Raw genomic sequence first — 72,089 nt, 5'->3', positions numbered from 1 at the left:
GAGAAGAGAAGAGAAGAGAAGAGAAGAGAAGAGAAGAGAAGAGAAGAGAAGAGAAGAGGTTGGTAGGTGTCAAAACAACACGTTTCTGGGAGATATCTTCAAAGGAAGCCTCCGATAAGCACAGACAGCGTTTGCCCTGTGAAGAAAAATGGTGATGCAGCATAAGAACATAAGAGAAGTCATGTTGGATCAGGCCAATGGCCCATCCAGTCCAACACTCTGTGTCACACAGTGGCCAAAAAAATTATATACACACACACACATATATATATATATACACACTGTGGCTAATAGCCACTGATGGACCTCTGCTCCATATTTTTATCTAACCCCCTCTTGAAGGTGGCTATGCTTGTAGCCACCACCACCTGCTGTGGCAGTGAATGCCACATGTTAATCACCCTTTGGGTGAAGAAGTACTTCCTTTTATCTGTTTTAACCTGCACTATCTTCCAACTGCATCATAAACTGGAATTCTAGCAGGAGCTCCTTAAGAACATAAGAACATAAGAGAAGCCATGTTGGATCAGGCCAACGGCCCATTTGTGTGTGCCGCCGGGGCTCTCGGCTTGCCTGCTGGCTGGCGCAATGATGTTATCGCTGGTGTGCGAAGAATATCCTCCCCTTAGGAGTGCACGAGGAGGGGCATGCCTAGGGTGGCGGAACCCCTAGCACCAGCACTGATCTGCTGCTCCTCTTCTTGAGTTTTGATATTTTACTAATCTACATAATCCACTTATATCCCTGACTGGCTGTTAAAGTGCTAGAATTGTGCAACCAATCATTGGTACAAAACAACCAATTTAGCTAGGCCCATCTAGATCTTCTCCTGTCAAATACCTGTCAAACTAGATGGCCTCCTGTCAGTTGGAATTGACGGTTCACAGGTGTTTACTATTTTACAAGGGTTTACCATTAAGAACATGGTCTCTAGACTTACTTAAACTGATAGCAACCCACACAAACACCTAGAACTTGGGTATTGTCATTTTCCAGGTAATGATGCAGACAAACACTTGCACACATGGTTGATGAAATGCTCAATTTCTTGACAGGAGTTTAGATAAAAATATGGCTTCTGCAACTTGTGGATGGTGCACCATGGCAGTCTAGTCTGCCCTCCCAACCCAATTCTGTAGCTATGACACAGTCATTAAAAAACTAAGCAATGCCCAACTGGTATTACATCAAAGAAGCCTCTCTCTATCTCCATAATAGTGAAGCCTCTTCAAAGAAACTTCCTTATTCTTTCATGTCATTCTGGAAGCAGTTAAGTGTTTCCTGAATTGCCTGAAGCCAGGAGCCTACTGCTGGCTGCCTGCTTCATTCATTACTTCATGTTTCCCATGTTCAGACCTTACTTCCCATGGAGCTAACTGAGATAAACTGCTGCTGCTTCAGATACTACTCTAATCTCTGCACTGCTGATGGTAAGTAATGATTTCAAAATTAAAGACATTGCAAAGGTGGCCTTTTCCCAACTATTCATGTGGGGATAGGGTTCCCAAGTCTGACTCAAGAAATATCTGAAGATTTTGGGGGTAGAGCCAGGAGACCTTGGGGTAGAGCCAGGAGCAAACACAATTGAATTCTGAAGGGAGTTCTGACAATCACATTTAAAGTGACCGCACGTTGTTTAAATGCCTTCCTTCCATTTGAAACAATGAAGGATAGGGGCTCCTTCTTTGGGGCCTCATAGAAATGGACCCCCTGGTCTGACTGTTTTGAAACCTGGTATTTTGAGTAGTGGCACTGGATGCTATGCTGAACATTTGGTGCATCTATCTCAAAAAACAGCCCTCACAGAGCCCCAGATACCCATGGATCAATTCTCCATTATACTCTATTTTTATTTTAATATTATCCTCTGTTATCTTAATTTTCTGTGTGTATATCTTTTCATGTTGAAGACTGCAGGGCTGCCAGTTTGTTGGAACTGAATTTATTTGAAAGAGAAGTGGATGAGCAAGACTGAGAAGTAGAACTTAACTGACCACAACGTTTTGCAAGCCAGAACTAATTGGTGAATTGAACTCAGACTGCCTGTTGCTTTTCCCATTTACTGCTACATGCATATTTTATCTTCATTGGTTTTGTTGCATTGTTCTATATGATGGAAGTGATGCATTGTATACTATATTTCAACTGCTGTTACCTGCCCTGAGCCCACTTGCAAGGAGGGTGGGATAATAATTATTAAAAAAAATTCTGTGTATGCAAATGTTACTATGGTTGATTTTAAAAAAATAATTTTAGAATTTCAAGCTTCAAAGTATCTTCTTTACAACATCTTTGTTTACCATGTGTGCAAATATGTCACTGCATCTTTTAGTCCACTTCTTGGTAGATTTCCAGGGGGCACTGAGTAATTTTTCTTCTAAAAAGGGGGTGTTAGGCCAAATAAGTTTGGGAACATATGTTCTAGAGAGAAACTATATATACATGCTTGGAGGTGAGTGGCAGCACTACACTGGCTTTTCAGTGTGTGTGTGTGGGGGGGGTGGATTTAGCCTTTACCCAGATGTAAAAGGACTCTAAGCTGTGTTACCACAGAATGTTGAAAAACATTCTGGCTAAAAATAAAGTTAGAATGTTTGCAGTTTCCACTAGAGAGGAAAAGGAAGTTGTCACCCTAGAATCTCAGAAAGAAAGGTAGCCTCTGAACTAAGTAAATTTAAAAAGTCTCAAAGGGTTGTTATTAAATTGTTGTATTAAAGAGCTTTATGGCACTTAAAAGATTATTAACTGTTACACAGACTGTTGTGAACTTTAACCTGTTTTGTCAGATTAGAAAAAGAGATACTTGTAATCCACAAACCCTGAGCAACTGGAATCAATATTGATATTTATTTTTTCTGCTAAAGTATGTCTGTAAATTGAACATGTTTGGCAGCCAGTATTTCAGCCTGTGGGTTAAAGTTATCCAAAGGAATAACCAGTGCTCCTTATGGAACCAAATAAATTCTTTTGCATCCTGTCCTCATCCTCCTCATCATCTGGTTTCTGGGGACAGCACTATTTTCTGGAAGCGTTCTGGAAGTCTGAGGTAAATTAATTTTTATGCTTCTTTTCTATGCGTCTTCTTCCACCCTAGGAGACAATAGTGCTTCTTTAGAGTGATGCCACAGCAGAAAAGGAAACTGTTCCTATGAAGAGATACAGCTGGAAAACACGCTGTTGTCCCCATATATCTTACACATAAACCAATGTAGTTAATAGTGTTAAACAGAAAGTCTGTTTCATGTTTCCCCAGCCCAATGAAGGAACACATGGACAGATCTTGAAGGAGAGAAAAATATCTAAAGCTTTATTAATAAGAATATACCAGTACTGATAGGAGAAGTCTGAGCCCACAGGGTGTAAAGAACCCCAGGATGTCCCAAACTCCTCAGAGAAACAAAGAGTTGCAGACCCTCTTGTACTACCAATGATGCATGAATACATTAAACATTCAAACAACCACTATTGGACCCAAAATAAGGCCTCCTAGTTCTGGCACCTCTTTATTGGCAGGTCTTAGTTGCGGGGGAGGGGGGGATTGGTGAAACTAGATCTTGTTTACCCATCCAGGAGGGATGGTCTGATACCCTAGAAGGGGCAATAAAATATACTGGTTTCCTGTTTTCCTGCTTTTTGATCTCTGGACCATTTGGTGACAGTCCAGGCTCTTCCCTGTAGGAATGCAGATTGATGCCCACATCAATGTATTGCTAGGATGTTCTGCATCTCTAAATTGCCCTGTTTCCTAGGACATATGCCTTCCTTTATGGTGTTGCTAGGAAACCCAGAGCCTTGGTGCCAAAGGTGGAATTCCACCCCCCCCCTTTTCTCCCCAACCAGGGCCAGCTTCTAAAGAAAGATTTTTAAAAGGAACTACTTGCCTAAGCATTCCATCTCACCTATTCTCCTAGATTTTACATGCATTGCTACTAACTATTGCTACAAATCAAGGTTGTCATAGCTGGTTTATAGGTAGTGATAGGAAATATCAGAATAAATTATCAGAATGTGCTGGATCTGTATCTCAAGAGTGTGGGTACACCTTTACTTAAAAGGAAAGATGCTGCACTGTGGTGAAGTTTGAAGAGAAGTGTTCTGCCACAGAACATTTTGTGTGTACCAAAGAAGGCACTGAAATAACTGAAGATGATGCTGTTTTTATTTCACACCACAGGGTACTTCTATCAGAGGAGGGAAAAAAATAAGAGGATCTTTTAAAATATCTTCTAATTAAGAAGTGAGACTGCCTTGGGAGAGCAATTAAGCTGAAACTGTCCCTCATTTACTGTGGTTCACGTTGCAGAACTCCAAAAATCTTTCCAACTCCTGGCAATTAAGCCATGCACCACTCTCTCCCAGAAGGAAATATCTTTCATTTGTAGCCTCCACAGCACCCTCTAACGCCAATAATGATGAGAAAAATAGTGAGATGCAAGCCAAAGAGTGGCACCAAAAAGGGGCATATGTGTGAGAACAGGATAGTTATATGCACTTTAGATTCAGTTCTACAACAGCAAAATGATATATAGGTTTAATTAATTGCCTACAAATCACATTCCAGAGTAACTTAAAACCTCAAGCAACTGGAATGTTGACACCTTGAAACAGATCAGTATTTTACAGCATTTTGGGGCTGTATTTTAGAGTATTTGAAAGACTGAAAAGTGTTACTCACAAATGAAATCTTTAATCAAAATTAGATTGTAAGATACACAAGCACACATCAATATACCAGCCAGGCAACATAATAATGTGAGCATAACATTGTTACCAAGAACATGGTGACTTGATTCAGAACATAAGTAAAACTGCACAATATGTGGAAGTGCAGAATAATCACTACTAGGTTAAAATTTACCTCCACAGTCCATGAAAGGCCAAAGATTATTGCCAAAATTGCCACAGATCTGATCAGTTAATTGAAATGAACATCTGGAATTCTGAGCATGCCCACTTGAAGCAAACGTTTGGGTTCCTCCGAACTGAGGAAGAGAAAATATTAGAATACAGATAAAAACAAACTTGGAAAGGACTAATGCATTTTTATTCTAGGGTAAACTGTTATAGACTACAGGCCAAACCGTCAGTTCAAGAATAAAGGAGGCCACTGACACCAGCTGTCAATATTCTTAGATCCTAAGGGAAGCCTCAGCGGAAGGAGGGCTTCGATTCTATTGTCAGGTGAATTCCTCTGTATTGGCCATTACTATAAATCAGACTGAGAGACGCCTTGGTACAGCCTGATGTGTCTATGCTTTCAAAAGTTTGCCTCCTTCCTTTCATATGATTAAATGTAACCACAAAAATGAATTTTTTTTAGCCCATATCAAAAGGAATATTATGAAAAAAGACAGCTTCCTTTGGATTTGTGGCTTTTGTGTGTGTGTGTGTATATATATACACACACACACACAAAATCTTTTAAACAGAAAAACTGGTAGATTTTTAAACAACTATTGACTTTCTATTTATATGATGTATTCTGTGCTTGCAAACTACAGTTTAGCTACAATCTGTGGTTTAAACAAAAAACAACAACACTGTATACCATCCAGCTCTGCAAAACAGGTTTGCCAGGTCCCCCCCCTCCTCCAGTGACTGGGGGATCCCCCAGTTTCTGGCACCCTGCTCTGCTGTGGAGTGTCCCACAGCTGAGAGGAATTACTCTCAATAAAAAAAACAGAAGAAGGAAATAAACACAATGTGCCTATATCACACAGAAGTGACATAAATGTGTCAATGATGTCAAGGGTGGCACTCTGGTTTTTGGTCAAAAGTCTATGGCAGAATTAGTTTTCAAACCATAGAGTTTTGCCCAAAAATCAGAGGGTTCCCTCCCATGGCATCACCTACATATCTGTGTCACTTCTGCACAACATAGGCATGTTGCATTTATTTCCTGCCTCTCTCTCTTTGCTCCCAGAAAGGTAAGTTCCATCACCCACCAGCTGATCCAAGGGACTTGGCAACCCTACTGCAAAACAATCAGTTGGAAAGAGCAAAAAACGGACATATAGGCTGAACCCAAGCCCAGCTGATAAACATATTTGAAGAAGTAATTGCTAACAGAAGAAACAGGAACTAGTTTGGTCATTTGTGAGAAGGACTGCAGAAACCTTTAGGCATAAGGAATACATCCCTATGCTCTGAGTAAAAAACAGGCTTAAATCCATAGCTAAATAGCAAATTTATCATGAGATGGGCATTCAGGGTTGGGAGAGATGGATCAGCACAAAGATGTGGCATAATTTAATTTAATTTAATTATTTTTATTTATACCCCACCCTATCCCTCAAGTGGGCTCAGGGTGGCTTACAACAATAAAAACAAACATCAAAATTAAAACATCATAAAACAATTTCAATAAAATCAGAGCAGCATATTCAGAAGAGACAGACACTATTTCAGACATAAGTGGCAAACATACAACAGCATGTATGGCCAATGACTATACAAGCACCATGGGTGTAAAATGGTGGGGTGAAGTGATGATGGCATAACAACATAAGAGCCTGCTGGATCAGACCAGTGATCAAACTAGCCATAAGAATGCAATAAGCCATGTTGGATCAGGCCGATGACCCATCCAGTCAAAAACATTGAGCATTTTCGCACTCACCTTCAGCCGGCGCGACGCCCCTCTTCACCGCGCAGGATCTGCGCGGATTTCGCACTTAAAGCCTCGGAGCAGCCGAAAGAGCCGGAAACTCCCGGCGCAAAAGCCGCACAAACAGAAACTGCTTTTCGGCGGTTTACGTTTGCGCCGCAAAAGCGCCGGGAGTTTCCGGCTCTTCCGGCTGCTCCGCAGCTTTATGTGTGAAATCCGCGCAGATCCTGCGCGGTGAAGAGGGGGGTCGCGCCGGCTGAAGGTGAGTGCGAAAACGCCCATTGTGTCACAAAGTGGCCAAAACCCAAGTGGCATCAGGAGGTCCACCAGTGAAGTCAGCACACCAGAATCCTTCCCACTGTTGCTCCCAAAGCACCAAGAATAAAGAGCAACACCACCCCAGACATAGGCCCTTTTCACACTTACCAGTGGAAACCGGAAGGGAGTCGGTATTGTGCCGCTTGCAGTAATCCGAGACAGGGATGGGAGTTTTCAGACACATGGTTTTTTTTCCGGTAGGGTTCCGTGATTGAAGCGAGCCATTTCACACTGTTCCGCTCTTATCTCGCTTCCACCAGCGCCAGCCGTTTTTGCCTGCCGGCTCGCGATCTCCCGCTTTTTTTTTTTTTTTGGAACATCGGGCTAAGATCGCTATAGCGCTATAGCGACGTATCACAACAGCAGCACCATAGAGATGGCTAGGCTCTATTGAGATAAGTTACCAGGTTTCAGCGGTGGCGATATCTGGCATCTTAATGGAGCCCAGGATCCCTATGGTGATGCTGTTGTGATACATCGCTATAGCGCTATAGCGATCTTAGCCCGACGTTCCCCAAAAAAAAAAGCCAGAGATGGCGCGCGCCAGCGGGCAAAAAAGGGCGCGAAAACTGCTCCCGGGTTAGATACTGGACATTTCACACAGCACCCCATAGCAATTTCAACCCGGAAGGAGGGTTGAAAAGTGGAAGAAGCTGCTCTTTGTTTGTAACGACTCAGGCACGCCTCACTACCGGGACAGCCGCGGGAGTGTGTGAAAAGGTGAGAGTTTTCCGGTAGCAGCCAGTTACTGAATCGGGTCTGTCTGAAATGCCAGCAGAAACCCGTTACTGTTCAGTAACTGACCAGCTTCCATACCGGAAAACATAGACTGTGTGAAAAAGCCCATAGTGTACCATCTATACGTGGCTAATAGCCACTGATGGACCTCTGCTCCCTATGTCTAGCCAATCCCCTCTTGAAGCTATCTATTCTTGTAGCCACTACCACTTCCTTTGGCAGTGAATTTCATTGGGTGAAGAAGTGCTTCCTTTTATCTGTCCAAAGCCTACCACTAATTAATTTCATTGAGTGCCTATGAGTTCTTGCACTGTGAGAATGGGAGAAAAGAACTTTGTTCTCTGCCTTCTCTACCCTATGCATAATTTTGTAAACCTTTGTCATGACACCCCTCAGTCATTGTTTCTCCAAGCTAAAGAGCCTGAACCTTGTTAACCTTTGTTCATAGAAAAGATGTTCCATTCCCTTAATAGTTTTAGTTGTCCTTTTCTGCACTTTTTCCAATGCTATAATATCTTTTTTAAGGTGCAGTGACCAGAACTATACACTTTATTACAAAGGAGGCTGCACCATAGCTTTATACAGGGGCCTTGAGAGCCAGTTCGGTGTAGTGGTTAAGTGTGTGGAGTCTTATCTGGGAGAACCGGGTTTGATTCCCCACTCTTCCACTTGCAGCTGCTGGAATGACCTTGGGTCAGCCATAGCTATCATCACAGAGCTGTCCTTGAAAGGGCAGCTTCTGTGAGAGCTCTCTCAGCTCCACCTACCTCACATGGTGTCTGCTGTGGATGGCGGGAGGTAAAGGAGATTGTAAGCTGCTCTGAGACTCTGAGATTCAGAGTATAGGGTGGGGTATAAACCTAATATCTTCTTATTGTTGTTGTTGTTATGATACTGGCTGATTTGTTTTCATTCCCCTTCCTAATAATCCCCAGTATAGCATTTGTATAGCCGCTGCCAGTCTGAGTAGACAATACTGACTTTGATGGACCAAGGGTCTGATTCAGTATAAGGCAGCTTCATATGTTCATTTGCCCTTTTCATTGCAGTTGCACACTGATCCGACATCTTCAGTGAGTTATCTACCACAATTCCACAACCACTGCCTGTTTCCTGTTAATTAACCAGTTTTTAATCTACATAAGGACTTGTCCTCTTATCCCATGACTGCTGAGTTTACTTAAAAGCCCTTGATGATGAACGTTATCAAAAACTTTCTGGAAGTCTAGGTAAACAACATCTATTAGGTCACCCTCATCCATATGTTTGTTCACTCCCTCAAAGAACTCTAAAAGGTTAGTGAGACAAGATCTTCCCTTTCAGAATCCATGCCATTTGTTCCTCAATAGCTTTTATTCATCAATGTGCCTACTAATTCTATCTTTAATAATAGATTCTACCAATTTACTCAGTATTGACATTAGACTGACAAGCCTATAATTTCCTGGATCTTCTCCAGAACCTTTTTAAAAGATAGGGGTTACATTACCTATTTTCCAGTCTTTGGAAATGGACACAAATTTTAGTGATAGACTGCATATTTTTGTCAGAAGATCCATAAGTTCACATCTGAGTTCTTTCAGAACTCTTGAATGTATGCCATTTGTCAGTTTTTAATTTGTCCATCAGTCGTTGGACCTCCTCTCTTGCCACCTCAAGCCTACTCAGGTCTTTCAACACCCCTCCTGAAAGCATTGGTTCTGGAGTGGGCAAACACTTCTCACCTTGCACAGTGAAGACGTTCGGTACAAGGTGCTGGTCATTACCTTTAAAGCCCTATATGGCCTGGGACCTGCCTACCTGAAGGACCGTCTCTCCCCACATGTTCCCCAGAGAGTGCTGAGATCGGGAACCCAAAATCTTCTCGCTATCCCTGGGCCAAAAGAAGCCCGCTTAAAATCCACTAGAGACAGGGCCTTCTCTGTTATGGCCCCTACATGGTGGAATCAGCTGCCGGAGGAGGTGAGGGCCCTGCGGGACCTTGTTCAGTTCCGCATGGCCTGTAAGACGACCCTCTTCCGGCTAGCTTATACCTAGCTGAGACGAGAAACTCAATGTAGCTTTGCCAGACTCCTGTTCACATAGCTTTGGAATGTTTGATGGTTTTAATGTTTTATCTGCTCTAAATGTTTTAATTGTTTATATATTCAAATAATTGTTTAATTTTATGTCTGACTAATTGTTGGGAGCCGCCCTGAGCCACTTGTGGGAAGGGCGGGATATAAATCTTAAATAAATAAATAATAAAATGCATTCAGCTTCCCAGCCGTTTCCTTACCATCCTTTAGTAATCCTTTCACCCCTTGGTCATCCAAGTGCCCACTACCTCCCTGGCTGGTTTTCTGCTTCTGATGTATTTGAAGGCCAGTATCCTGTTTCACAGAGTGGCCAACCAGCATGCGATTCAAAGGCTTGCTACCTATGCATACGTAGGGTTCCTTCAGTCACCATTAACTTGTTCATTAATGATTTGGAGTTGGGAGAAAGCAGCAAAGTGGCTAAGTTTGTGGATGACACTAAATTGTTCAGGGTGGTGAGAATCAGAGAGGATTGTGAGGAACTCCAAAGGGATCTGTTGAGGCTGGGCAAGTGGGTGTCAACATGGCAAATGACCAAGTGCAAAGTAATGCACATTGGGACCAAAAATCCTAACTATAAATGCAAGTTGATGGGGTGTGAACTGACAGAGACTGACCAAGAGAGAGATCTTGGAGTCATGGTAGATAACGCACTGAAAATGTCAAGGCAGTGTACCACTGCACCAAAAAAAGGCCAATGCTATGCTGAGGAACATTAGGAAAGGAATTGAAAACAAATCAGCCAGTATCATAATGCCCATGTATAAATCAAAGGTGCTGCCTCATTTGGAATACTGTGTACAATTCTGCTCACCGCACCTCAAAAAAGATATTATAGCATTGGAAAAAGTGAGAAAAAGGGCAACTAGAATGATTAAAGGGTTGGAACGCTTTCCCTATGGTTAAAGCACTTGGAGCTCTTTAGCTTGGAGAAACAACAACTGAGGGGTGATATGATAGAGGTTTACAAGATTATGTATGGGATAGAGAAAGAAGTATTTTTCTCCCTTTCTCACAATACAAGAACTCCTGGGCTTTCAATGAAATTGCTGAGCAGTTGGGTTAAAACAATTAAAAGGAAGTACTTTTTCACCCAAAGGGTGATTAACACAGAGAACTCACTGCCACAGGAGGTGGTGGCAGCTACAAGCATAGATGGCTACAAGAGGGGATTGGATAAACATATGGAGCAGAGGTCCATCAGTCACTATTAGCCACAAGGTATAGATGAAACTTTCTGTCTGGGGCAAGTGATACTCTGTATTCTTGGTGCTTTGTGGGGGGGGGCAACAATGGGAGGACTTCTAGTGTCCTGGCCCCACTGGTGGACTTCCTGATGGCACCTGGTTTTTGACCACTGTGTGACACAGGGTGTTGGACTGGATGGGCCATTGGCCTGATCCAACATGGCTTCTCTTACATGCTTATGTTTATGGCTGGTAACCACTGATGGACCCCTGCTTCATAAATCTAAATGCTTTTAAAGCTATCTATGCTTGTAGCTATCACCTCCACTGGCAGTGAATTCCATAGTTTAATTACTTATTGAGTAAAGTGTTGGAATTATGTATCTGTTCTGTATGTCCTTTGCAATGTTCTAAAGTTTCAGTCATTATAGGGTTAACACTGTGCCTGATTTCCTATTGTCTGCATGACCTAGGAAAAAGATACTGACTGCTGTCAATCAAGATCTAGAAGCGGGAAAACTGGTTTATTTGTTTGGTCAGTTAGTCAGGTGACTTCCTTTGTTCAGGCAGAGAAGTCAAGGAGAAGGGGGAAGTATCCTCCATTAAGCATGTGTTCTTCAATGTGTTAGGATGTAGTTCTTACTGTTTGTTGTTTTTACCTCCCAGTACCCTTCCCCTGTAGTAGTAAATATGGCTTTTGCTTTCTTGTTAAATGTCTCTCAATGATTATTTGATCCAGCGATCCATCGAACTGTTTGAGATATAGCAATTGATTTTTCAAACAGAATTCCCTACATAAAGAAGTACTTCCTCTTGTCTGTCATGTCTTTATTTCCAAACAATTTCACTGGGTGCCCCTAAATTCTAGTATTATGGAAGAGGCAGAAAAAGCTTCCTCAATCTATTTTCTCTACTCAGTGCATAGTTTTATAAACTTCTATCATGTCTTCCTTTAGCCAACTCTTTTTTAGACTGAAAAGTCTCAGACTCTCCAGGCTTTCCTGATAGTAAAGATGCTGTGACCCCCTAATCATATTGTTTCCCTTTCTTTGCACTTTTTCCCGGTTCTGAAATGTCCTTTTTGAGATGCAGCAATCAATACTGTATACAGTATTCCAAATTTATTTTCTCATCCCCCCCCCCCCTCTCACACACACACACAAAGCAGCCAAAATTAACACCATTTGGAAGCACACACTTTGTGGTCTCACTGAGGCAATTTACTCACCATGGGAGTTGTTGAATGCTGTATACTCAAGCAAGTTCTTGGTCATCTGTCATGTCGAACTGACAATAGCAACCCAGGGAAGAGCAATGCAAAATTTCATCAGCTCTGACACCCATTAAATTCCTTCTGTACTCCACCCATTCTATGTTACAGGTCCTATATGCAAAGAACTACCTAGTCGTGGAGAAATGGGCTTATTGGCCACATCTTTCTTTGACAGGAAGTCTCAATGAGCACCCTAGTTTCCAACTGGAACAAAAGCAACTCTCTACTGTTGAGGTAGCAAGTCTTTTTGTCAATCCCTCTTCCAGCAGTCCACTGTGGGGATGGTAGTACATTTCCATCAGAAATCTAGGAAGTTTTATGTAGCAAAAAACTGGGTTAAAAAAAATTCTGTAGTCTGTATTTTTCACCTCTTAGACTTCCCCATTAGCTTATTTGTGTGTGCATAGAATAAAAGTCCTTTAAATTTATCATTTGATTCTGAGAATTTCTTTATTTTCCCTCATGAGCCTGAGGCTCAAGCACAGTCTGCCAACTAAAAGAGAAAAGGGGGACCTGGGATCCTTCTCCCTATTTTGCACATGCATGCAACTACATTCAACAGCAGAGTTATTGGCTAGCCTAGAGCAGCCTATTAATATACTTAAATCTCCAGATGGTGGCAGAAACTGCTAAAGGGTATATTTAGGACCTAAGGCTGGGCTGCACTCATAACACCTCATACACCCCCACTCCACACCCCCACACCTTAGCTAATCACTGGATCCAGGAGCCACTTCAACAACCTGAAATCTGCCTAGATATAAAAAGGAAGGAAGTGACAGCACAGTTAAGTGGAAACTTTTTCTCCCTCTCATGGGCTGGTCTCTGGTTTTCAGTAATGTAAGAAACTGAAATAAAACACATGTCTAATGGTGCATTTAGCAGCAAAGCTGGGATATCCAAGGCATACAGTGGGAAACTGTATAGTGGTAGAGGGCATCAAGCCCTTCCAGATGCCAATCCCAGAAGAAAATGAGCTGCAGCAAGCAAAGCTGGCTTTAGTCATATTCTTTAGCCTCATGGGAAAGAAGAAAGAATATGGAGACACAGACAGTACAGTAGTCAGATTGGGAGACAAAAGTCCTAATCCCCACTCAGTCACAAAGTTCATGGGGTGATGCTTGGGAGAGGTGGTGGCTAGGATGGCCAACAATTATTCCCTTTCCCCTCTGATGTTTCAATGGCCAGCAGTGGGAAAACAGAAGAAAATGGGAGCAAAAACATATGACATGACAACATGAGGTCAGGGTGATGATCTAGGATTTGCTCAGAACTAGGGTTGCTGTTATGTCTTGAAACATAAGCTAATGTACCGCATGGCGATCGCTACAGAGGCGACCCAGGGCAACCTATGGGTCCCCGGATGTAGCTCGCTAGATGCCCTGCCCATCAAGATCTGTGGCGGAAAGTTTAACTGGCCAGGATTGGACTGGTCAGACTGGGGGGCAGACTGGGAGGAGACGCACCAGCTAAGCCGCCAACCAGGGATGGGACCGAGAGCGACCCAGCAGCCACGAGCAATGGAGAAACCAACCATCACCAAGTGCGCAAGCTGCGGGGACCCACACAAGCGTCGGGACTGCCCCTATCGCAACGTGGACTGCAGGAACTGCAGGAAAATGGGCCACATTGTGCGGGCTTGCTGGGCCAAGGCCGCCCGCAGACGCCAGTCCACCAACCAAGACTCTACTGAGGACTACTTGACCACCTCGACCAGCCTGCAGGTAATGAACTTGCCCAGCAATACCCCCGACAAGGTCAAGGTATCGATCAGGATCGAGGGCAGCCCCTCTTTGATGGAACTGGACTCGGGCTCCTCCATCTCCATAATTTTGGAGGAGTTCCTAAGAAAACTGTGCCCACGTGGCCGGCCAGGGCTGCAACCGGTTGGTTTCATACTACAGGACTTCCAAAAGAATCCCGTACAGATCCTGGGATGGGCCATGGTGAGGGTGGAGTTTAAGAGCTTTAGGGGGAAACTGGATATACTTGTGGTCAAATGCCAGCTCACCACACTGCTGAGCCTGGCCTAGTTTCAACCGTTGGGAATTCAGATTGTGAGGGTGCAGCAGCTGGGAACGCAGGGGTTCAAGCATGTGTGCAGGGAATTTCCGGAGGTGTTTGATGGGGCCCTAGGGTGCTACAAGGGTCCTCCCATATGCTTACCCCTTGACCCCCATGTGCGGCCGATACGGCTAAAGGCCAGGCGGGTTCCATTCGCTCTGAAGCCCAAAATTGAAGCAGAGCTGGACCGCCGCACAGCCCAGGGAGTGTTAGAACCAGTTTCCTACGCCACATGGGAAACCCCGATAGTAACCCCGGTGAAGCCAAATGGGGACGTGCGCATATGCGCCGATTACAAGTGCACCATAAACAAGGCACTACAAGATAACCCCTACCCCGTCCCAGTAGTCAGTCACGTTTTGGCAGCACTAGTGCGGTCAAAAAATTTTGGGAAGCTGGACTTGGCCAAGGGGTACCAGCAGCTCCCAGTGGATGCCGAGACGGCGAAAGCCCAGACCATAGTGACCCACAGGGGAGCTTTTAGGGTGCGGTGTTTGCAATTTGGGGTGAGTGTGGCTCCGGGGGTCTTTCAGAGCCTGATGGATTCTCTCCTCGAAGGAATCCCCGGGGTGCAACCATTTTTCGACGACGTTCTGATCGCTGCACCAGACGCGGAGGAGTTCAGCAACCATCTGAGAGAGGTACTCCGCAGATTGCAGGCGGCCGGACTGAAAGTCAAGCGGGAAAAGTGTTCCCTCGGGGTGCCGAGGGTGGAGTTCTTGGGATTTGCGGTGGACACTGCAGGGATCCACCCGACAAAACCAAGGCCATAGTGGATGCCCTGGCCCCCAAATGCAAGGCGGAGCTACAAAGTTTCTTGGGGTTATTAAATTTTTATCATTCATTTTTGCCCCGCAAAGCGGCCATAGCAGAACCCCTCCACAGGCTCTTAGATAAAAATGCCCTGTGGGTCTGGGGAAAGAAGCAGGCAGCCACTTTTCAGGCGGTAAAGGAGCTCCTTGTATCCAATAATGTGCTCCACCATTTTGTAATGTAATGTAATGTAAAATTTTATTTATACCCCGCCCTCCCCCGCCAGAGCAGGCTCAGGGCGGCTTACAACATTTAAAATGAACAATACAATAATAAAACATTAAGAACACATTAAAACCAATCAGTGATTAAAACATTCCTAGACTAACAGTGGCGGTAAGCATTATTAATTTAACAGTAAACATTGGTACCATCATTAATGAACGCCTGTTTGAAGAGGGCGGTCTTGCAGGCCCTGCGGAACTGATCTAAGTTCCGCAGGGCCCGCACCTCCTCTGGGAGCTGGTTCCAGAGTTGTGGGGCTGCGGCGGAAAAGGCCCGAGTGCGGGTGCTTTGCAGTTTTACTTCTTTCGGCCCAGGGATATTCAGTTTATTTTTGCCTACTGACCTCAGTGCTCTCTGGGGCTCATATGGGGAGAGACGGTCCCTCAGGTAGGTCGGTCCTTGGCCATATAGGGCTTTAAAGGTTATGACCAGCACTTTGTACCGGATCCGGTATACAATCGGCAGCCAGTGCAGTCCGCGCAGCCCAGGCCGTATATGCCTCCATCTTGGAAGACCAAGTAGTAGCCTGGCTGCTGCATTCTGCACTAGCTGCAGTTCCCGGGTCCAGTATAGAGGCAGCCCCATGTAGAGAGCGTTACAGTAGTCCAGTCTTGAGGTGACCGTCGCATGGATCGCCATCGCTAGGTCCTGCTGCTCTAGGAAAGGGGCCAACTGCCTCGCCCGCCTCAGATGAAAGAATGCTGACTTAGCAGTGGCTGTTATCTGGGCCTCCATTGATAATGAAGGCTCCAGTAAAACACCCAGGCTCTTCACCCGTTGCGCCGTCTTCAGTGGCGCCCCGTCAAAGGCCGGGACAGATATTTCCTTCCCCAGAGTGCCACGACCCACCTGGAGAACCTCTGTCTTCGCTGGGTTCAACTTCAGCCCGCTCAGTCTGAGCCACGTTGCAACAGCCTGCAAAGCCCGGTCCAGGTTCCCCGGGGCGGAGGCGGGCCGGCCGTCCATTAGTAGATAGAGCTGGGTGTCATCTGCATATTGATGGCAACCCAGCCCAAATCTCCGGGCAATCTGGGCGAGGGGGCGCATATAGATGTTGAATAACATCGGGGAGAGAACTGCTCCCTGGGGCACCCCACAATCTAGTGTGCGCCTCTGGGATCGCTCACCCCCAATTGCCACCCTCTGTCCCCGACCCATGAGGAAGGAGGAAAGCCATTGTAAGGCCAGCCCCTCTACCCCTATGTCGGCGAGGCGGTGAATCAGCAGCTGATGGTCGACTGTATCAAATGCAGCCGACAGGTCTAGTAACATCAGTATTGCCACACCGCCTCGATCCAGTTGCCGCTGGAGGTCATCCACCAAGGCGACCAGGACCGTCTCCGTCCCATGGCCCGGCCGGAAGCCAGACTGGCATGGGTCTAAGACAGAAGCGTCATCTAGAAATCTCTGTAGCTGCAACGCCACTGCCCTCTCGATGATTTTACCTAAAAATGGTAAATTAGACACCGGTCGGTAGTTTGCCAATTCGGCCGGGTCTGCTGTAGATTTTTTCAAGAGGGGGCGGACCAAGGCCTCTTTCAGAGGCGTTGGAAAATGCCCCTCTAGGAGGGATCTATTTATGATGTCCCGTAAAGGGCATCTAAGCTCCCTCTGGCAAGATTTAATCAGCCAAGAGGGGCACGGGTCCAGATCACATGTTGTCGGGCGAGCAGCAGAGAGAATTCCATCAACTTCTTCCAGGCTGAGCGGGTCGAAGTGATCCAGTGTCAAATCTGAAGACAGGCGCGGAGCCTCAGATTCACTTACTGTATCTAATGTGATAGGCAGGTCCTGGCGGAGCGACGAGATTTTATCTGCAAAATATTTCGCAAATGCCTCACAGCCTATCTCTAATTCTCTAATATTTGGTTTGCCTTGTGGCAATGCTATAAGATCTCCAATTACCCTAAATAATTGTGCCGGGCGCGATTTTGCAGATGCAATCTTGGCTGCAAAGTATTCTTTCTTTGCAGCCTTGACTGCCATCTCATAAGACCTCATAAGCGTTCTATAGGATGTTCTCGTCGCTTCGTCTCGAGTATGCCTCCACCGTCTCTCTAGTCGTCTGAGCCCTTGTTTCAGCTGGCGTAACTCCATGGTATACCATGGAGCCAGCCTCTTACGAGGGCGCAGAGGGCGCCGAGGTGCAATTTCATCGATGGCCCTGGATAGCTGGCCCTCCCAGACTTCCACCAGGTCATTGAGGGAATTGCCAGTGGGCCAGGGATCCCTCAGGGCTGTTTGGAACCGTTCCGGGTCCATCAAGCCCCGGGGGCGAGCCAAAATAGGCTCTCCGCCCATACAGGCTCTCCGCCCATTTTGATGAAGCCCTGCCAGTGGTCTTAGTGTGTGATGCGTCACCGTACGGGGTGGGCGCCATCCTGGGTCACCAACTCCCAGACGGGAAGGAGGTCCCGATAGCATATTACTCCAGGACCCTGACCCCCAAAGAGCGCAACTATGCCCAGATCGATAAGGAGGCCTTGGCAATCGTGGTGGGGGTGCATAAATTTAATGACTACCTGTACGGTAGACATTTTACGATCGCCACGGACCACAAGCCGCTTCTGGGACTCCTCGCCCCAGACTGCCAGACACCACAGATTCTGTCGCAGTGCATCCTGAGGTGGAATCAGTTCCTGAACTCTTATTTGTATGCCCTGGTCAACCACCCGGGCAAGGCGATGGGTCACATGGATGCCCTCAATCACCTGCCGCTGCCCTCCATGGATCTGGACCCAGCCCCAGCCCACCATGTGATGCTCATTGAAACGCTACCGGAGAGACCCCTCCATGCCACCGAGGTAGCAAAGGCCACGGGGTGGGACAAAATACTCGCGCGGGTTCTCGACTAGGTGGGGAGGGGATGGCCCGAGGGAAAATAGGCTGAAGAATTCAGGGCATTCACAACACACAGGGAAGAACAGTCCACGCACAAGGGGTGTCTTCTCTGGGGAAGCAGGGTGGTAGTTCCCCCCCCCCATTGCGGAAACAAGTGCTGGAGGCCCTACACGAAACTCATCCTGGGATTGTACGGATGAAGGCCTAGCACGCAGTTATGTATGGTGGCCCGGGATGGACAAGGAGATCGAGGGGTGGGTTCGAAGGTGCCAAACCTGCCAGAAGTCCCGGCCCGAACCACCCAGTGCCCCGGTCCAGCTATGGGGGCACTTCCAGGGAAGCCCATAGGAGGCCGTGGTCTAGGTTACATATTACATAAGAACATAAGAGAAGCCATGTTAGATCAGGCCAATGGCCCATCCAGTCCAACACTCTGTGTCACAAAGTGGCAAAAATTCATATATATATATATATATATATATATATATATATATATATATATATATATACACACACACACACACATACACGCACACACACACTGTGGCTAATAGCCAATGATGGACCTCTGCTCCATATTTTTATATAACCCCTTCTTGAAGGTGGCTATACTTGTGGCTGCCACCACCTCCTGTGGCAGTGAATTCCACATGTTAATCACCCTTTGGGTGAAGAAGTACTTCCTTTTATTCGTTTTAACATGTCTGCTCAGCAATTTCATCGAATGCCCACAAGTTCTTGTATTGTGAGAAAGGGAGAAAAGTACTTCTTTCTCTACTTTCTCCATCCCATGCATTATCTTGTAAACCTCTATCATGTCACCCCGCAGTCAACGTTTCTCCAAGCTAAAGAGTCCCAAGCGTTTCAACCTTTCTTCATAGTAAAAGTGTTCCAGCCCTTCAATCATTCTAGTTGCCCTTTTCTGGACTTTCTCCAATGCTATAATATCCTTTTTGAGGTGCGGCGACCAGAACTGCACACAGTACTCCAAATGAGACCGCACCATTGATTTATACAGGGGCATTATGATACTGGATGATTTGTTTTGAATTCCCTTCCTAATAATTTCCAGCATGGTGTTGGCCTTTTTTATTGCAAACGCACACTGTCTTGACATTTTCAGTGAGTTATCTACCACAACCCCAAGATCTCTCTCTTGGTCAGTCTCTGTCCGTTCATACCCCATCAACTTGTATTTGTAGCTGGGATTCTTGGCCCCAATGTGCATTACTTTGCACTTGGCCACAATGAACCGCATCTGCCATGTTGACGCCCACTCACCCAGCCTCAACAGATCCCTTTGGAGTTCCTCACAATCCTCTCTGGTTCTCACCATTCTGAACAATTTAGTGTCATCCGCAAACTTGGCCGCTTCACTGCTCACTCCCAACTCTAAATCATTTATGAACAAGTTAAAGAGCATGGGTCCCAGTACTGAGCCCTGCAGCACTCCACTGTTTACCGTCCTCCACTCCCAAGGCTGCCCATTTATACTCATTCTCTGCTTCCTATTAATTAGCCAGTTTTTGATCCACAAGAGGACCTATCCTTTTACTCCATGACTCTCAAGCTTACTAAGAAGCCTTTGATGAGGAACTTTATCAAAAGCTTTCTGGAAGTCAAGGTAAACAATATCTATCGGGTCTCCTTTGTCTACATGTTTGTTCACCCCCTCAAAGAAATGTAACATATATGGTCCACCCCCTTCTATCCGGCCACCAACGGCCAAGCAGAGCGGATGGTACGCACCACAAAAGAGGCCCTGAGACGCATAGTACAGGGGGACTGGGACCACCGCCTGGCCGCCTTCTTATTTGACAATAGAATCACCCCCAACCCAGTCACAGGGGTGAGCCCAGCCGAGTTGTTAATGGGAAGGAAGCTGATCACAAGGTTAGACTGGTTGCATCCTGACCGGGCCACCGACCTTCGCAGCTCTCCCGAGATCAGGGAAGCAGCTAGGGGGTTCTTTCCGGGGGATCCGGTGTATGCAAGGAACTACTATATTGACTTTGCGGGGCCATTTCAGGGCCAGACATTCTTCATTCTGGTGGACGCTTACACCAAGTGGTTGGAAGTTATCCCCATAGCCTCCACCTCAACGACAGCGGCAGTCCAAGCGTTGTGCAGGGTCCTTTGCACACACGGGATTCCTGACACCATCGTCTCGGATAATGGGACCGCATTCACCTCCCGGGAATTCTGGGAGTTCTTGCAGAGATACCTAATAAAACATATACGGTCCACCCCCTTCCATCCGGCCACCAACGGCCAAGCAGAGCGGATGGTACGCACCACAAAAGAGGCCCTGGGACGCATAGTACAGGGGGACTGGGACCACCGCCTGGCCGCCTTCTTATTTGACAATAGAATCACCCCCAACCCAGTCACAGGGGTGAGCCCAGCCGAGTTGTTAATGGGAAGGAAGCTGATCACAAGGTTAGACCGGTTGCATCCTGACCGGGCCACCGACCTCCGCAGCTCTCCCGAGATCAGGGAAGTGGCTAGGAGGTTCTTTCCAGGGGATCGGGTGTATGCAAGGAACTACGCAAGCGGCCCCAAGTGGGTAGTGGGTTGGGTGCTGTGCGTGACCGGGTCCCGCCACTATGACGTCTCAACGGAGGGGGCCAAATCCTACGGAGGCATATAGATCAGATGCGCCGCCGCACCTTGCCGGAAGAGCCGGCTGTAGTATGGAACGAGGATGAATCAACAGCAGCACCCACACTGCGAGCTACCCCACCCCTGCTGACCGCTCCGACCGATCGGGCGGAAGAGCAGCACCGGGGCGGGGGCGACCCCCCAGGAGTAAGGGCACCAGAAGGGCAACAGGTGGCGGACAGCCATAGGCCGGCACTACCCCCACGTGGGGAAACTGCCACCCCGTCCGCCGCAGCAGCCGTGGCCCCGGCAGCCCCGGTGACCGCTCCTACTCCACAAGTAACACCAAGGAGGTCGACCAGGGAACACAAGGCCCCCGTTTACTTGCAAGACTATGTGTCCTGAACTAGGGGGGAAGGAGTGTTATGTCTTGAAACATAAGCTAATGTACCGCATGGCGATCGCTACAGAGGTGACCCAGGGCAACCCACGGGTCCCCGGATGTAGCTCGCTAGACGCCCCGCCCATCAAGATCTGATGCGGGAAGTTTGACTGGCCAGGATTGGACTGGTCAGACTGGGGGGCAGTTCCAGGAAATGTATATAAGCGGGACCCGGCCCGCGTGTCTCGCTCTTGTAATGTACCACCGAATAAAGCATGTTGCCTTCAAACCGTCTCGTCACTCAGTACATTACAGTTGCCAAGTCTAACTCAGAAAATATCTGGAGACTTTGGGGGTGGAGTCAGGAGAGTCTGGAGGTGGAGTCAGGAGACTTTAGCGCGGAGTCAGGACTTTCCCATTCCCAAAATAAATACATATTTTCAAAATAAATATTTTCAAACAAGAGTTTTTCCATTCCTTGAATGCAGTCTTCACTTCCTCCTCTTTTTTGTTTCCCTCACTAACTGAAAGTGTCATTTGTTGTATCCCACAACCACAAGCTCCTTGTCAGCCTCTGGTAGCATTTCCAAGCATGGTTTTATTATGGGACACACACACTGCAGCCAAAATAAACAATGAATCTGCAACACAGTTTTGCAAACGCCCAGATTGCTCAGCTCAGCACCTTAAGCAAGGGCAAAGAGGCACTTCCTACCCAAGTTATATTTAAAGCAAAAAAAGGCTTTTATTTGCTTCTCCAGACAGTGTTTTGCCCTCCTCAAAAAAAAAAAAAAACCACCCTATTTACACAATAAACAGAGACACTTTGGAGAAACCATGGAGAGACTTGCTCCATCCTTGTTTCCCTCCCCCGCCCCTTTCTTTTTGCAGAGATTTTAAGGGGGTTGCCTGGGCTAGGTGAGAAAGAGACTTTTTAGTAAGCATGTTGGAAAAACTAGAGGGGCTGTTTTCTCTTTCTCTGGATCACTGCAGCCTCACACCAACATTGCTCCCTGCCTGCTTCCCCCCCCCCCCTCTTCCCTCTCCCAGAGATTTTTAAGGAGCCTGCCTGACTCAGAAGGAAAGAGACTTCTTAGTAAGCAGAGGCACATTGGAAAACCTACGAGGAACTGTTTTCTCCCTCTCTTTGGATCAGTGCAGCTTCACACATCGTCACCTAGAAGAGCAACATTGCTCCATGCCTGCTTCCCCTGCCCCTTTCCTGTTGCAGATTTTAAGGAGCCTGCATGGCTGGGTAGGAAAGAAACTTCTCTCCCTCTCTCTGGTAGTCATTTCCAACTCATGGCAGCAGCAAGAAGAGATAACAGCTACACCCCGGGCTTATCCTGGCAGGATTGGAGGCTGCTGGGAGCTGGGGGGTGAGGCTTAGCTCTCCGTGAACAAAGACTCCTGGCTGCTCTAGCCTGTCCGCCCACCCTCCTCTTTGCTTTAATTTTTTTTTTTACTAGCTCTCTGCTTTCAAAACAGGGTCCTGGGATGCATGGGGGGGTGGTGCGGGGAGACAGCTTTGGAAACGCAGAGAAGACTTTAAAGAGCCACAGACATGTGGTTACTGAGCCGCAGTTTGGCCACCCCTGTTCTAGTTCTAAAGTGGAAAGGCAGGTGCTGGGTGTGGGAGGGCGGGTTCCTCCCGCCAGCCAGTTGACTGGGGGCTGGAAGGAGCCTTCAAAAGTGGGGAATCCCCCACTGGGACCTGGGGATTGGCAAGCCTACTCAAAACTCTATGGCTTAACCATATAGTTTTAGGCAAGTCCTAGCTTATTGCCCTGACGTCATGCTGTCCCTTCTAGTTTTGTATGGGAACTGCAAACATCACTGCACCTGTCCCCACCCCCAAATCCTCGCAGCAGCTGGCAGCCCTAACCGTAGCTCAGTGGTAGAGCATCTGCTTGACATGCAACAGGTTCTGATTCAGTCTCTGACATCTCTAGTTAAAACGATCAGGTAGTAGATGATGTAAATGGCCTCTGCCTCAGATCATGGAGAGCCACTGCCTGTCAGAGTAGACAATACTGCCCTTGATAGACAAGTCATCTGATTTTGTATGAGGCAGTTTTGTGTGTATGTTCATGCTGGAGCCATCGTTCTCTCTTGGCCTACTCTGCCCCACAGGGTTGTTGTGAGGATAAAATGCAGGAGAGAAAAGTCATGTGTGACATCCTTAGAAGAAGCACAGGATAATAGTATATAATGGATAACATGATAAATATGTTTAAAAGGATATCCCATCCTAAATGGCTAGAGTTCCAGCAAGTAGAAACTGTTTGTAGTGGCTCCAGTCTGGCTATTACAAGATTAGGGCTGGAGGCACCAGTCACAGTGTTGTTGGCTATCCCATCTTGCCCCCCCCCCCACAGAGGACGATTATAATATGATGGAAGGCTTAAAGATAGCGGCTAAACGTAAAAACTGTGTCGTAATAGGTGATTTTAACTACCCGCACATTGATTGGGTCAATATGTGTTCTGCTCGAGAGAAAGAGATTGAGTTTCTTGATGCTCTCAATGACTATGCTATGGAGCAGATGGTCTCAGAAACTACCAGGGGTGGGGCGATCCTGGATTTGGTCCTAAGTAATGCCCAAGACTTGGTGAGAGATGTAAAAGTGATTGCGCCACTTGGGAGCAGTGACCATAATGTTATTGATTTCTCTCTCTCTCTCTCTCTCTCGGCTTGGCTTCGTGAACGAAGATTTAAGAAGGGTGCAATAGTCCACGTTTGCTGCAGGCTCGCTGGTGGCTGACAAGACCAATGTGGGACAGGCAGATCCGGCCACAGCAGCTGCAGGGAAAAGTCTGATTTAGGGTTGATCCTGTAGCAGTGCGATTCTTCCTCAGTCTCCTTTTGTCCTCAAGACCAGCTATGCGTGCGTTCTCAAAGGAAGAGACAGCCTGGTAGATAGTGTGCCTTCATGCTTTGCGATCTGAGGCTAGGTCAGACCACTGGTGATGGTTGATGTGACAGGTGCTAAGGGATTTCTTCAAGGAGTCCTTGTACCTCTTCTTTGGTGCCCCTCTATTTCGATGGCCGGTGGAGAGTTCGCCATACAGGGCAATCTTGGGAAGGCGGTGGTTTTCCATCCTAGAAATATGCCCTGCCCAGCGCAGCTGCGTCTTCAACAGCAGTGCCTCAATGCTGGTAACCTCCGCCCGCTTGAGGACTTCAGTGTTGGTCACAAAGTCACTCCAGTGGATGTTGAGGATAGTGCGAAGGCAGCGCTGATGAAAGCGCTCAAGGAGTCGCAGGTGATGACGGTATAAAACCCACGATTCGGAGCCGTAGATGAGGGTTGTCATCACAACCGCTTTGTAAACATTGATCTTTGTGCCTTTTTTCAGATGCTTGTTGCTCCACACTCTTTTGTGCAGTCGGCCAAATGCACGGTTTGCCTTTGCCAGCCTGTTGTCAATCTCCTTGTCGATCTTGGCATCTGAGGAGATGATGCACCCCAGGTAGCTGAACTGCTGGACTGTCTTCAGAACTGATTCACCCACAGTGATGCAGGGGGGATGATAATCTTCCTGGGGTGCAGGCTGGTGGAGAACTTCTGTCTTCTTCAGACTAACTTCTAGGCCGAATAGCTTGGCAGCCTCTGCAAAGCAGGACGTCATATGCTGCAGAGCTGATACCGAGTGGGAGACGAGTGCAGCATCATCAGCAAACAGTAGCTCTCGGATGAGTTTTTCCATTGTCTTGGAGTGTGCCTTTAGTCGCCTCAGGTTGAACAGGCTGCCATCGGTGCGATAGCGGATGTATACACCATCGTCATTGATTTCACCGTTTGTATAAATAGGGAGTTGCCCAAAAAGACCGCCACAACCACGTTTAACTTTAAAAGGGGTAAATACACTGAGATGAGGAGGCATGTGAGGAGGAAACTGAAAGGAAAGGAACATACAGTCAAAACCCTTGGGGAAGCTTGGACGCTATTTAAAACTATAATCCTAGAAGCTCAGATAAAATACATACCACAAGTTAGGAAAGGCACAAACAGGCATAAGAAAAGGCCTGCATGGTTAACAAACAAAGTAATGGAAGCTGTAAAAGGTAAGAAGGACTCCTTTAAGAACATAAGAACATAAGAGAAGCCATGTTGGATCAGGCCAACGGCCCATCAAGTCCAACACTCTGTGTCACACAGTGGCAAAAAAATTTATATACACACATACACTGTGGCTAATAGCCACTGATAGACCTGTGCTCCATATTTTTATCTAAACCCTTCTTGAAGGTGGCTATACTTGTGGCCGCCACCACCTCCTGTGGCAGTGAATTCCACATGTTAATCACCCTTTGGGTGAAGAAGTACTTCCTTTTATCCGTTTTAACCTGTCTGCTCAGCAATTTCATCGAATGCCCACGAGTTCTTGTATTATGAGAAAGGGAGAAAAGTACTTCTTTCTCTACTTTCTCCATCCCATGCATTATCTTGTAAACCTCTATCATGTCACCCCGCAGTCGACGTTTCTCCAAGCTAAAGAGTCCCAAGCATTTCTTTCTTCATAGGGAAAGTGCTCCAGCCCTTTAATCATTCTAGTTGCCCTTCTCTGGACTTTCTCTAATGCTATAATATCCTTTTTGAGGTGCGGCGACCAGAACTGCACACAGTACTCAAAATGAGACCGCACCATCGATTTATACAGGGGCATTATGATACTGGCTGATTTGTTTTCAATTCCCTTCCTAATAATTCCCAGCATGGCGTTGACCTTTTTTATTGCAAACGCACACTGTCTTGACATTTTCAGTGAGTTATCTACCATGACCCCAAGATCTCTCTCTTGGTCAGTCTCTGCCAGTTCACACCCCATCAACTTGTATTTGTAGCTGGGATTCTTGGCCCCAATGTGCATTACTTTGCACTTGGCCACATTGAACCGCATCTGCCACGTTGACGCCCACTCACCCAGCCTCAACAGATCCCTTTGGAGTTCCTTACAATCCTCTCTGGTTCTCACCACCCTGAACAATTTAGTGTCATCCGCAAACTTGGCCACTTCACTGCTCACTCCCAACTCTAAATCATTTATGAACAAGTTAAAGAGCATGGGACGCAGTACCGAGCCCTGCGGCACCCCACTGCTTACCGTCTTCCATTGCGAAGACTGCCCATTTATACTCACTCTCTGCTTCCTATTACTCAGCCAGTTTTTGATCCACAAGAGGACCTAAGGAGCCTTTGATGAGGAACTTTATCAAAAGCTTTCTGGAAGTCAAGGTAAACAACATCTATTGGGTCTGCTTTGTCCACATGTTTGTTCACCCCCCTCAAAGAAATGTAACAGGTTAGTGAGGCAAGATCTTCCCTTGCAGAACCCATGCTGAGTCTTCCTCAATAACCCGTGTTCATCAATGTGCCTACTCATTCTGTCCTTGATAATGGTTTCTACCAACTTTCCCGGTATTGAAGTCAGACTGACTGGCCTGTAATTTCCTGGGTCTCCTCTGGAACCTTTTTTAAAGATGGGGGTGACATTTGCTACCTTCCAGTCCTCAGGAACGGAGGCAGATTTCAATGAAAGATTACAGATTTTTGTTAGAAGATCCACAAGTTCAACTTTGAGTTCTTTCAGAACTCTCGGATGTATGCCATCCGGACCCGGTGACTTATTAGTTTTTAATTTGTCTATCAGTCGTAGGACCTCCTCTTTTGTCACCTCAATCTGACTCAGGTGGAAAACCAGTCCAAGTGAGATTAGTAAAAGGGAACACAGGCTGTGGCAAATCAAATGCAAGACTGTGATCAGGAAGGCAAAAAGGGACTATGAGGAGCATATTGCAAAAAACATAAAGACCAACAATAAAAATTTCTTCAAGTATATTAGAAGTAGGAAACCAGCCAGGGAGGCAGTGGGGCCCTTGGATGACCATGGGGTAAAAGGATTACTGAAGGAGGATAGGGAAATGGCTGAGAAGCTAAATTAATTTTTTGCCTCCATCTTCACTGTGGAAGACGAGAACTTTTTGCCCGCCCCAGAACCACTAATTTTGGAAGGGGTGTTGAAAGACCTGAGTCAGATTGAGGTGACAAAAGAGGAGGTCCTACAACTGATAGACAAATTAAAAACTAATAAGTCACCGGGTCCGGATGGCATACATCCGAGAGTTCTGAAGGAACTCAAAGTTGAACTTGTGGATCTTCTAACAAAAATCTGTAATCTTTCATTGAAATCTGCCTCCGTTCCTGAGGACTGGAAGGTAGCAAATGTCACCCCCATCTTTAAAAAGGGTTCCAGAGGAGATCCGGGAAATTACAGGCCAGTCACAATACAAGAACTCATGGGCATTCGATGAAATTGCTGAGCAGACAGGTTAAAACGGATAAAAGGAAGTACTTCTTCACCCAAATGGTGATTAACATGTGGAATTCACTGCCACAGAAGGTGGTGGCGGCCACAAGTATAGCCATCTTCAAGAGGGGTTTAGATAAAAATATGGAGCACAGGTCCATCAGTGGCTATTAGCCACAGTGTGTGTGTATATATAAAATTTTTTGCCACTGTGTGACACAGAGTGTTGGACTGGATGGGCCGTTGGCCTGATCCAACATGGCTTCTCTTATGTTCTTATGAAGTCTCCCACCATCTGACAACCCTACTGGATGGAGATCTCCTTGGAATTCCAGGTACGATATCTGGAGTCCCATAGGACAAGAAAAGAGGATATGAATGTAATAAATAAATTACAGTATGCTAGAGCTACATTAACATGTGTGGCAGAACAGCCAAATTTACTCCACAGACTAGAGTCATAGACTGTTTGCAGAGCCCAAGCATGAGGGTGGGGGGATAGTGTTGCCAATGTTCAGGGGAGGCCTAAACATCTCCCAGAATTACAGCAGATCTCCAGACCACAGAGATCAGTTTCCCTGGAGAAAATGGCTGCTTTGGAGTATATCATTGTAGCCCAATGAGTTCCCTCCTCTCCTCAAGCTTCCATCCTTGAATCTCCAGGAACTTCCCACCCTGGAGTTGACAACTCTGGGGTATAAGAAGACAGAAATCTCCATTTCAATTCATTTCTGACAAAGGAAGCTTTGACTCTCAAAAGCTCATACCCTGAAAATCTTGTTGGTTTCTAACGTGCTGCTGGACTCGATTCTAGCTATTCTCCTGTTGACCAACACAACTAACATCTGAAACCCTAGGGGGGAAGACATACATTTTCCAGAGGAAAACCAGTTAAGGGAGAATATGGGGAGGGACCCAGGTTGCAGGCACATTGCTTATATGGAATTGTCTTTTATGTCCTTTCAGAAATTAAACAAAGTTTTATTTAATATGTGTCTGTATGTGCCTATGTGAGTCCCACTTCAAAAAGTTTGAGAACCTCTGGGCTAGACTTTTGTGGGGGTTTTTTAAAGTACAGCAAGACAGCTAATAAGGGCAATGACACCAATTACAGAGCATGGCCTCCGCTGGCTCCCTCTTGGTATTGCTATTCATCCTTGAGATCGAAAGGCCCAGTGGCCTGTACAAATTCTTGAGCCAACAGTGAAGGAGTTTCAAGGAAGTTGTCAAGACACCTTTGACACCAACTTAATGTGCTTGCCATGGCCCTCCTGCTCTTTAAAGGAGCAGGGGTCATTAAGAAGAAAGCCAAAGAGATGTCACAAGGGAAAGCAGATGCAAATTAGGCCATAGGGCTTTTACTTTCACATACTGCTGATGGGCAATTAGAGCTCATTGAAATTCCTCAGGAAAGCTTGGCAGAAGAACCAGGTCTAACAAGCAGACTATGCCAGGGAGGCTCCCTCTCTAGCACTTTCTAGTGTATTTGTCCCCCAGCAGCACAACCAAAGATTTGTAACCATTGTTTTAGAATAAAACAAACTTCTATAGATGCTTCCCCATCCCCACTTCCCCATCCCCATCGCCGCCGCTGGACCCTCCGCCGACCGCCACCCTGGAAGCAAGTAAGGGGGCCGAAAGCGGGGGGGGGGCGGCCTTCCTTTCTTCCCTCCCTCTTCCCTTCTTTCCTTTCTTCCTTCCTTCCTTCCCTCCCTTTCTTCCCTCCCTCCCTTCCTTCCTTCCCTTCCTTCCTTCCCTCCCTCCTCCTTTCCTTCCTTTCTTTCTTCCTTCCCTCCCTTCCTTCCCTCCCTCCCTCCCTCCCTCCCCCCTCCCTTCCTTCCTCCCTTCCTTCCTTCCTTCCTTCCTTCCTTCCTTCCTTCCTTCCTCCCTTCCTCCCTTCCTCCCTTCCCTTCCCTTCCCTTCCCTCCTCCCTTCCTTCCCTCCTTATGTTCTTATGTGACACAGAGTGTTGGACTAAATGGGCCACTGGCCTGATCCAACAGGGCTTCTCTTATGTTCTTCTGTGACACAGAGTGTTGGACTTGATGGGCCACTGGCCTGATCCAACAAGGTTTCTCTTATGTTCTTCTGTGACACAGAGTGTTGGACTGGAGGGGCCACTGGCCTGATGCAACAGGGCTTCTCTTATGTTCTTATGTGACCAGAGTGGTGGACTGGATGAGCCATTGGTCTGATGCAACAGGGCTTCTCTTATATTTTTATGTGGCACAGAGTGTTGGACTGGAGGGGCCACTGGCCTGATGCAACAGGGCTTCTCTTATATTCTTATGTGGCACAGAGTGTTGGACTGGAGGGGCCACTGGCCTGATCCAACAGGGCTTCTCTTATGTTCTTATGTGACCAGAGTGGTGGACTGGATGAGCCATTGGTCTGATGCAACAGGGCTTCTCTTATATTTTTATGTGGCACAGAGTGTTGGACTGGAGGGGCCACTGGCCTGATGCAACAGGGCTTCTCTTATATTCTTATGTGGCACAGAGTGTTGGACTGGAGGGGCCACTGGCCTGATGCAACAGGGCTTCTCTTATGTTCTTATGTGACCAGAGTGGTGGACTGGATGAGCCATTGGTCTGATGCAACAGGGCTTCTCTTATATTTTTATGTGGCACAGAGTGTTGGACTGGAGGGGCCACTGGCCTGATGCAACAGGGCTTCTCTTATGTTCTTATGTGACGCAGAGTGTTGGACTGGATGGGCCACTGGCCTGATCCAACAGGGCTTCTCTTATGTTCTTATGTGATGCAGAGTGTTGGACTGGATGGGCCACTGGCCTGATCCAACAGGGCTTCTCTTATGTTCTTATGTGACGCAGAGTGTTGGACTGGATGGGCCACTGGCCTGATCCAACAGGGCTTCTCTTATGTTCTTATGTGACGCAGAGTGTTGGACTGGATGGGCCACTGGCCTGATCCAACAGGGCTTCTGTTATGTTCTTATGTGACGCAGAGTGTTGGACTGGATGGGCCATTGGCCTGATCCAACATGGCTTCTCTTATGTTCTTATGTGACAATACTGACTTTGGTGGACCCAAGCACTGATTAAGTGTAAGGGAGCTTTGTGTTTGTGACTGGAGTGGACAATACTGACTTTGGTGGACCCAAGCACTGATTCAGTGTAAGGGAGCTTTGTGTTTGTGTCTTCTGGTGCAATTTTGTTCTCAGATCCTGTATTTACTTCATCAGTATATGGGATAAGGCACTTTCTCAACTGTGCTGCATAATGCAGCCTATTTATTTTGTCCTGTTTGCTCTGTTGGCTCTATCTGCGCCACCTTCATCACTTTCGGGGTGTGGATCCCCCAGTGGGGTGGTCTCCCGACTCCCTCCGCCGGCTGTTTCTGATAGCCCTGCGCCCCCTCTTTCATTTGATATGTGTCCCGTGCGGGTGCCACCCTCCCGCCGGGAGATGCCGCAAAATGAGCCCCCTTGAGGCTTATGGCGGCAGGGCTCGGGGGAAGCGAGCTAGACTGCTGTTCTTTTGAGGGGTTATAGAGTGTTTCGAGCCCGTCCCTGTGGCATCGGTCCCATCGTTGTAGGGCCCAGGGGGCCGGCGCAGCGGCCCGCTGAAGCAGCCTGTCGGTCACTTCCGGGTTCCTGTCCTGCATCTCGACCTGTGTTATTAGTGACAGGCTGCTTCGGCGGGCCGCTGCGCCGGCCCCCTGGGTCCCACAATGATGGGACCGATGCCACAGGGACGGGCTCGAAACACTCTATAACCCCTCAAAAAAACAGCAGTCTAGCTCCCTTCCCCCGAGCCCTGCTGCCATAAGCCTCAACGGGGCTCATTTTGCGGCATCTCCCGGCGGGAGGGTGGCACCCGCACGGGACACATATCAAATGAAAGAGGGGGCGCAGGGCTATCAGAAACAGCCGGCGGAGGGAGTCGGGAGACCACCCCACTGGGGGATCCACACCCCGAAAGTGATGAAGGTGGCGCAGATAGAGCCAACAGAGCAAACAGGACAAAATAAATAGGCTGCATTATGCAGCACAGTTGAGAAAGTGCCTTATCCCATATACTGATGAAGTATATACAGGATTTGAGAACAAAATTGTTTCCGGCGGTGATATTTGGGGGATTTTTGGGGACGTCACAGGAAGTGCTGTGAAGTCACTTCCTGTTTCCGGCAGTGGCATTTGTGGGAAATGATGTCATTTGGGGGAAGTGATGTCACAGGAAGTGATGTCACTTCCCGTTTCCGGCAGGTGACGTGGGGAAATGATGTCACAGGAAGTGGTGTCACTTCCTGTTTCCGGCGGTGGCATGACGTCACCGGAAGTGACGTCACTTCCTGTTTCCGGCGGCGCACACGCTTCGCGCGCGCACCCCTACCTCCCCCCTTCCCCCCCAAGGTGTCCCTGGCTGGCCTTCAGACATTATGGTCACCCTAGTCTAGCTGCAATGAGCTGCACTAGAAGAAATGCTTAGGGCTCTTTAGCTTGGAGAAACGTCGACTCTGGGGTGACATGATAGAGGTTTACAAGATAATGCATGGGATGGAGAAAGTAGAGAAAGAAGGTACTTTTCTCCCTTTCTCACAATACAAGAACTCGTGGGTATTCGATGAAATTGCTGAGCAGACAGGTTAAAACGGTCAAAAGGAAGTACTTCTTCATCCAAAGGGTGATTAACATGTGGAATTCACTGCCACAGGAGGTGGTGGCGGCCACAAGCATAGCCACCTTCAAGAGGGGGTTAGATAAAAATATGGAGCAGAGGTCCATCAGTGGCTATTAGCCACAGAGTGTGTGTGTGTGTGTGTGTGTATATATATATTGGCTGCTGTGTTTTTATGTTCTAACCAGGGACCTTGAGTTATCTCCCAGGATTCTCACAGCAGCCTACATGAAACCATGCATTGACTGCTTGAAGGTCCAGTCCCCCACCCTGCCAGCCCCAAGCTCCTCCATAAACTCTGACTTATAAGCATTTAAATTCAAATGAGTTTTAAAAGATATGATGACTGTATGTGCATGAGACATGTTGAGGCCTATATGGAAGGAAGATGTGTGCAAAACTGCAGAGAACAACTCATGTCCTACAAGCTCAGATGTTCAGATGTCAGGGCAAGCAACTTGAGATACTTATCCATCATTTCCAATCACAACATGTGTGCCATGTTGGATCTTAAGTGTGTGTGGGGGGGGGGGTCCAAAAAGCATTGCAGAAGGCAACATTATCTTAAATGGTTTAAAATGGCAGGAATACGTTCACACCTCAAGGAAACCAGAAACCTGATGCTTCAATCCCAAGTTGGTTTAGTGAGGTAGATGTTGCCATTATGGGAGGACCCGCACTCAGTAACAGGCAATGGCAAAATACCTCTGAATGCATCAGGTGTGGATAGCGTTTTAATAACTGATAGCAGGGGGGCGGGGGCCGCATGCTGCCTTGTATGCGGGATGCATTGGTTGTAGATGTCAGGTTACCCACCTTGTAAGTGATGTGCAACAAAGGAAGGGAATGTCCGATCAAGAACTCGAACCAGCGCTTGCCCATGGACCACGCCTGCCCATATAGGAAGCGTACATGCCCTTAGGGAGTAATGGAGACTACATTTTGCCAAAGGGAAATGTGGAAATTATTCTTCACCTAAGGACATCTGCCCATAGACTGTACACCCCTGCCCATAGGGAAAGCGCACCTGCCCATAGGGAATAATGGGGACTACATTTCATCATAGGAGAAAAGGGAGATCAAGCCTCACCATTATTCCCTCTGGCCAGGCGTGTATAATCTATAGGCAGGCACTGTGCCTATGTGAGGCTTAATTTCTCTTTTTCAATAAGGTAAGATACGGTCCCCATTATTCCCTACGGTCAGGTGTGCTTTCTCTATGGGCAGGCGTGTATAGTCTATGGATAGGCGCTGTGCTTAGGGGAAGCTTGATTTCCATTTTCCCTATCGTGAAATGAAGTCCCTATTGTTCCCCATGGGCAGGTGGGCTTTCTCTATGGGCAGGCATGTTCAGTCTATGGGCAATCGTTGTTCCGAATTTTAGTTCGTCCCCTGATTATCACACTTGTGACTAATTAATAGTGCACCCAGAGCGCGGGAAATGTTGACTAGCCTTACATTAGCAGTGCAATGTGGCGGCAACCCCATAACCAATAGTTCAAATGACGTGCCCCACACTCCCCAAATTTTCACTCCTCCATGGGTCTTCCCTGAACAATGCTCGCGAGCGATCATTCATGACGGCACTCGCTCAGGTGATCGCGCAGCAGCGGGATACTGATCAGCAAATCGGCGCTGTGCAATCAGACAAGTAATGAAAGTGCATTTGGCTAAAAAGATAGGATGTGTGAACCTAGGAATTTTGGAGGCAAATGATAGCAACGCTAATCGTGGCGGAGACGTCTGGTCACAACACAGTTGAGTCATCTACTTGATTGGTTGGTCTTCCAACTCTATAGATCACTTGGCTGGTTCATGTTTTCTACCTCGCACTCCACATAGCAGTCAAGGCTTCCCGCCTCAATTTGAAAGATGGAGTTGGAAATCTTGGCTGCTGTGCTCGGTCTGTTGGCCGAGACATTGTCTGTGATATTCACTCTAATGCTGGCTCTATGCAATGGTCTGGATGAGCCAGCGAGTGCCAGGAGAGGGAGGTTATCGACTGCCTGCAGCTGCCTACGAAGACGGCGTAGACGGCTTAGGCGGCTCACCCAACATAGTAAATGTTTGCTGGCTCGCAGTGTTGGCATGTCACCGGAGATGGTGGTTCTACCCACGGAGTGGTGGCGTGTCTTTGCCACATATGTGTGGAGGATGAACAGTGGATACTCAACTTTAGGATGTCCAGGTAAGTATGCATACTAACAGTTGACGACTCAAGATTGACACATGCCGTCATCAGTGCCCTTCCCTGGGGTCCGCACAGTTATGATTCCATCCCCAATGTATAGGAGTATCATGATGCTGTGGGCTTTAAAGGATTACTCCACCACCCCAGGGTTGGTCTCTCCTCCCAATGTCCCACCCCATCCCGGCAGAATCAGTGCTCACGCTCAACTGCGCACAAATGTCCAATGAAAGTGATATGTCTCTGCAGCACTGCACGGCTGCAGAGAAACCAGGGAGCACACAACATGGCGATTCACGCTGGGGTGCGCCAAAGCATTTAATATAATTTGTGAAAGTATGGGCTATGGAGGAGCCACTGAAGTAATGGGATACAGGTCTACCCTTACAGTAGCCTGTGCTACCTGGAAAGTCCTTCAAGCTAAAAGCGAGATGCTAGGAAAGGAGAATGGGTGCTGGTAAATGCAGGTATGAATGATCTTCCATGGGACCTGGCTGAGAAAATAAGGAAAATGGCTGAGAAGTTGAATGCATTTTTTGCCTCCATCTTCACTGCGGAAGATGAGAAGTGTTAGCCCGCTCCATAACCACTAATTTTAGAAGGGGTGTTGATAGACCTGAGTCAGATTGAGGTGACAAGAGAGGAGGTCCTACAACTGATAGACGAATTAAAAACTAATAAGTCACCAGGTCTGGATGGCATACATCCAAGAGTTCTGAAAGAACTCAAAGTTGAACTTGTGGATCTTCTGACAAAAATATGTAATCTTTCATTGAAATCTGCCTCCGTTCCTGAGGACTGGAAGGTAGCAAATGTCACCCCCATTTTTAAAAAGGGTTCCTGAGGAGATCCGGGAAATTACGGGCCAGTCAGTCTGACTTCAATACCGGGAAAGTTGGTAGAAACCATTATCAAGGACCGGATGAGTAGGCCCATTGATGAACATGGGTTATTGAGGAAGACTCAGCATGGGTTCTGTAAAAGAAGATCTTGCTTCACTAACCTGTTACAGTTCTTTGAGGGGGTGAACAAACATGTGGACAAAGGAGACCCAATACGTGTTGTTCACCTTGACTTCCAGAAAGCTTTTGATAAAGTTCCTCATCAAAGGCTTTTTAGAAAGCTCGAGAGTGATGGAATAAAAGGACAGGTCCTCTTGTGGATCAAAAACTGGCTAATTAATAGGAAGCAGAGAGTGAGGGCAGTCTTCGCAGTGGAGGATGGTAAGTAGTGGGGTGCCGCAGGTCTCAGTACTGGGTCCCATGCTCTTTAACTTGTTCATAAATGATTTGGAGTTGGGAGTGAGCAGTGAAGTGGCCAAGCTTGCAGATGACACTAAATTGTTCAGGGTGGTGAGAACCAGAGAGGATTGTGAGGAACTCCAAAGGGATCTGTTGAGGCTGGGTGAATGGGCGTCAACGTGGCAGATGAAGTTCAGTGTGGCCAAGTGCAAAGTAATGCACATTGGGGCCAAGAATCCCAGCTACAAATACAAGTTGATGGGTGTGAACTGGCAGAGACTGACCAAGAGAGAGATCTTGGGGTCATGGTAGATAACTCACTGAAAATGTCAAGACAGTGTGCGATTGCAATAAAAAAGGCCAACGCCATGCTGGGAATAATTAGGAAGGGAATTCAAAACAAATCAGCCAGTATCATAATGCCCCTGTATAAATCGATGGTGCAGTCTCATTTGGAATACTGTGTGCAATTCTGGTCACCGCACCTCAAAAAGAATATTATAGCATTGGAAAAAGTTCAGAAAAGGGCAACTAGAATGATTAAAGGTTTGGAACACTTTCCCTATGAAGAAAGGTTAAAACGCTTGGGACTCTTTAGCTTGGAGAAACATCGACTCTGGGGTGACATGATAGAGGTTTACAAGATAATGCATGGGATGGAGAAAATAGAGAAAGAAGGTACTTTTCTCCCTTTCTCACAATACAAGAACTCGTGGGCATTCGATGAAATTGCTGAGCAGTCAGGTTAAAACTGATAAAAGGAAGTACTTCTTCACCCAAAGGGTGATTAACATGTGGAATTCACCGCCACGGGAGGTGGTGGTGGCTACAAGCATAGCCTGCTTCAAGAGGGGGTTAGATAAAAAATATGGAGCAGAGGTCCATCAGTGGCTATTAGCCACAGTGTGTATATATGTGTGTGTGTATATAATTTTTTTGGCCACTGTGTGACACAGAGTGCTGGACTGGATGGGCCATTGGCCTGATCCAACATGGCTTCTCTTATGTTCTTATGACCTATGGCCATCACATTTTAAGGCACTGCACAACTTTTTTAAGCCCTCCCTCCAGTTGTGAAAATGATGGATGGGGTTTCTTTCCTTCGTGGAACCTATAGGTTTACTCCAGAAGCCAATGTCCTTTAAGCTTCGTGAGTGGTCTTAGAGGAGTCAATTCCTGCCATGCTAAAGATTGGCTGCCCCCAGTTCATGTCTCCCCCGCACAGGTTCCCAAGGATGATTTATCCAGTGTAAACCCTGGGAGTCTTTCTTCATGGCAAATGATGTGCTGGTCATCATACATTCCCCCCACCTGCTCTCTAAAGGGTGGGTCACACATTGGGTATTCCCTGCCCTGACATCACGGTTGACAGTGCTAATTGGGAGGCAACATATGATGGTGCAGTTTTGTAAAAGAACTGCACATGTATGGGGAAAGGTGGATCACCACCACGTGTTTAATGATTGGGGTGAGGGGAGCAGCGAGATGCCATCATGGGGGATCGCGTTTAACAATGCTTGAGTGGGCCAGAGATCCATTCGAACATGCTCACTGGTGAACCTGCAGAAACTAAATGCCATGTGTTGTTTGCAGGGGAACATTTGCATGGCTGGTCCACTGCCTGAGACCAAGATTGAAGCGGCAGACTACGTGCATGCGACATCCAGTCCCTGTTGAAAAAAGGGTCGCAATTGCGATCTGGTGGCTGGCCAACACCACAAACTACAGACTGGTGGGAAACCAATTTGGCCTGGCTCGCTCAATGGTGGCAGGCATAGTTCTGGAGGTCACACAGGCTATGGAGGAGGATCTGCTTCACCGTGCAGCCTACCTTGGTTCTCACAATCGGGTGCGCAATGGGTCGTGTTGTTTGGGAGATGTTGGGAAGGGTGATTAGAGAGATGGTGCAACACGCAGCATGCAGAGTATCATAATGAGGGTTGGCCGAAACACTAAAACAATGACAGGACGAGTTTCGCAGCCTCATGGTTTTGATGGAGTGATGCTGAGTGCAGGTTCATTTCTTGTAAAAATTAGTCCACAGCCTCTCCCTTGTGTCGGCCACCTATCGAAGTGATCTTCTAGAAACATGTGCTCAAGCACTTCCATCATGATGGCCATGTGCAATTTGTGGCATAGTCAAACTTCACATTTACATTGAGCTTGGGGGAGAGTTGTTTCCTCCTGATCAATGAGAAAAGGATCTCTTTTTGAGGACGGGGAAGGTTTGGGGTGTTGGGTGGCCTCCGGTAGCTCACTATTCCCCCCCCCCCAGATTATGCAAGCTTTCATGAGAATGGGTTTCCCAAATTGCATGGGAGCCGTGGATGGGTGTCATATAACACTCCGCGCCCCGCCCCAACTCGCAGACGACTACATCAACCGGAAGCATTTCTACTCCATTCTTCTTCAGGGCACAGTGGACCACACCGGCCGGATGTGGTAATATGTTACAGTGGCAAGTGCCATTATGCCTATGTTCTACGCTGCTCCAACCTGATAGACCTGATGGATTCCGGGGATTGGGTTCTTGGAAATCCCATGGTGACAATCCAGAATGTGCAGGTTTCTCCATGTGGATGAGCAGCTGCTGGAGATGGGTCGTGCCATCCGTGCAGCGTTAACCGCACACTTTCAGTGTGTGCATAGGTGTGCAGCTCGGCATGCCTTGCAATACATCATGAATCGTGGCTTCAGGGAGTTGACACTGAACCCCTACGGATGTGCTGTGATGCCCTGTGTCACAATGTCATTGCAACCTATGAGCTACGAGTGGGTGAGGCACGCCTGTCACCAATATTGGTTTTTAGTTTTTCTTTGGTGTTGTGGTCCTTCTCCAACACTTACTTGTCTCAATCCCCAGGTGTTACAAGTGTTTATTAAAATAAATTAATATTTTGACCCAGCTTGCTGTCAATCTCACTTTGCACATTTCAATGTGTCCTTGGAGGTTTTAAATTTCTTTTATTGCCAATTTATCATGTCTCAGAGTCCACAAACCTCCCTTTTCCCCCTGTCAATATGGACCCGTAAACTGTCTACTACCTCTTTACCAGCCAATCTAATCCTAGGAGCTCTCAAGCCACCATTTGCACTATCATCCTGACCGTGGTGGTTGTTGATCTCCCCTTTCCCAATGAAAATGCATTCCTTGTGTAACAACCTCCACTCCCCTCAGCTCAAGGCAGAGCAAGGTGTTTTCTTTACAGTGACAGACAAGGCAGTACAACTCAAAGATAAGCAAAAATATTACTTTATTAAGCTGGCAGGCAGTTTTAAAACAGACTGGAACAAAGAAAACAACAACGTTATAAAATATAACTAACTAATACGACTTCTCTCTCTCTCGGCTTGGCTTCGCGAACGAAGATTTAAGAAGGGTGCAATAGTCCACGTCTGCTGCAGGCTCGCTGGTGGCTGACAAGACCAATGCGGGACAGGCAGGTCCGGCCACAGTGGCTGCAAGGAAAAGTCTGATTTAGGGTTGGTGCTTTAGCAGTGCGATTCTTCCTCAATCTCCTTTTGTCCTCAAGACCAGCTATGCGTGCGTTCTCAAAAGAAGAAACAGCCTGGTGGATGGTGTGCCTCCATGCTTTGCGATCTGAGGCTAGGTCAGACCACTGGTGATGGTTGATGCAACAGGTGCCAAGGGATTTCTTCAAGGAGTCCTTGTACCTCTTCTTTGGTGCCCCTCTATTTCGATGGCCGGTGGAGAGTTCGCCATACAGGGCAATCTTGGGAAGGCGGTGGTTTTCCATCCTAGAAATATGCCCTGCCCAGCGCAGCTGCGTCTTCAACAGCAGTGCCTCGATGCTGGTAACCTCCGCCCGCTTGAGAACTTCAGTGTTGGTCACAAAGTCACTCCAGTGGATGTTGAGGATGGTGCAAAGGCAGCGCTGATGAAAGCGCTCAAGGAGTTGCAGGTGATGACGGTATAAAACCCACGATTCGGAGCCGTAGATGAGGGTTGTCATCACAACCGCTTTGTAAACATTGATCTTTGTGCCTTTTTTCAGATGCTTGTTGCTCCACACTCTTTTGTGCAGTCGGCCAAAGGCACGGTTTGCCTTTGCCAGCCTGTTGTCAATCTCCTTGTCGATCTTAGCATCTGAGGAGATGATGCACCCCAGGTAGCTGAACTGCTGGACTGTCTTCAGAACTGATTCACCCACAGTGATGCAGGGAGGGTGATAATCTTCCTGGGGTGCAGGCTGGTGGAGAACTTCTGTCTTCTTCAGACTAACTTCTAGGCCGAATAGCTTGGCAGCCTCTGCAAAGCAGGACGTCATATGCTGCAGAGCTGATACCGAGTGGGAGACGAGTGCAGCATCATCAGTGAACAGTAGCTCTCGGATGAGTTTTTCCATTGTCTTGGAGTGGGCCTTTAGTCGCCTCAGGTTGAACAGGCTGCCATCGGTGCGATAGCGGATGTAGACACCATCGTCATCATCTAGATCTACTGCGGCTCTTTGAAGCATCATGCTAAAGAAGATCGTAAAGAGAGTTGGCGCGAGAACGCAGCCTTGCTTTACACCTGTGCCTATTGGGAAGGTCTCCGAGAGGTCGTTGCAGTGTCTGACTTGGCCTCGTTGGTCTTCGTGTAGCTGGATGATCATGCTGAGGAACCTTGGGGGACATCCTAAACGTTCCAAGATTTGCCACAGGCCTTTCCTGCTAACGGTATCGAAAGCTTTGGTAACGTCGACAAAAGTCACATACAGAGCCTTGTTTTGTTCCCTGCATTTCTCTTGGAGATGCCTGAGAACAAATACCATGTTGGTGGTGCTCCTGTTAGCTCTGAAGCCGCACTGGCTCTCTGGGAGGAGTTCTTCTGCAATGGCGGGCACGAGTCTGTTCAGGAGTATTCTGGCAAGGATTTTGCCTGCGATGGAGAGCAGGGTTATCCCCCGGTAGTTGGAGCAGTCTGACTTTTCCCCTTTGTTCTTGTATAGGGTGATGATGATTGCATCGCGAAAGTCCTGTGGTAATTTGCCTTGTTCCCAGCAGGTGACAAGTACTTTGTGAAGTGAGCTATGTAGTACTGTGCCCCCATGCTTCCAGATCTCTGGTGGAATTCCATCAACTCCTGCTGCCTTGCCACTTTTCAGTTGCTTGATGGCTTTAACAGTCTCTTCTAGAGTGGGGATCTCATCCAGCTCTGTTTTCACTGGTTGAAGTGGGGTGAGGTGAATTGCTGAATCTTGAACTACGCGGTTGGCACTGAAGAGAACCTGAAAATACTCCGACCACCGGTTCAATATAGATGCCTTGTCTGTGAGGAGCACTTGGCCGTCTGCACTACGCAAGGGACTCTGAGTCTGATATGATGGACCATATACTGCCTTCAGGGCTTCGTAGAACCCTCTTAAATCACCAGTGTCTGCACACAGCTGTGTTCTCTCAGCAAGCTTGGTCCACCACTCGTTCTGAATGTCTCGAAGCTTGCACTGGAGGTTGCTACATACAGCGCGAAAGGTTGCTTTTTTCCTAGGACAGGAGGGCTGAGCAAGATGTGCTTGGTAGGCAGATCTCTTTTTTGCCAGTAAATCTTGGATCTCTTGGTTGTTCTCATCAAACCAGTCCTTGTTCTTCCTTGTGGAGAACCCGAGGACTTCTTCAGAGATCTGCAGGACGGTAGTTTTTAGGTGTTCCCAGAGTGCTTCTGGAGAAGGGTCTGTGGGGCAACTGGGGTCCTCAATTCTTGACTGGAGTTTTGCCTGAAAGGCAGCTTTAACTTCGGCTGACTGGAGACTGCCAACCTGAAACTTCCTCCGAGGGATACCTCCTCTCCTGGGTGTGGGTTTAAAGTGAAGACGGAGATTGCAGCGTACAAGACGATGATCCGTATGACATTCTGCACTGGGCATTACTCGGGTGTGTAAGACATCTCGAAGGTCTCTCTGGCGCACCAGAATGTAGTCGATAAGGTGCCAGTGCTTGGACTGTGGGTGCATCCAGGTTGTCTTCAGACTGTTCTTCTGCTGGAAGATAGTGTTGGTGATGGTGAGCTGGTGCTCCATGCATAATTCTAGCAGGAGGCGCCCGTTGTCATTGCAGTTGCCAATGCTGTGTTTGCCAAGTACTCCTTTCCAGGCTTCCGAGTCTTTACCTACTCTGGCATTGAAGTCGCCAAGGATGATCACCTTGTCCTCTGTAGGGGTCTTCCGTACGAGGTTGTGTAGATCAGCAAAGAACTTGTTCTTTTCTGCAGGATCTGCTTGAAGGGTTGGGGCATACACACTGAAGAGTGTTGCATGCTGCTTGTTTTGAAGTGGGAGGCGCATGGACATGATGCGATCTGAGTGACCTGTTGGCAGGTTTTCGAGTTTGGAGGCAATGGAGTTCCTGACCATGAAGCCAACGCCAGAAAGGCGGCTCTCAGCCTTTGACTTACCTGACCAGTAGAGGGTATAGCCGGCACCGTGTTCTTGAAGACTACCTTCCTCAGGGAAACAGAACTCACTGAGAGCTGCTATGTCGATATTCAACCTGAGAAGTTCGTGGGCAACTAGAGCAGAGCGTCGTTCAGGGCGACCACTGTCTACTGTGTCAAGCATGGTTCTGATGTTCCAACACGCAAGCTTTAGTCTTTGCACACTTTGTGAGGCAGGTGCATGCCTTTTCTTTGTTGTTATTTTTTGACCGCAAGTAAGGATGCCCGTTGACCGCGGCTAGCCAACTGGGGTGGAGGAGATGAGCTTTGTTTAGGCCACCTTTTCTAGGCCCCTCTCCATGTGGAGCAAGCAGTGCTGTCCCTAGATAAGGCTGCTTGGTCGTTCAGGGTGCTGCCGAAAAATGCTTTCGTCTCCGGGTTAGCATCAGGCGACCAATACCCTGAACCGCCTACATGCAGGATCGGGACTGTGGCTTCCAGTGGCACCTTCCACCTGCCGTTTCGCCCCTTGCCCATCGCTGCAGGACTTGATGCGTTGTGGGTTGTGTATGTGGATATGCCCTTCAGGCCTGCGCAGAGGAATTTTTTAGGTGAAGCCCAGTGTGCGCGGTACTGGCTCCACCCTTTCACCTGGGGGTCATCTGCCATGGCCCAGTAAGCCGGGACGCCGGCAGCGAGTCCTCCAGGTGGTAGGTGTTACATTAACGAGCTCTATCTGCCCGGGTTTGATGTTAGAGTTTTCCTTCTCTTAGGCTGGCAAGGTTGGTGGGCCCAGCCTGCCCATCCGGTTATACCGCCGGACAATTCGGTCGCACCATGACGTAGCAAACTCTGTGAAAAACGGGGGGGACCAGCGAGAAGGTGTTGCTACGGATGCAGTAATGCAGGAGAGGCCATTGCAGTGACCATCTGCCAGGCATAGCCAGACAGTGACCACGCGGCATTCACTACACCGGGAGAGAAGAGGCTATGTATTGCGCATACACTTTCCCTGGGGGGGTAGGATACCCAGAGGGAGCCCCCCCCACCCCACCCCCCAATATGACTTATATCACACCATAATCACCAGCTGGTAAGCAAGACGGCTTTTTGCCAAGAAAACAGTAGTAAAAAAAAAAACGGTTTTGGGAAACAGTATAAATCCCCCTCAGCTAGCTAATGACAAAACAAAAATGGGCATCCCGGAAGAACCAATCAACCCAATGCAGCTGAGGGTAACCATTAATTAGGAGATTAGAACAACTCCTTCCAAGGTCATACATAACCAAAACACTGCTGGAAGAATAAAAATTGGCAAGCAGCCCAGAAATCAAATCCACCATATATATATATATATAATTAGATTTTTAAAATCCACAATACCCTTTAAGAGAGATCTTCGTTACACCTTAAGTCTGTCAATGTTCGCTTTGGCTCAGCTTTCTACTCACAGGCAATGCTGCACGTGGTCTTTCCCTAGCTTTCCTGTCCCAGATGGCGGTCACTCACTCAGTGATGGGGTAAAGCGGTCTCCCGCGTCTGCCTCTCCGCCCTACCCGCTCACATTGCACTACTGGATTGTAGCAAGCCAACCTCTGCCTCTCAATCGCAGCACAAGGTGCTTGAAGCATCATTTACATTTTTTTGTAGTGATGCTTTTTTCCACAACGCAGCTTAGAGAGCCCACAAGAAATGATGTTGTGAATAAAGCAGCTTGTTCTAGTCAGTGCTGGGCCTGTTTAGCCTGGAGAGGAGGCGGCTGAGAGGTGATGTGATCACCATCTTCAAGTACTTGAAGGGCTGTCATGTAAAGGAGGGTGTGGAGCTGTGTTCAGCGGCCCCAAGAGGTTGTGCTAGAGATTAAAGCAAAAGTATTTCTTAATGTTCCACAATGTGAAGGGGGTTGGACCAGGTGACCTGGAGGTCCCTCCACGTCTATGATGCCATGATTCTACTAGTCTATGTTTACAGGTGTGCATGTATGGGCATCATCATGGTCAGGTCATTTTCTCCCAACCCCCAGTCCCGGCCATGGTTAACTCTTTATTAGTGTGTCCTGAAATGTTGACTGACTCCAGTGTGACTCAGCCTACCCTCATTTCTAGTTTGGATAAAATGAGTTCCCACCTTGCAAAGGATGGCGTATGAATTACCTACAAAGGCCATGTCAAGCCACCCCACAAAAAGTTTCCCTTGAAAAGGTTTTGAAAGGCATGTCAACAAAAGGCCAGAGAGAATGAGGGAACTGCAGGGAGCAACCAAAGGAAACCACGGAAGTGAGGAGATTGAGGAGGGGTCACAGGAGCAGGGGGGAAGAGGAGGAGGAGGAGGAGGAAAAATCTTTACAGGTCAGCTGAAAGGCACCCCCGCCCATAATTAAAATGTTGGATTTGGGGTGTCTGGAAAGTCCAATATCTGGTTGAGTTGTCCTCAGTCTATGAGGAGTGCATAGGCAGATGGTGGTGGTCTTCGCAGCACTCCCTGAATTTGATTTATAGTTCTCTGACCGGTTTTTGTCACGCATTAGCTCAACATGAATTCCACCCCCCTTTTCATACAGAGTGGAGTTTACAATCTCTGTGACTTAGTGAGGAGCCATGCCACGGCCACTCACAACCACAACCTTTAATGTAGATGTTTAAATAAAAACCTACTATGAAATGGCAGATTCAGGAACCTTTATTTTCAGAAACCCACTACAATTGCGGATTTCACTTTCAGTACACTGCATGAATTGTGGGGAAACGACACCAACTCATTAACATTGCCATGGCATGACATTAGAGGAATCTTAAGATCGTTTTGCCAATAACTGAGTTGTGATTGCTCTATAGCCAATGAACTTTTGATAGCCAACCTCCGCTGTGCCATCATATGACATTTCAGTTTGGCAGTGTGTAAGGGGTTTTCCTTTTAGGGGCATGCCTGGAGCATTGACTCTTGCCATTAATGCTGGAGTCTTTAGGGGACCCCGGCTCTCAGGTAGCATCACCTACAGAAGCACCTCTCAAACCGCCATCACCTACCCTGTTCAAGGTGGCATCATTTCCATTGAAGTCCAGCTGACGTGCTGTTATCAACTGGACCAAGGGAAGCAAGGTTTTCGAGATGTCCCCCATGGTGGTGACTGCAGCCTTCATAAAGCCTTCCATGGTTTCCCTAGAGGCTCCCTGCTCCTGCCGAGAGACCTGCATTTCCTCTAGAACCTCCAGGTACTCCTGTCATGAGGACGCGATCATGGACTTGTCACGAGCGGCCTGCTGTGTGAGGTGCTCTCCCACCTTGTGAAGCGCCAAAACCTTCTTCCTCCTAGCCTTCAAAACTGCCTCGTGTGACCTAGGGGTCAGCTCAGACATTAGTGTTCCTAGTGGAATCTCTGAAATTGAATAAAATGATACAGTTACCTGTTAAATCTGTCGGGCAAACATAGAACTCCACATAGCAGGTTCTGACATTGCCCTGAAAATAGTGATAACTACTAAAGCTGAGGTTGGGCATGGGGTGAAGAGAAAGTTATTGGAGAAAGACATAAATAAAGGTTGATGGAATGATGGTGCACCATGAGTAACAGGCTGAAATCATAACGAGGATTGGACTTCTCATTGGTTAGCTCATGGTCACCTTTTGGGGCAACAAAAATCCTCCAAAACTCCCTCCATTCCAAACCCAATAGCCAGCTATGGAGCATGGTTGCTGAAGGTTGAGTGTGAGAGAGTCTATAACATGGACAGGGATGAAGGAAGCTTTTTAGGCAAGTCTTTAAAAAGTGTGCCAGCAAGGGCCAGGATTATCCCATCAGAGATACCTGGGATCAAAGCATGTCCACCATTCCTGACCACGTGAGGCCGTCAGGGGAAGAACCCACACCTGGGACAGAGTGGAAGGAAAGCAAAACTGAGACTTTGTATTCTGGAAACTTGCTTCTACTACCGCTAGTCTGTGACATCAAGCCCGTCATCACTCAGACATGGAATTAAAAGCAGTATATCAGTCAAGATTAGCCATTTTAATTGAGGGTCAGATCACCTACTCCACTTGCAAACTTACTGTCAGGATTCCTCTCACTCACAGAGGATTTCTCCTTCGTGGGCGTAGTTGGTGGCGGTGTGGAAATGGCAGTAGTTAGGGGAAAGACAAGGGAACAAGGGTGAAATGTCTGGCCCAGGGAAAAGTGCAATTGAGACATCAGCTAGAAATGCTGCAGCAGAGTTGCTGACGAGTGTTTTGGCAAATGAATGCTCTTCGCAACATCAGACAGTCGGTGCGGTGTTGCAGTCAGCATTGCTTTGCTGCCCTAATTCGAGATGTGAGTTCCGAGCCAAATCATCACCTCTCAAAGGGCATGGTTAAAGACTGTGATTATTCCCTGTTTCACAGTGCTCCCACCCAACCTCCCCCCACCCAAGGGCCCCAGGGGAAGAGACCAATCTAAATTCTGTAAACATTTAACCAAGCTTTTAGCAAGGCCGACCCTCGCTAACTCACCTTCAACAAGCCCCTCACCCGTGCCAACACTCCCATTCACATCCACCTGAACCAGGTCCAGTGCGATTGTGTGTTTTGTAGAGAGAATTAAGTCTCCCTTAGTCCAAGTCTTGGAGGAGTGACGTGAAACAATTCTTACTTAGAGTTAATCATGCACCGCGCGTGTTGGATGAGGAACATGGCCAAACACTGGCCAAAACACACATTATAGCACAGTGTGTGACGTAGCTCGACAGCTAGGACACCTAGAAATGGAGTGGATGAGAAGTAATCATACCATGTTAAACTCATTCAAACTCTCCAGGAAGTCCACCTGCGTGGCGTCACTATCCAGGATCTCTGCCTCCACAGCATCTATTGCTGGTGAACCGCAGGAACCTGCAGAAAAAGAAATAAATCAGCACATGATCATGAGATGGGGGAGCAGTAGGCCTAGAGGGAAGGAGAGAGGGGGAAAGGAAGGGAGACAGGAACAGAGGAGGGAGGGTGGAAAACATGAAGGGGGGATTGAGGGGGGAGGGAGAGGATAAAAGGGAAGGAAGAAAGGAACAAGGGAAGGATGGGAGGAACTACGGGAGAAGCAAGTAAGGAAAATAGGTGGAGGCCACAGTGTCTTGTTAAGCAAGACAAAATGCGAGCAGGAAAATCCAAAGAAATTCCTGATAGTCAAGTAACTGAGCCATTGCATCACTCAAAGAGTAAGAGATGGCGAGACATGCGTGCCAAACAGCGCCACAGCTCTTGTCTTAGACCTTTGAGCTTTCAGAGCTTTCTCTGATGGGGGGCCGGTAAGTGTTCCCGCCAAAAGCAGTCTAGCGCAGACCCTGTGGGGCACAACAGCAATGCGGTCACAGGAAGTCACTCAATTTCACCACCGGAGTTGGTCACGCTGCTGAATGGGAACCCCCCCCCCCCAAAAAAAAAGAAATGTGAAGCCCTTCCCCATATCCCACAGCACTCAAGCCTTGGGAAAATAAGGCTTTCCATCCCATCCCAATCTCACTGCCACCAACCCGGTTTTGACAAACCCCCCCCCCCCCAAACAACATGGGGATGCTTACAGGTAGACGGGACAGTCACAATTGTTACCTGACATGACAGCTTCTCTTGCAGCCTCGCTCTGCATCTCTCTGGTAGCGCTTTCCTCCTGGGAAAACAGAAGAATGGAGTCTGGAGGCTCACCTCCCTGCCCCCCCCCCCCTCCAACCCAGAGAAAGAGCTCTGGCGTCTAGTGCTCTGCGTCACACGGTTCGGACAAAGTACGGGCAGCTTTTCTTGTTGGATCCCGATTTTGCATTAGCTGCAATGACTTTTTGGTACTCAGAATGAAGCGCCTTGGTCTTGGTGCGGCACTCTAACGCCGTCCTCTTGTGGCCCCTTGCTGCCATTTCCTTTGCAATCTCCTTGTAGATATCGATATTTCTGTGAGATTGCTTGAGCACTCTCTGCACCCTGCTTTCCCCCCAGAGTGTAAGCAAGTCCAAAACCTCCTCTCTCCTCCATGATAAGCCACGAACTCCAGTCTTGTTGTGCAACATGTTCTAAACGTTCTCTGCAAGGCGGACAAAAGTGTTTAGAGCGATAGGCGGAAAATAAGTAGTTCCATCAACCAGCCAGTGGATTTCAAATCAAGATTCAGCAGGGGGCTACTTCGTTGTGCAGTCGATTCTTATATTCTTTACATCTGGGAAAAGGTTACATTTCCTTCCTTTTAATGCCTTGCCATTTAATTTTATATTAATTTGAGGGATATGCCTTTTGGTTTGGTGAGTGGAAGAATACACAAATTATAACTGTGAGCACTGGGGAAAGGGTGGTGTTCCGTTGCGCCTGTATCCCGTGTCGAACAGCCACACTGTGAAAACCTGACCTTGTCGCGGGTCTTCTGAAAAGGACCGGACTTTGTCCGCTGTCAAATTATCCCAATATAAATGCGGCGCAAGACGGGATGATGACGCCTCCACATCGTTTGACAGATGTGGATGTCTGTCCTGTTTAACTCCACATTGGGGGCATGGATGAATCGCGGTTAATGTTCTGTCTGACCGCACCCATGTTGTAGCTAATAGCCACTGATGGACCTTTGCTCCATATGTTTATCCAATCTACTCTTGAAGCCATCTATGCATGTAGCTGCCACCACCTCTTGCGGCAGTGAATTCCATGTGTTAATTACCCTTTGGGTGAAGAAGTACTTCCTTTTAACTGTTTTAACCCAGCTGCTCAGCAATTTCATTGAATGCCCACGAGTTCTTGTATTGTGAGAAACAGAGAAAAGTAGTTCTTTCTCTACCTTCTCTATTCCATGCATAATCTTGTAAATCTCTATCATGTCACCCCCCAGTTGACATTTCTCCAAGCTGAAGAACCCCAAGCGGTTTAACCTTTTTTTCATAGGGAAAGCATTCCAAACCTTTTCTGCACTTTCCCCAATGCTATAATATCTTTTTTAAGGTGTGATGACCAGAATTTTACACAGTATGCCAAATGAGGCAGCGTTGTCAATTTATACAGGGGCATTATGATACTGGCTGATTTATTTTCAATTCCCTTCCTAATAATCCTCAGCATAGCGTTGGCTTTTTTTATTGCAGTCGTACACTGTCTCAACATTTTCAGTGAATTATCTACCACAACCCCAAGATCTCTCTCTTGGGCAGTCTCCACCTGTTCAGACCCCATCAACTTGTATTTATAGTTACGATTTGTTTCCTACCAGTTTGCAGAACATACAGGGAATAACTCTAAGGCTTTCCTTTACTCCAGTGGTTCCCAATGCTTTTTGGTATGGTGAGCTACAAGTCCACATTTACTTGGTATGGTGACCTGTTTTGAAAACAGCATGCAGAAATCAATAAAACTGCAAAAACCTGGATTGCCAGGTCTCCTGATATGTCAAGATAGATATAGCAGTTGACCTCCCAACAATCCCAGTCATTGCCTGCCCTCACCTAAAGGCTGTCAGCAGAAAAAAATTGAGGGAAGGGTGGGGGGAGTGGCACATTGGAATTGTGCCATCACTTTCAGAAAAAAAGTGTATGTGACGACATGTTGGGTAAGGCATGTATGTGATGACATGTTGGGTAAGACACTCTAGGGCTGAGATCAGACAAGCAGTTGGATCCAATGTAGTTGCTGTTCCATTGTGGATTTAAAGTGCACAATCAGGCAGTGATATCTGCCTCCTTTTCCCCAGTTGTTAGCACCCTGTTCTGACCCGCCTTTGAAGCAGTTATCAGGCATCAGGGAAAGTCTAGTCTTTATGGATGTCAGTGCTTTCACCCCACATTCCCAGATATCTGAACTCCCCTGTTGTGAATGCAACATGGTAGGGAAGTGTGAACCTTCCCTTCCACTTTTAAAAAAATCAGTTAGCAATGGGTCCATAAGCAGATCTTTGTCCCAGGGTTTTGAATCACCATTTGTGCCTTTCTGCCCCCAACATTCTGTCAGGATTGGGAACCCCCAGGAGAGTTTTTTTTTTAGTGATAATTCCTCCCTCCAAACCGCTCCTGTTTCTTGTGGTTGGAAAGCCATGGAAATAGTCCCTAGTTAGGCTCCCATATCAGCAGGAAGGCTGGCAATCCTACTCCCCATCCACATTCCCCCATGTCAACTGTGTTAGCAGAAAAAGTGTTGCTTTTGGAGAGCATTTCATGATTGACACAACAGTAAATGTACTGAAGTCAATGCAGCTACTCTCATGTAAATCTGCATGCTATTTATACTTCCCCCATGTATTTCAAGGAAGAGAGGCAATGTGATGGAGGCTGAGTGGGGGCTACAGTACTTGGTGGAGGGATTGTGAAGCTGTCAAAAAGGACTGGAGTTTTGGATACATACTTCTGCATATAATAATAATAACTTTTTATTTGTATCCCGCCCTTCCCGCACAAGCAGGCTCAGGGCGGCTCACAACATAGGAATGCAATACAATATAGTAAAATCATAAAACAATAAAATTGATATACAATTACAATAAAATTAACATTGAGGTGCTAAATAGATCTTAATTCAGTAGAGGAGAAGAAACATACACAGCGACATTATCTTAGTTCGATATGGGCGAAGGCTATTTTGAAGAGGTATGTCTTACAGGCCCTGCGAAATTGATTTACACATCGCAGGGCCCGTACCTCCTCCGGGAGTTGGTTCCAGAGTAGTGGGGCCGCAACGGAGAAGGCCCGATCCCGGGTGGTCTTTAATCTGGCCTCCCTTGGCCCAGGGATATTCAGCTGGTGTTTACCAGCTGACCTCAGTGCTCTCTGGGGCTCATATGGGGAGAGACGGTCCCTCAGGTAGACAGGCCCTCGGCCATATAGGGCTTTAAAGGTCATGACCAGCACCTTGTAACAAACTCGGTAGACCACTAGCAGCCAGTGCAGTTCGCGCAGCCCTGGCCGTATGTGCTCCCATCTTGGAAGCCCCAATAACAGCCTAGCCGACGCGTTCTGCACCAGCTGCAACCGCCGAGTTCGGCACAAGGGCAGCCCCATGTAGAGGGCGTTGCAGTAATCCAGTCTGGAGGTGACCGTAGCATGAATCACCGTTGCCAGGTCCTGGCGCTCCAGGAAGGGGGCCAGCTGCTTTGCCCGCCGAAGATGAAAAAACGCGGACTTAGCAGTGGCCGCTATCTGTGCCTCCATAGATAGTGAAGGCTCCAGAAGAACCCCCAAGCTCCTGACTCTGTGGGCCACTTTCAGTGGCACACCGTCAAGAGCTGGCAGGGGAATTTGCTGGATTCAACTTCAGCCCACTCAGCCTGAGCCAGCCAGCCACGGCCTGCAATGCAAGGTCCAGGTTTTCTGGAACGCAGTCGGGCCGGCCATCCATTAGTAGATAGAGCTGGGTGTCATCTGCATATTGATGGCACCCAAGCCCAAACCCCCAGGCAATCTGGGCAACGGGGCACATATAGATGTTAAACAACATCGGAGAGAGAACTGCCCCTTGTGGCACTCCACATACTAGTGGGTGCCTTCGGGACAGCTCTCCCCCAATTGCCACCCTTTGTCCCCGACCATCAAGGAAGGAGGAGAGCCACTGTAAGGCCAGCCCCGTAATCCCTGCGTCGGCGAGCCGGCGGGTCAGTAACCGATGATCAACCGTGTCGAACGCAGCCGACAGGTCTAACAACATCAGCACCGCCACGCTGCCTCAGTCCAGATGCCGCTGGAGGTCATCCACTAAGGCGACCAGCACTGTCTCCGTCCCATGGCCTGGACGGAAGCTGGACTGGCAGGGGTCTAAGGCAGAAGTGTCATCCAAAAAGCTCTGTAACTGTAGCGCCACTGCCCTCTCAATAACTTTACCTAAAAATGGTAAGTTCGAGACCGGTCGGTAGTTCGCCAATTCAGCCGGGTCTGCTGTACTTTTTTTGAGGAGGGGGCGGACCATGGCTTCTTTCAATGCTGTTGGAAATTGCCCTGAATGAAATATGAATGAAAGACAAACAAACAAAAAGATGTCTCAACAATCTGAACAATTGACATGGGTGAAGCTGTTTCATGTGGGATGGCTAATCAAAATTTCCAGTTCCAAATAAACTTGTGTGATTAGAGGTACAGTCAGATCACACCAAACCTATAGTGTGACCACAGCCTAAGATTTGCCAAAAACTCTCTGGCTTAACCATAGCATTTTTACTAACCCTCCCCCAGATATCATGACTTCATTTTTTGGTTTTCAGTGGCAGTGAAGTCATGCACCACTGGGATGCTGATGCACCTGTCCTTGACCTCAAATATTTTTGGCAATTCCAGTCTGCAGCCTGGCAGCCGTGCCTGGGACCAACTTTCACAAGCTTTGTGACCCACACAATGGGAAACACTGTTTTATTCCACTATCATCCCCCCACTAAATAAAATTATAATCTAATTAGGAATAAGGCCTGTTGTGGAGAAAAATACAATGGGCTCTAGAAAGAGACTCTAGGTAAGTACCCCCCACCCTTGCTGCCTTCCCACCCACTCAAGTGAAGGCATTCACTCCCCCCCCCCCCGAGGAACTGATCTCTGTCATCTACTACCTGACCTACTACCTTTTCGTAGGGCCTGTAAAACGGAGCTATTCCACTGGGCCTTCAGTTGAAGCAGCAGGCACCCATATTTCATCTACTTGGCCTCCCTTGCTGCAACATTGTCTTCTGATAATACCATCTCTCTATCTAAATTCTTGGCCTCTAGCAACATTGATACGCTGAGTATACCAAATTAGAACTGCCGCTTATCATATTATATTATTGTTTGAATGGTTTTATCATGTTGTTTTAATGGTTTTAATATATGTACTGATTGTGGTTTAAATTATGTTGTTCTCCTCTCTGAGCCCACTTGCAGGTAAGGGTGGACTATAAGTCAACTAAATAAATAAATAAAATAAATCTCGAGAGCAGTTGTAATTCTGAGTGATCTCCAGCCCTCACCTGGAGATTGGCAGCAGTAGTTCCCCATGAGGAAATGACTGGTTTGGAGGGTGAAGTCTATGGCATTGTACATGTCTGAGGTCCCACTCCTCCTCAAACCCTACCCTCTCCAGTCTCCACCCCTCAAATCTCCAGGAATTTTCCAACCTGGAGTTGCCAACTGGAGATGTGTCTGTCTCTGAGGTAAGACTGTTTTGGCAGTTTGTTAAGTGTTCACAGGCCTGCAGTAGGTGGGGGACGGGGGAGTCAGCTAGTTGGAACCCAGAGATGGTGAATGACGATGGGCCAATGGTTTATGGAGCGCAGGCATGAACCAATGGGAGAACTCCATCTGGCAAATACCACAACCGTTTTAGTATTATAAAAAGGATAGTTCATCAGTACACATGCAGCCCCCGATGCACGAACTATACCTTTTCAGATCAGGAAAATGGTACATAGACATGGGTCATTTTGTAGAAAAATAGGTGGTGGAGCTTATCCAGGGATTGTTATGCAGCTGCACATACTGTTCAATGGACAAGGTGGAGAGGAGGAGGGGGAACCCTCAGAAAGCTTCAGGAGCTGTGCTCCTGTGAGCTCCTGCTGAATTCAAGGCCTATACATATATATGATAGAAATCAACAGAAGGGAGAAATAAACAGTGTTTTTCTTTTTAATTGTAGAAACATCTCCAACATCAAGGTTTTTATTACAGAAAAAAATAGCCTTTTCTTCCCAAGGTACCATGTCTGATGGATAAAAGTCTTAGTATGTATGTTCAATAATGTCTTTTTTGTGCACTTTTTGCCCTTTTCCTTTGTTACTGGGCAGAAGAAATTGCACTGATATGCAAGAGATTGAAATCAACACCTTCCCTTTACTCTTATGAAGATCTTTTCTGGTTAGTATGTGGTAAGACTTTCTCTTATCGTTCCCCTTCATCTTTGGAAACATTTTGAAAAGGCTTTTAGGCATTTCCTTTTTCCTCTTGTTCTCAAATTCACCTCTCCTTTTTAACATCACAGGCATCAGAACAATGGATAAAAGATTAAGATGAGAACAGAAAGGCAGGGATGCCTCTTATCAAATCTGGCTTGGACAGACTGCAGCAACTTAATTATATACACAGCCTCCCTCCTTTCTAACCCCACCCCAAGAGCAGACAGGTGTCACTCATAGTTTACATGATCAGCAAAGCAAGACATTCGGAAGCTTCTGTGTGACTGCTCAGGCACAGAAAGTATAATGCATTCTGAAACAGGGGCTCAAAAAAAAGGAAAGGGAGGGGGCAAAAACCACCCAACGGTGACTTATACTATGGAAAGGTTAAAAAAAAAAATCCTAATTTCAGAAACTCATTGCAGTGTAATTATCAAATGGCGACAGTAGGCTGAGATGCTTGCTAATTAAGGCCACATTCTTTATGACTAGTTATTCCAAGTTGTCATTTGACAGACCAAAGGGAGGGGGGCTGTGCACATAAAGTTGTTTTTAATTACATTTGGTATGCTAATTTCTGATATAAAATAAATATTTACCAGGAGCAATATTTCTTCATTTCACGCTGGCTGCACCATGGCATTTATCAAGGGTTACAAACAGGCTGCTATCACCCAGCCCTCTCTGCCAGCACCCTTGCTGCTTTCGAGAGAGGACATCACAATCTGGAGCAATCGGGGTGATGCACCAGGTATCAGGGAAGCACAGGCCCAGGAAGCAACAGGCAAGGGGATGTTTTCTTCTACAAACTTTCTTTCCTCTCCCATCCAGAGCATCAGTGCTGTCAGTGTTCATTCTCCCCAGATACTGAAGTTGCCTGCACAAAGATTTTAGTTACCTAAAGCCTAATTAAGGGTTTCTTGTAAGAGAAGTGGTGCAAGAATTATTAACCTTCCTACCACCTACCACCTCCCTATACATCTTACATTTCTTGAGTAGTAATACATTTTTGCATTTAAATTTGTACCGTCTTCTACAGAAAACCTTTTCCCTTCTGCCCATTTGTTTATTTCTAATTAACCTTACCCATATCTACTTAATCTCTCTTCCACCCCTCGCCCCTTATGCCCAACATACCCATCAAACCTCTAGCAGGGGAAGGAGAAATCACATCCTGGCAGAGCTCCCACACACTTTGCAATTCTTCTAGTTTCATTTGAACTATCCTGTACCCAGAGGCATCTCTTTCCAGATCCCATTTGACCATTCACTTTAACCAGGGCTTTTATTCAGCAGGAATGCAGAAGAACACAGTTCCGGCTGGCTTGGCATCAGGGGGTGTGGCCTAATATCCAAATAAGTTTCTGCTGGGCTTTTTCTACAAAAAAAAACCTGACTTTAATGCAAGCTCTGGCCTCTTTAAAGTGTGCCTCTAATAAGCTCCTATTTGGAATAGTGCAAAGTGTTGCAGATAGGGCTGACTTTGAAGACAAATAAGGAGTCTCAATTGATCCAGAATGCAGGAGCTGCATTGTTTTCAGGTAACTGTCTCAGATATCATAAAACAGTCTCTTTCTGCTTCATTGCTTCCCAGTATGCTTCTAGTCCAGCTTTAGAGTCCTGCTGATTAGCCCTTTAGAACTTTGGCTATGATAGCTGAAGGAATTCCTTCATCCTGTGTTCTTTCCCAGTTTCATATTTCATGGAATCTAATAGTCACCTCTGAATAAGTGTTCTCTGTTGTTGGTCCCTGGTAATACTGGGATCTGCAGGATTCAGGATTCTGCTGTCTTTAAGGAGGGCTTTAAATTCCCAAGCTACTTTTCATTTGGTTTGATTCCTACAGGTATGATTGATTCATTGATTATGGGTTTGTTTTATTCTTTGTTTAAAGAATAAAAGAATTCTTTGTTTAAAGTTGTACTTTGATTTTATTATTTTCCTGTTTAGATTTTTGTAATGCACATAGAGAACATGTCTCCCTTTGTGACACTAGGGCCAATCTGTACATTACACACAGTTATCCTGACATGACTTTGCCCTTTCCCTTAAAATGTTGTTGACTTAAAGTTTGGTTCAGATAGTGCATGCTTGTGAGTTAAATAGAGTTCAAAACTGCCTTGCTGAGAAAGAATAAACTGACCTTGCAGAGTTGCAGATAATACAGCTGCAGAGGGCAATGAGAGTCTGGTACTGGCTCCTCAGTTAAGCACATTCCATCCAATTAAGCACCTGTGGGAACAGGGATGGATCTAGCTGCAGTTAGGTTTTGTTTCTCGTTCCCAGGTCAGGATGTTACTTAGGTCATCTGGTCAGTCACTGGTTCAAACCTTTGGTTATGTGTCAACTCTATTGGACCTTATTGGTTCATAGGCCTGGAACCATGAGGGGCCCTTACCCCATAAAACAGTGGTCGTTTTCGCACTCACCTCCAGCCGGCGCGACCCCCCTCTTCACCGCGCAGGATCTGCGTGGATTTCGCACTAAATGCCACGGAGCAGCCTTTTGCGCCGGAAACTCCCGTCGCAAAAGCTGCTCAAACGTAAATCGCCAAAAAGCAGTTTGGCGTTTGAGCGGCTTTTGCGCTGGGAGTTTCCTGTGCAAAAGGCTGCTCCGCGGCATTTAGTGCGAAATCCGTGCAGATCCTGCGCGGTGAAGAGGGGGGTCGCGCCGGCTGGAGGTGAGTGCGAAAACGACCAGTAAGATTGTAGTCTATACTCAACTTGATAATGGCTACTTGAGACCTAGCCATATGGACATCTTCTTGCTCACTTTTGGCCATCTTGGATACTTGCTTGCATAGGCCAAACAACTTTGGCCTGTGATGACTCTGGAGTAGAGCCACTTTGGATCACTGGCACTTCCATCTTGTAGGGCTGCCCAGTGTCCAAGTGGAGCCTGGAGATCTCCCACTTTTACACTGATCGCCAGCTGGCAGAGATCATCTCCCCTGGAGAAAATGGCTGCTTTGAAGGGTGGAGTCTATAGCATTGTACCATGCTGAGGCCCCTCCCCTCCCCAAACCTCTCTCCTGGGTCTGCCCCAAGTTTCCAGGTTAGGGTTGCCAGGTCCAGTATAATAAATATCTCAGGACTTTGGGGGTGGAGCCAGGAGACTTTGAGGGTGAAGCCAAGAGCAAGGGTGTGACAAGCACTACTGAACTCCAAAGAGAGTTGTGGCATTCACATGGGATTGCACTAGGGTTGCCAAGTCCAATTTAAGAAATATCTGGGGACTTTGGGGGTGGAGCCAGGAGACTTTGGGGGTGGAGCCAGGAGACATTAGGGGTGGAGCCAAGATCAAGGCTGTGACAAGCATAATTGAACTCCAAAGGGAGTTCTGGCCATCACGTTTAAAGGGACGGCACATCTTTTCAATGCCTTCCTTCCATAGGAAATTATGAAGGATAGGGGCACCTTCTTTTGGGGCTCATAGAATTGGACCCCCTGGTCCAATATTTTTGAAACTTGGAAAGTATTTTGGGGAGAGGCACTAGATGCTATACTGAAAATTTGGTGCCTCTACCCCAAAAGACAGCCCCCCCAGAACCCCAGATACCCGCGGATCAATTCTCCATGATTTTCTATGGGAATAAATCTCCATAGAGAATAACAGAGTTCCCAGCAGACATTTCCCTCCCCTCCCCCCGCTTTCTGATGACCTTGAAGCGGGGGGAGGGCCTCCAAACCAGGGGATCCCCTGCCCCCACCTGGGGATTGGCAACCCTAGATTGCACACCTTTTAAATGCCTTCCCTCCATTTGGAAATAATGAAGGATAGGTGCACCTTCTTCTGGGGCTCATAGAATTGGACTCCCTGGTCCAAACTTTGAAATTTGGGGGTGTTTTGAGGAGAGGTACTGGATGTTATGCTGAAAATTTGAGGTGCCTCTGCCTCAAGAAACAGCCCCTCAGAGCCCCAGATACCCATTGATCAATTTTCCATTATACCCTATGGGAATCAGTCTCCATAGAGTATTATGGAGTGCCCAGCAGACATTTCCCTCCCTCACCCACATTTCTGATGACCCTGAAGCAGGGGGAGGGCCTCCAAACTGGGGGATTGGCAACCCTATTCCAGGTATTTTCCAACCCAGACCTGGCAATGGGTAATATCTTGTAACTTGGAACCAATGTATTAAAGTTTTAGCTAGCCTTTAAATCTTTAGATTTGTTTTATCCTCACAGTCTTTTGTTCTTGTTTAAAGTATTCTTGCACCTTAATAAAAAAAAATATTCTAATTCTTTATGTGGTTATATGCATTCACAGTTCTCAAGCTAAATCTAGAAGCCTAGACTGGCAAACCACCTAACTGTCTTTTGTGGGAAACATGCTCTGCAAGCCGACTCTGCAAGGAAGACTTTCTTGTTTAGTCCCAGGGTGGTTGGGGATTGGTTTCTAACCCTGGGAATAGTCATTATATTTTCCTTACATGGTCATATTCAGTGCAGTCAGTAAAATTCAGGCTCCTTGGGCTCATTTGGCTACAAGAGACTTCCATATGGGTTATCTGCCCCAGGTTCAATGTTGTTGGGAAGTGTGGGGGCATGTCTTCTTCCCCATAGCATTACAGTGGATTTGTGCACCTCCTGGGGCTTTCCCAGCTTTTCTCTGATCTTTCCGAAACCTGGTTTGCACTGAAGTTTTGGGGTAAATCTCAGTAAAGCAGCTGCATGTTGATGGGAAATTTTGGATTTTCCAACCCCTATGCCAGTCCTGACAGCAGCTCCTGAATCATGGGGGCTTCTTTGTTTTTTAAAAATCGTTTATATAATTATACCAATAAGTGAAACAGATTCTGTAAATTTCCAGCTTTCATTTTATAAAAAAAGTAAGTCTCTATCCCTTTTTATTGTAGAGATATAAGGAGAAAGGCAAACTGAAGTTTATTTTTTACAAAAATGGAAAAGTCCCAGAGGAGGGGGATCGCCATTGCTGGAGTACTGGGGTGGGGAAATGGCAGGAAAAAACTGCCATGTGGAAGCCCCATTACCACTGTGTTTTATTGGCTGATGCAAAAGCAATAGAAGAACCACTGCCAAGCCTGTTTCTGTGTGGAAGCCACCAGAGATGCCTGCCAAAGGCACAAATCCCTTTGCTCCTAAGTGATTAACCTGAGCTGACCGGAGCTAATAACACTGCTAAACCATATTAAACACAATAAATGATCTTACATTGCCTTACTTTTGCATTTTAATCTTGAATATATAAAGAGCTGTCCATGGAAACTTGCTTAAAATTATAGCCAATGGATAAAACTATAACCCCAACCTAACCTACAACCCATGCACATACAGAGAGAGAAAGAGAGAGAGGGAGATTATAAATGGTACCTGGGATCAGGGGTCGTTTTGTAGAAAAATAGGTGGCAGAACTCATTAGCATAACTAATTAGCATATGCTCTCCCCAACCAAAAGCAACCTGATGCAAGAAAGAAGAGCCCCTGTAGAGTGAGGCCTGCTTGGGCTGGCTAGAGATCCAGCCAGCCCAAGCAGGCCTTGCTCACCTGGTGCTTTCCTGGGCTGCCTACCCCCCAGTCAAAAAGCCAGCAAGCCACCCATCACTCAAAAGCACATAAAAAGTGGAGAAAGGGTGGTTCGGGCTTCTCCAGGGGTTAATGAGGACTGCTGGGGGTGTGGCAAAGCCCCTGGTGACTGGCTGACTGCCTGCTCTCCTAATCCAGGGATTGTTATGCAGCTGCACCTACTATTCAATGGGCAAGGTGGGTGGGGAGGAGGAGAGGAAACCCTCAGAAAGGTTCAGGAGCTGCGCTCCTGTGAGTTCCTGCTGAATCTAAGGCCTGCCTGGGATTCTTGCAAAACAAGTAGCTACATACTCACTGGTATGACAGTTCCAGGTTGGGAAATTCCTGGAGATTTTGGGGTGTTATTTGGGGAGGGGCCTTAGTTAGATATACAAAGCAGTTATTTTCTCCATGGAGACAGACCTCTGTCTTTGGGCTGCCAAGCCCCCGGTCTGGGCATAGATTCCCCCCCCCCGAGAGGTTCCCAACCCGCCGGCTCATATTGGGCCAGCGGGGGGAACCTCCCCCTACGTCACCAGTGCAATGACATCACCCAGAAGTGATATCATGCCGGCGACAGGGTGCAGTGGCCACTCTAGCCATTTCTGGGAAAACTCTATGGTTTTCCCAGACACTCCAACCCTTTGTGAGGGAAAACTCTATGGTACAATAGGTAACATAGATCTTTCCCCTCCCAAGTGGCTAGAACATAGGGTTTTCCCGGAAATGCCTAGAGCAGCCACGCACAGCATTGCCGGCGTGATGATGTCACTTCCGGGTGACGGGTGATGTCATTGCATTGCGCATGTGGAAAGTCCCCCGCTCTGGGATGCAGGGGACTTGGCAACCCTACTCTGTCATCTGGAGATTAGCTGTAATCCCAAGAGATCTGCAGGGAGTTGGCAACCCTACCTCACTGGGAAGAATAGAGAAGGGAAGAATTAGTGAAGTAATATTTCTCATTACATGGCAGCGGCATGTGTGTGCCTGAGAGGGAACTTTCCTACTCCTACTCCTTGCCCACTGGTCTTTGGATCTCTACAATCCAAATTGAATTTTAGCCTGGTTCATCTACCAGAAGTTTGGGGCACCAGTAAAAGGCTCTATGTGCATGTTTAGAAGATATTGAAGAAGATATTGGATTTATATCTCCACTCCGAAGAGTCTCAGAGCGGCTCACAATCTCCTTTACCTTCCTCCCCCACAACAGACACCTTGTGAGATGGGTGAGGCTGGAGAGGACTCTCACAGCAGCTGCCCTTTCAAGGACAACCTCTGCCAGAGCTATGGCTGACCCAAGGCCATGCTAGCAGGTGCAAGTGGAGGAGTGGGGAATCGAACCCGGTTCTCCCAGATAAGAGTCCGCTCACTTAACCACTGCACCAAACTAGACTGATGAGGCCCTCACCTCTCACTCCCCTTTCTCTGTGCATGTGTGAATGAGCCACTAGGCACATTGGTGAGGCACTTTGAACACAGTCTATTTTCTTAAACAAGAAAGAATTATTTACTACAACACCACTTTACAATCTGGAGCACAGTACATAGAGGAAAGGGATATAACACAAAGGACTATTGCTGGGTCTAAGGAAAAAATAAAATACTTTCACTGGTCCACCTTTGGAATCCTCAGCATTCTTTCAGTGGGATGGGTGCAAACTATTGGAACTTAAGAAATAGAAGCTGACATCTCCCTCTTTTCTCCCTTGCTTCCAGTTCATCTTGAATGCCCAGCTTGAATAGCATTAACAAGGTCTTCTAATCTTTTAACCCTTCCTACCCTAGCTAGGTGGGTTCCTTATCAATCCTGAGTTTGGAAAGTAATGCTCTTGTGGAACCCTGGCACTTCTCCCCCAAATCAAGGAGGAGCACACATCACATTTTTCTGTTTATAGCTCAGCTCAGGTTATACAAATAGCCATCCATCTTGCCCCTTCCTGGCAGTTTGACAAATAGTTTGCTTGCAGGAAACTGATCTCCACTCTGAGCATTTTATGGCCCTTCTCCCCAGGAAAGAACATTGTTCCCAGAACTTGGGAACCACTGGGTGAGTTTCAAAGAACCTAACGTCTCCCAGTCATGATAATATTTTCAGGAATAAGCAGTGAAGGAGTTAGTGTATCAAAAAGAATAATATCCAGTGTTCTCTTCACATGTGTCAACATATGCAGCATTCCCTATTTATCAGATACATTTCCTATTTTCTGGTCTTTTTCTCTGGTAAAACATTCCCCCTGTTTTGACTTTTGGTGGATGTTTTGAGAAATCTGTTCAGATACAGCTGTGCAGGGGCCTGATTTAGACTGGGGTATTCAGGGAAGAGGTTTAATCCTTATACCCTCAAAGGGTTTAATTAACTCAAACCAGTCCCTTGCTCAGATCACTGTTAGGCGTTCAAAGATACCCAACTGATTAGAGGAGTATAAAGTGTGTGTTGCTCTCCTTAGCACTGCTACTCTTCTCTCCCCCACCCACCCAATTTCATCCAGTAGCACAGCCTGAAGTTAAGATTTACACAGTAGCTTACTTCAGATTTAATCAAATCTTTTGTCTGCTTAGGGTCAGAAATGGTAAGCCAAATGAATGCCAGTTCCAAGTTTGGGGGAGGACCTGAGCATGATGCCTTCCAGTAAACTCTCCATTAACCACATCACCCTGCCAGAGGGAGCTTAGATGTCCTTTACGGGACATCATAAATAGATCCCTCACCGAGGGGCACTTTCCAACGCCCTTGAAAGAGGCGCTGGTTCGCCCTCTTTTAAAAAAATGTACAGCAGACCCGGCCGAATTGGCGAATTACCGGCCAGTGTCCAATTTACCATTTTTAGGTAAAATCATTGAGAGGGCAGTGGCGTTGCAGCTTCAGAGGTTCCTAGATGACGCTTCCATCCTTGACCCGTGCCAGTCTGGGTTCCGACCGGGCCATGGGACGGAGACGGTGCTGGTCGCCTTGGTAGATGACCTCCAGCGACATCTGGATCGGGGCGGCACTGCGGTACTGATGCTACTAGACCTGTCGGCGGCATTTGATACAGTCGACCATCAGTTGCTAAAGTGCCGCCTCGCCGACATAGGGGTTGGGGGGTTGGCCTTGCAATGGCTTTCCTCCTTCCTCTCCGGTCGGGGACAAAGGGTGGCTATTGGGGGGGAGCGATCCCAGAGGCGCACACTTGATTGTGGGGTGCCTCAGGGGGCAGTTCTCTCCCCAATGTTATTTAACATTTATATGCGCCCCCTTGCCCAGATTGTCCGGAGGTTTGGGCTGGGTTGCCATCAATATGCTGATGACACCCAGCTCTATCTGCTAATGGACGGCCGGCCCGACTCCGCCCCGGGGAATCTGGATCGGGCTTTACAGGCTGTAGCGACGTGGCTCAGGTTGAGTGGGCTGAAGTTGAATCCAGCGAAGACAGAGGTCCTTTGCGTGGATCGCGGCGCTCTAGGAGGGGAAATAGCTCTCCCAACCTTCGACGGCGCGCTATTGAAACCCGCGCGCCAGGTAAAGAGTTTGGGCATTTTACTGGAGCCTTCATTGTCAATGGAGGCCCAGATAGCAGCCACTGCCAAGTCAGCATTCTTCCATCTGAAGCGGGCAAGGCAGTTGGCCCCCTTCCTGGAGCGTCGCGACCTCGCAACAGTGATCCATGCAACGGTCACCTCAAGACTGGACTACTGTAATGCCCTCTACTTGGGGCTACCTCTGTGCCGGACTCGGAAGCTGCAGCTGGTGCAGAACGCGTCGGCCAGGCTATTATTGGGGCTCCCAAAATGGGAGCACATACGGCCGGGACTGCGCGAACTGCACTGGCTGCCAATTACCTACCGAGTCCAGTACAAAGTGTTGGTTATTACCTTTAAAGCCCTATATGGCCGAGGACCAGCCTACCTAAGGGACCGTCTCTCCCCATATGAACCCCAGAGGGCACTGAGGTCGATGGGCAAAAATAAATTGACTATCCCTGGGCCGAGAGAGGTCAAACTTCAAAATATCAGAACTCGGGCCTTCTCAGCCGCGGCTCCTGTACTGTGGAATCAGCTCCCGGAGGAAGTGCGGGCCCTGCGGAACCTTGACCAGTTCCGCGGGGCCTGCAAGACCGCTCTTTTTAGGCAAGCCTATGCTGATATCTGCTGAGTTGCTAAGAATAAGGAGCCGCCATCTACTATACGATTATGGAACCATCTAAACTGGCAGAACCAGCGCCAAACAAGTTTACTGCTGCCAGATTTATTCTATGTAATGAATTATGTATTTTAAATATTTTAACTTAATTAACTGGTTTTTATGTTTAATTTCTTTAATTGTTAAATTTTAAAGTTTTATCCTTTGTTAAATATGTGAAATGTTGTTAGCCGCCCTGAGCCGCCTAGGCGGGGAGGGCGGGATATAAATGTAAATATAAATAAAATAAATAAAAATAAATACATTGTTTGTGTGTACCCTTCTAGAGAAGGAAGCACATCCTGGCACATTCTCTTGCCTTCAAGAAGAGGGAGAGTTCTATTAAATTCTGTTGGTGTTGGCAAGGCTAAAAGAAGGAGAAAAGAGTTGTGCTTCCCTCCCTTTAAGCTCCCTTCCATTCCTGGTGGGTGCAGATGGACCAAGTAGCTCTGTTGGCAGACGCCTGCTAGACTGTGGACAGATGCTCTACCATGCTGAGCCTTGATGGAGCCTCTGAACCAATCAGCAGACATTGATATATACTTCAATACAGTTATAGAACAATTTGAGGGAAAGGACATATTTAAATGCTTGTGGTGATATGTGCATAAGTGACAGATGTATGATGTTCTCAACTTCCTGACAACAATTTTGGTACAATTTTTGGAAAACATTTACATACATTTGAATGCAGAAATACAGTGCTTAACTCCCCTCCCCATTAACCATTCAGACCTTTTCAGCTGGTTAGCCATTTAAAAAAGAAAAGAAAAAGAAAATCTTGCCCTACAGCAGAAAAGAAAAAGTTCAAGTCAAAAAGCTCAATTCTGTCTGAAAGCCAACTTTTTAAAAAAGCTCAATTGACAATATAATCTTTGGAAATTTTTTGTCTTCTTAAGCAGAAATGCTCAGAGAAAGAAAGTCTTATATCAGCAGATATTCACTTTCCACCTTGAATGCCAAATGCTCCTGACGCAGATTCATTGCTGATACCCTTCCTTCCATCTTCTATTTTGGAATTATTTTAACCAGCCTTACTGGGAAGCCTACAGTTGCAAAAACTACAACAAGCCTCACAATGCTGAAAGGTACAGGGATTTTCATATGTGAGTCTTAAAATGGGGTTTGTTTTCCCCACCACAAATGTGGAACGTACATAGGTTTTGTTTCAGGAAGGTAGCCATGTCAGTCTGCACTAAAAGAGCTTGATTTGAGTCTAGTAGCACCTAGGGTTGCCAATTCCCAGGTGGGGCAGGGGATCCACTGGTTTGGAGACCCTGCCCCGACTTCAGAGTTATCAGAAAGCAGAGAGGGGAGGGAAATGTCTGCAGAGCACTCCATTATACCCTATAGAGACAATTGCCATAGGGTATAATGAAGAATTGATTCACAGGTAGCGGGGGTCTGGGGGGTTTTTTGTTTTTTTTTAGGTAAAGGCAACAAATTTTCAGAATAGCATCTGGTGCCTCTCCTCAAAAGAAACCCAAGTTTCAAAAAGATTGGACTAGGTAGGTCCAATTCTATAAGTCCCCAAAGAAGGTGCCTCTATCCTCCATTCATTCCAATGAAGGAAAGGCATTTAAAAGAATTGTCCCTTTAAATGTATTAGCCAGAATTCCCTTCAGAGTTCAATCGTGCTTGTCACAACCTTGCTCCTGGCTCCATCTCAAGGTCTCCTGACTCCACCCCCCAAAGTCCCCAGATATTTCCGGAGTCAGACCTGGCAACCCTAGTAGCACCTTAGAGACCAACACAATTTTGGGGACATAAGCTGCTGAAAGCCAAAGCTCTCTTTGTCAGATAAGGTGTTACTGTCTGGAACTGAAAAGGGCTCTGCTTTCTCCAGGCAGTCACCACAGAAAATGGATTTGTTCTGGTTTTAAAAATGCCTCATACCCATTTTCTGTCCACAAAGAACATTCACACATCCAAAAAACATGAGTGCTTTTTGTTTTGGTGTCAAAATGCCCTAAGCCAACACAGTTTTATTTTTTGCTGTTGTTGTTGTGACCTTGATTCAAAGGATGCTGACTTTCATACCATTGGCAAATCATTTAGTTGTCATTCTAGGAAGCAACAGGAGATCCTCACTTGTGTATCTCCTAGCCAAAGCCAGTATATGAATTACCCAAATACTTCCTTTCTTCAAGGTGCATTTACAGGTTTATTTTTAGAGAATTCAAAAGCTCATACACAACAGCTGATAACAGACAGGCAGGGCAGGATGGGAGGTGTCCAAATCAGGCCAGCTCAAAAAAGAAGTATCCCAAAGCATCCAAACACTCCCCTGCAAGCTGTTCCCATCCCATCTGCAGAGTGACTTGGTGCAATCAGATGGCTTTTGCTCATCATCCCCTGTAGCTTGGTTTGGGCTTCTTTTTTCCGCATTCATGTTTTGGTCATGCACATGAGCGCTCATGCGCCCATATGCTTGAAACCAATATCTTTTTTTTTTTAAAGCCAGAAGTGCCTTGGGGCAGCTTGGCGGGTTCACACCACCAAGGCATCTTGCTTGTGCACTTCCACATCAGACACTAGTGAGGTGACCGGGGTGCAGCTCAATAATGTCCTGCCACTTCAAAAGTGGTAGCTTTTTGAGCTGCTCTAAGGATGCCAGAGGACAGGATGAGTACAGGATGGGGGCAGGCAGCAGATGTGCTTGTTTGGACGGGTTTCTCAAGTTGGTTTCTGAAGCATCTCTGAGTTGCCCCAAACTGCCTGTCATTTGGCTGGCCCTAAACAGCTTATGTGTCATTTGGCTGACCGTAATAAAAGGTATTACTTTATTAGTGCTCTTAGTTTGGAGTTTTGCTTTTGTATAGGTATGGCTGTAAACAACTTCTTACTTTTACAGCATTTAAATTCAGCTGATAAAAAAGGCTTGTGACAACTGGAAGATAATGCAACTAGAAATAGAGTGTGTGTGTATAAGAATGCAACTGGAGGTAAAACTACCCAGTTTAGCTTCATTTGCCTCTATACTTTGTGCACCATCTTAATTTTTTCTCATGAAGTAACACAATGAACACCAAGCGATTTCAGTGATCTCTTTAATAAAGACATAATCGGGTCTCACCAAATTTAGAGAGGTTCTATGGGGCGTATGTAGTTTATTGGGTTTTGTTCCAAGAAACTCTAAGTATAACCTGTAACCAGCCCTGTTTGAATCTGAACGGGATGTAATGTCAAACTGGATCCAACCATCCTCCAAGGAGCCTTCCTTCATCTTAGGGATTGTTTCTCCAACAGAAGAACCACTTAAGTTTGAGGAAGGCTTCACATTTTGCTCAGTGAAGTGGTAGAATGGAACAGAATCACCCATGTCCTGATGCATTTTTCTCCCTACCCCCTGCAAGTCCCTTGGTTGTTTGTTTGTTTTTGTAATGTCCAGTCTAAGAAAGGACTCCAGGGAAGTCAGAATGTCACACCCTGTTATGTGTTATTTGGTGGGTTCCAATAAAAAGTATTACATGGATTGTGGGTTTTACTTAGAAGTCTTACTGAGTTCACTTGGGTTCTTAATTCCCAGGCAATGCACTTAGAATAGCAGCCTCCGCATCCAAACATAATCATCTAGTATTTTGTTTCACCTCATCATGTCTGGATTTATTTCACTGCATAGTCACGCCATTGATGCATACTGTTTGGGGTAGCAGGGTGCTGCCATCAGTTTCCATATGTGCTGCAGATGGACTCTGTCATGTAAAACTACTACTGGGTTCCCCATTTGCTTGCATACCCCATTAGCTTATGAGGCAGCTCACAGTCTGATTTCACTATACAGAAGAGTCCATTTCCATGGTGATTGTCTGGAAAAAGCAGAGCCCTTTCCAGCAGCAAACAGCAGTGACAAACCCGCAATTTTCTATATCAAGGGTAAAATAGAAAAATTAGCAGATGCCCTGTGAGCATAAAGCAATTGCCTCTCAGGCAGAAAGAGGAAAATTTGATACTCCTATTTGCTACTGATTGGGAGCTCAGCTGCTCTGGGCTACCCCTCCACTAGCGTGTACCTGCCCCGAATACAAAAAGGATGCCTTTCATTTGTTCTAAAGAGACATAAATGCCCCTGATCGCCTTGCCACTTAAATGAACTGTGCTAGACCCGCTTACAAATTTGGTGAGGTACAACAGTGAGGCACAAGGTCAGTGAGAAGCATGCATAGAGAGCTTCCATTTGGAAAAGGAAGGTGTATTTTGAAGGCTGAGCATGCATGCATGCACAAGCTTGCACATATTTAAATTACTCCTTTGAGTGACAGCCACAACAGTGCAGGAAGCCTGAGGCAGGTTCAAAGGACTGTGTAAAATTCTTAGAATATTCTCATATCAATAAAGCTTATTTTGGCCACAGTATGTTATACATTTCCCCCCAAGACAAAGAAAGGACATAGCAGTACTTAAGTAAACCCAGAATTTCAGGGCTGTTCTGTTTCTGCATTTGCCGAAATAGAGTTTTCATGTAAATAGAATTTAGCCCACAGGTCTTAACATTAAATACATTTGTTTTGCCTTAGAATTTTAGAATGAAATTTTATTTTTTCCAAAATTGTCAAGAGTTTCCTGCCATATGTTATAAGTAATATGGATTAGTTCCTTTCCATCCAAGGTTTTCCTCAGATGCTATACAGTAATGGTGGAAAATCCTGGAAGCTCCATCTAGCAGAGAAGCAATTTGTTGGTTCTTGATGAAAGCAACCCCCCTCCCAAAAAAACCCCTGGATTTCTCTCCTTTCTTTGAGGCAGTGCAATAGCATTCACCAAGGGGACAAAGCAGAGAACATAAGAAGAGTCTAGATAGGTTAGACTAGGAGTCCATCTACTCCATCTAGATGGGTCAGACTAAGAGTCCATCTACTCCATCTGTTGGTGGCCAGCCAGATGCATCTCAGCAACTTTTAAGCAGGCATGAAGCCCACAGCCTTTTTCTACTTCATGTCTGAAGTATCTGGCATTCAGAAATATACTCCCACTCAGAGCTTATTTTGTAGAAAACCCCCAGCATGAACTCATTTGCATATTAGACCACAGCCCCTGACTAGGGATGTGCATTCGGTTCGGCCAAACCAAATATACAGCCGAATCAACACTGATTCGGCTGTATTCAGAATCGCCTGTAGCCGATTCCCATTGCCGCCTATTATGCGGCAGCCGAATACGGCTCGCCGTATGCTTCTGAATAGCTATTCGGAAGTATATGGCTGTCAAAGCTGTCAAAGCAAAAGGCGGGAATGGCTTCTGCAGCCTCAAAGGAGCTGCTTTCCCGCCTTTAGTGGCCTCTTCCCGCCTCATCCATAGCCTCCCTGGGATTAGGGAGGGGGGGAGGGGGAAGAGGAGCCCCAGCAGCCAATCCAAAGCATGCATTTGCAAAATGCATTGCAAATGCATGCTTTGCAGGGCTGGGCCATCAGCTACATTGTTGTTATTTTGATCTCTTGCTTAAGGAGTCTTCCTGCTGGACTCCTCCATTGCTGTGTTGGTGTGTGGCTTGGTGTGTGTGAGAGAGATTGTGCTGCTGCTGGTGGCTGGCCCTTGGCTTCAGCCTGCTGCTGCCTGCTGCTCTCTCACTCAGTCTTACTTCCCTGGACTCAGAGAAGACAAGGTAAGACAGTTTTGGGGTTCTTGTTTTAGTTTTTGTTGGTAAAAGGACTAGAGTCCCTTTATTTGTCCAGATTTGGGTGGGTGAGTACTGGGTGGGTAGGGTAGCCTATTTGGGGTTGGGGAGTTAGGTTCTGCTGGGGGTGGGGGCCTGGGGTGGGGTGGGGGTTGCTAATTTGCCCATATCTTAATTTAGTGAGAGGACTTTTAAAAGTGCAGTGTCCTTTTACTTCTCCTGATTTGGGTGGCTTGGATTTCTTGGGGTTAGGGTGAAGGGGGGGGGTTTGGGGGGGGGGGGTGGGAAAAGTTCCTGTATTGTTAAAAGTTGAGTTTTTTACTGTTTCAGTGTTTGATTTGTTGCTGCTGTGTTGTGTTGCTGCTGTGTTACTTTTCTCTTCAGGTTATTGGGGGGGGGGGGTTGACTGATTTGGCCAGAGCTTTCATGTTGGTGAAAAGGCCACTTTTTTAACACTTGGCCTTTTGTGATTCTGCTGTTTTTGTTTTGGTTTTTTTTAAATTACCTCTGGTTGGTGTGGGAGTTGGCGAGGATGTGTGTGGGCTGGGTCACTTTCTTGTTTTTATAGAGTACATTGTGTGTTCTGTGGCAGGGAAGCTGGCACCTGGGTGAGAGACCCAGAACCAGCAGGTTTGTTGTGGTTGGCCAGCTCTCCCCGTGTTGTTTGGGGCAGGGCTGGAGAGCTGGCATCTGTAGATTGTGTGTTCTGTGGCAGGGAAGCTGGCACCTGGGTGAGAGACCCAGAACCAGCAGGTTTGTTGTGGTTGGCCAGCTCTCCCCGTGTTGTTTGGGGCTGGGCTGGAGAGCTGGCATCTGGGTTTGCTGCAGCCAGGTCTGCAGAGCAGACCTTGAGCAGATTGTGTTTTGTGTGGCAGTGACGTTGGCAACTGGGTTTATATTGCTTCCAGGCCTGCAGGGTTCATAGAGTAGATAGAGGGATGTAGTGCATTTGGGTCCTATAGAGATTCTCTGATGTGGTTAGGTTTGGCTTTGGGTGCCCCAGGAATTGGACCCCTTGGTCCAATTTTTTTTGGCCTTGTGGGTTTTGTGTGGGACAGTGCCCTGAAGCTGCACAGCAGTTTGGGGGGATCTCCTCAAAACCCCCTGCTTCCCAGAGCCACTTTTCCCACGACAATTACAGTGAGGAAGTGGCTAATTGGGCTTTCCCCATCATTGTTTGGGGAGCCCAAAGACAGGGACCCCCTGGCCCAATCTTTTTGGGACTTGGGGGGGTTGGAGGGGAAAGTCCCCTGCAGGTCCCCTGAAAATTTGGGGGCTCTCCCTCAAACCCCCTGCCCCCCAGTAGCCTCTAATTATGCCCTATGTTGCCATTGATTTCAATGGCCCATAGGGTATAATGATGGAATAGGGGCACCCTCTTTGGGTGCCCCTGGAATGGGATCCCCTGGCCCAATCTTTTTGGGACTTGGGGGGGTTGGAGGGGAGAGTCCCCTGCAGGTCCCCTGCAAATTTGGGGGCTCTCCCTCAAACCCCCTCCCCTCCAGGCGGCTTCAATTATACCCTATTTGCCATTGATTTCAATGGCCCATAGGGTATAATAGGGCCATATATTCGGAAATAGACGCGCATTACCGTATATGCGGCTATTCCGAATATGGTATTCAGTAGTATATGGGGAATCCGAATTTTTTTTCCCCGTATACTTCCGAATCCGTGTAATTCCAATTTTTTTTTTTTTTTGCACATCCCTACCCCTGACATCACCATTGTTTGGTATAGGGCTTTTTGTAGCAAAAGCCCAGCAGAAACTCATTTGCGTATTAGGCTGCACCTCCTAACACCAAGCCAGCCGAAACTGCGCTTCTGTGTGTTCCTGTTTAAAAAAAAGCCCTGCTCCCACTGAACACAGAGGCTCTACTGAACTATCCTGGTTGATATATTAACTCTGATTAACTCTATTAATGTTTTTCTTTCTCTTCCATAATACTAGAACTTGGGGTCATCCAATGAAATTTTTGAAAGATAGCTGGAGACAAAGAAAAATACTTCTTTGAGTAATTGAGTAATTCAACTATGGCATTTACTGCCAGTGGAAATAGTGAGGGCCATAAGCATAGACAGTTTGAAAAGAGATTAGACAGATTCACAAAGGAGAGTCCATCAGTGGCTACTAGCCATGGTGACTGAGGTGAGTCTGTATATACAGAGGCAGAAAATACCAGTGATGGGAAGCAGCAACAGTGAGGGTCTTAGCCTCAATGCCTCTTGTTTGATTCTCCAAGGGAACTGGTTGGCCAATGTATGCTAGTCAGTATGCTGGACTAGATGGACCATTAGTCTCATCCAGCTGTCTTATGTTTTTATGTGCCTAACCGTCTTTTAAAGTCACCTAAGCTAGTGGCCATAATTACATCCTATGGCAGTAAATTTTATAACTATGAATTTATGAAATAAACCTTCCTTTTGTGTCTTTAACCTATAGCCAATTACGTTCATTAGGGGATCTGGAGTTAGAATGTTATTCTCATAATACCATTCATTATTGAATAACCACGATCCCCCTTAGGTCATCTTTCATTCTAAGCTAGAAAACTACAAATGTATTGTTTCCTCATATGGAAACAATACATCTGGATCATCTGGATTGCTCTTTCTTTTGTTTTTAGTGGTTTGATACTGAGACGGGGCAGCCAGAACTGTACATACTATTTAAATACAGCTGCACCATAAGAGTATCATTATACTGGTAGTATTTCTACAAGATTTATATAAGGACATTGTGTTACTAATAAAAGGGAAGTCCTAACTTGTGAATCTTTAAAAATGACTCATTTGTAGCATTGATGTGACCACAGAACTAGTAGTCAATTTTTTAAAAAATAAGCAATCACAAAAATCTTCCTAGAAATTCATGTTTGAACACCAGCATATGCTCCAGCATGTCACTGTTAAAAGCAGGCCTTAAACAAAGGTCACCACACTTGCACGTGGGGAAAAGCATGATAAGAGGATGTAGATCATGACTGTGTGACAATTTTATACACTGATTTTTCATGTTCTTTCCTGCACAAAGCAAAAAATAATCTGTAAAGTGGCCCTTAAAGAGAGAGAGTAGCGAACA

The sequence above is a fragment of the Heteronotia binoei genome, chromosome 1 (genome assembly GCF_032191835.1).
Source record: "Heteronotia binoei isolate CCM8104 ecotype False Entrance Well chromosome 1, APGP_CSIRO_Hbin_v1, whole genome shotgun sequence".
NCBI lineage: Eukaryota > Metazoa > Chordata > Lepidosauria > Squamata > Gekkonidae > Heteronotia > Heteronotia binoei.
This window is presented reverse-complemented; position numbering follows the sequence as displayed.